Source organism: Phyllobates terribilis, unplaced genomic scaffold (assembly GCF_046119375.1).
Source record: "Phyllobates terribilis strain yellow unplaced genomic scaffold, ASM4611937v1 Scaffold_5__5_contigs__length_657084704, whole genome shotgun sequence".
NCBI lineage: Eukaryota > Metazoa > Chordata > Amphibia > Anura > Dendrobatidae > Phyllobates > Phyllobates terribilis.
In genome coordinates this window covers 117,673,517-117,745,605 of record NW_027362765.1, presented here as the reverse complement: position 1 = coordinate 117,745,605, position 72,089 = coordinate 117,673,517, and the positions used below count along the sequence as shown (strand labels likewise).

Genomic DNA, 72,089 nt, shown 5'->3' with positions numbered 1-72,089 from the left:
GGTTCTTCAAAGTAGCCACCTTTTGCTTTGATGACTGCTTTGCACACTCTTGGCATTCTCTTGATGACCTTCAATAGGTAGTCACCGGAAATGGTCTTCCAACAATCTTGAAGGAGTTCCCAGAGATGCTTAGCACTTGTTGGCCCTTTTGCCTTCACTCTGCGGTCCAGCTCACCCCAAACCATCTCGATTGGGTTCAGGTCTGGTGACTGTGGAGGCCAGGTCATCTGGTGTAGCACTCCATCACTCTCCTTCTTGGTCAAATAGCCCTTACACAGCCTGGAGGTGTGTTTGGGGTCATTGTCCTGTTGAAAAATAAATGATGGTCCAACTAAACGCAAACCGGATGGAATAGCATGCCGCTGCAAGATGCTGTGGTAGCCATGCTGGTTCATTATGCCTTCAATTTTGAATAAATCCCCAACAGTGTCACCAGCAAGCACCCCCACACCATCACACCTCCTCCTCCATGCGTCCAGCCGTTCACCTTTTCTGCGTCGCACAAAGACAAAGATCTCAAATTTGGACTCATCAGACCAAAGCACAGATTTCCACTGGTCTAATGCCCATTACTTGTGCTCTTTAGCCCAAACAAGTCTCTTCTGCATCTTGCCTGTCCTTAGCAGTGGTTTCCTAGCAGCTATTTTACCATGAAGGACTGCTGGACAAAGTCTCCTCTTAACAATTGTTGAAGAGATGTGTCTGCTGCTAGAACTCTGTGTTGCATTACCTGGTCTCTAATCTGAGCTGCTGTTAACCTGCAATTTCTGAGGCTGGTGACTCGGATAAACTTATCCTCAGAAGCAGAGGTGACTCTTGGTCTTTCTTTCCTGGGGCGGTCCTCATGTGAGTCAGTTTCTTTGTAGCTCTTGATGGTTTTTGCAACTGCACTTGGGGACACTTTCAAAGTTTTGCCCAATTTTTCGGACTGACTGACCTTCATTTCTTAAAGTAATGATGGCCACTCGTTTTTCTTTACTTAGCTGCTTTTTTCTTGCCATAATACACATTCTAACACTCTATTCAGTAGGACTATCAGCTGTGTATTCACCAGACTTCTGCACAACACAACTGATGGTCCCAACCCCATTTATAAGGCAAGAAATCCCACTTATTAAACCTGACATGGCACACCTGTGAAGTGAAAACCATTTCCGGTGACTACCTCTTGAAGCTCATCAAGAGAATGCCAAGAGTGTGCAAAGCAGTCATCAAAGCAAAAGGTGGCTACTTTGAAGAACCTAGAATATAAGACATATTTTCAGTTGTTTAACACTTTTTTGTTAAGTATATAATTCCACATGTGTTAATTCATAGTTTTTGATGCCTTCAGTGTGAATGTACAATTTTCATAGTCATGAAAATACAGAAAAATCTTTAAATGAGAAGGTGTGTCCAAACTTTTGGTCTGTACTGTACTTCTCATCAAGTTGTTCAGTAAAGAAAAGTTTATTTTTGGACTCTGGTTTCCCTCATTGGTCTTTATTCCATGCTGTCCTGGCCTGCCAAGTAAAAGGGCAGCATGCTGTCTGCAGAGGCATATAGCCAAGGTAACAGCAGCACACACCCAGCGAGGATCCACATTTTCCTGTAGCATGATGGGGCACGGAGGATACGAGCCCCGGCTGCCGCCCCATCCGTTACAAGATTTTGCATCAGGACTCATGAGCTTCACAATATGCCATTGTCTTAGAGATGCATTATTACTGTGTTTTGGTACTGAAAGGGGGCATTATTACTTTATGGGAGGGACAACATTGGACACTTGTACTATATATAAACATGAAAGAGAGCACTATTACTGCATAGGGGGCACAAAGATGAGTATTATTACTTTCGTGGGACCTAAACTGTTCGTGAGCATAGAAAGTATAGCTATTGCTATTACTATGTGTGGGCACTATTACTGTGTGGGGGACAACAGTTGACACTTTTACGTTTTAGGGTACAAAGGAAGCACATTTGTTTTGTATTGTCAGCCGGAGCACAACTAAAATCCAGGGCACAATGAGGGGCCCTCATTCTATTGGAGCACTATCTACTTGGAACATTATTTTTCAGGGGCACTATCCGTGTGACTTTGACTATAATTAGTCCAGTATTGGGGGCACACCAAAGGCAGTCACAGTATGGCAATATCATTACTGATCATTGAGTTAGTATGTAGTGGTAGGCTGTGGTCACCATGGCAGTATTTTTCAGCCTCGTATAGCAGGATCATTGGTGATATTGGTCCTTCAGTATATACATTGTATGCACAATTATTAGGCAAGTGAGTATTTTGACCATACCATTATTTTTATGCAGATTTTCCAACTCCGAGCCGGATAAACTTGAATGCTTATTGGATGAAGCAGATCAGGTGATATGTATTTGTGAAATGAGGTGGGCAGAATTATTAGGCAGCTTATTTTTCTCAGGTAAAATGGGCCAAAAAAGAGATTTAACTGACTGAAAGTCAAAAATTGGTTACAAGTCTTACAGAGGGATGCAGCACTCCTGAAATTACTAAGATATTGGACGCGATCACAGAACTATCAAAAGTTTTGTTGAAAATAGTCAAAAGGGTCGCCAAAAACGTGTTGAGAAAAGAAAGACTCAGATTATCTGCCAAAGATTTGAGAAGAATAAAATGTGAAGTGACCGGGAAGCCATTATCCTCCAGTGCTGTCATATTCCAGAACTGCAACCTCCCTGGAGGCCCAGAAGTACAATGTGTTCAGTGCTCAGAGATATGGCCGAGGTGAGGACTGATAAGATAAGAATGACTCTTGACGGATCAGATGGATGGGTCCATGATTGGATCAGTAACAAGCACATACTTCCACTTTGACTATTGGCTTATTAAAGGGGTGATCCGGGACTATTTTATTTTTTTCTAATGGACCTAACAACTGACAAGCAGTTAGTTACTAACTACCTTCCTGCTCTGGCCGGTGCCGGCTCACGCCGGCGATTCTACTGCTTCATGTGACCTCACATTAACAAAGCAGATCTTCCTCTTCCGGACTGCTCTGTGAGTGCGATGTGACTGCCTATGTCATGCTGATTGCCTGCTCCCCGGCTGTAAATCAGTATGACATCAGTAGTCACGCATCGTCAACAGAGCAAAGCAGAAGAGAAGTAGGTGCTCTGTAGACATAACATCAGTGGAAGCCACAAAAAAACATGCACTTACATGACTCTGTCGGTGAAATATGGAAAAATTATAGCTCTCAAAATATGGCGATGCAAAAACTAATCTTTGCAAAACAAAAGCGTTTTTTAGTGTGTGACAGCTGGCAATCATAAAAACCCGATATAAATCTCGTATTGCTGTAATCGCACCGACCCGAAGAATAAAGTCATCTAATCTCTTATGCCGCATGAGGAACGGCGTAAAAAATAAATAAAACCAATTCTTCACCTGCTGCTGATTTGTTCATTCAGCCTCCCAAAGATCACAGTAAGGCTCAGCTCACATTTATTCTGCGCTCTGCGCTGAGCACTTATACCGGGCTTTACATGTAAATCTCTATACGTGATTCAGACGGAACTCCCGGCAGAAGATTCCCTGTACTGATGCAGATGGAGACACCATTGATGCCGTCAGACCTGTGATCCCACGGTGTACATCTTTTTATTAGGCGTGCATAAAAGTGCCACAGTTTTGTGAACCTCTGAAAAAAAGGAAACCACTAAACAGAGGCCAGACGGAGTCCAGAGTAAGGCTGGTTTCACACCTTCTGATATTTCCGGTACCGGAAAAAACAGTACCGGAGATGTGTGTCCATTGCACCTGTGTCGCATACGTGTGGCAACCATGTGCCACATCAGGAGCACATGTACCGGAGCCTGGGAATCAGTGGTACAGTTAGCGCTGTTCCCAAGCGCCGGGTGCTGAATGCTGCCGTCATTATTGTCCCCTGCTGACGCTGCGATCAGTGCGAGCAAAGGACAATGTTGAGGGTAGTATTCTGCTCCTGCTGTGTCCTGGTGTAAAAATAAGAGTAAAATCAAAAAATCCTTATACTTTGTGACATGCAGAAGTAGTGCTGTTGCAAAGTGTGACATGCAGAAGTAGTGCTGTTGCTTTAAAAGCATTCAGCAACTATTAGAAGTAACACAAGCACATGAGACAGGAAGTGTTGTGCTCCAGAAGCATCCAGCAACTAGAGGGGTTAACACAGTCACAGGAGAAGGGGAGTGTTTTAGCAGAGCCCCAGGGAGATTGTGGGGAAGTTGTTTACTGTCTGGCTGGAGCTGAAGAGAAAGGTGGTGTGTGTGATCTGTATCTCACAGAAGCGCCCCTGCAAGTGAAAAGGATTCAAGTCAGGAGTGAAGCTAAGCACAGGTCAGGTAGAGTTCCTGAACTATCAGTGCAGAGCATTGTCAGGAAGAAAGATAATTACTGGAAGAAATGGTGTCACAGGGATCATCTCCCTCAGCAAACCCTCCCCCCTCCTCCATCGCACTGTGCTGTAAAGAATGCTGTGTTCATTAATGTGGCTTTGCATTAGGACTGTGCTGTCCAGTACTACTGAGAAGACTATGAACTACTGTGCTGTTAAGGAAACTGTGCTGTTTGTCACTGGAGCCTGTTGCTCATAAGACTTAACTTGCACTGGCTGTGCGTCTTCTTATTAAATGCTACTGTTCTACCGTTTATTAGGACTCTTGTCAAGTGTGTTTGATCAGCAAGTGAAGCAACCTACGTGTCTGTGCCTGAGAGAAGCTGCAGCATATGGTCTATGGTTGCCCTGAGTAATGGTTCCCCCAGGATTCCAAGGAATTCATGTAACCTGTCTTGCCCCTATCTGAACCTAGCCGCTTGCGTGTAACATTGGTGGCCCGTACGGGGAGTCCTGAGCTGGAATTAGCATGCAGAGGGAGAAGAGGAAAAGTGTCTGGAAAAACAGAGCGGCACAGCACCTCAACTCAACTCTGCTACACCAGTTAAAGGGGACCAGCCCTAAAGAAAACTCACTAGCAGCAATGGATGTGGAAATACAAATGGACACAATTAGTGAGCTGCTTCTTCAGTTAACCTGTGAAGAATTGAGAATAGTAGCAGAACATATAAAGATGTAGAAGAACAGATTTCTAAAGCACACAACCGCAGGCAACTGTTAGCTGCCATTAATGCAAAAGTGGATGAGCTGGGGGAGAAAGAAGCTGAAGATATCATGGGGACATTCCTCCAGGAACCAGTACAGTTTCTAACCAGGTTGAAGTTGGAGGATGGAGGAGCGGCACCAATTACCAAAAGCGGGAATCTCCGTCCACAGACTGAACTACAGAAATTGAAAGAACAATTCAAAGCCCTAACAACAGCCCTGCAGGAATCGACCAAAACCTCTGAATGGGTGATATACTCAGACAGGACCTTTAACCTGCTCAGGTTAGATAAATCAAGGAGACATTCCTCTCTAACACCATAAATCACCATAAGGAAAGAATTCAAGATCCTGGGACAGATTGGAGAGTGTGAACAGAAAGAGAGACTGTCTTATAGGAACTTGTTGCACCAGATCGATGCAGGCTTACAGAAAGGCTACCAGCCAGATGAGATCGTTGAGGGGATAGTGAAAGCGATCAGCCCAGGACTGAACCTCCATAGTATGCTAGAAATGAAGAGTCAATTGACCTTGCAACAGCTGAAGATGATTTTAAAAGGGCACTATAAAGAAGAGAGTACTTCAGAATTGTTCTACCGACTCATTAACCTCTCACAGAAAAATAATGAATCAACCTAAAGCTTCTTGTTCAAAGCAATTGAACTGAAGGATAGACTGTTGTTTGCATCCAGAGATGTAGAAGCGGAAGAGACGTTTGATGCTGGACTAGTCCAGAAGAAGTTCTTGAGATCATTGGGAACGGGGTTAATCAGCAAAGACATCAAGTTGCAGCTGAAACAGTATCTAGAATATCCCGGCATTCTGGACAAAGTCCTAATTGAAAAAATGAATGAGGCAGCTAGTTTGGAGTCAGAGAGCAAACAGAAGTTAAAGAAAGGCTCTGCTCCTAAAATCACCAAAATGAGTCAGCTGAAGTTGGAGACCTCCAGTGGCCAGTCCGAAGATCATCATAGAGACCCTCCAGTGCCACCTCCGAGAGGGAACCTTAAATCACCAACAAACGAGAGGACCATCAGCGCTGACTGGGAGGAAGTAATAGGAGAACTGCAAGCCGAGTTGATTGACGTGAAAAAGTTGATTCGTTCCAGGCCAGAACTGGTATCCCTCAGACCCAGGAGTGGGTTCTAAAACAGAAGATACACGGCTTGTGAAGCATGCCGTTCATCAAATCAGAGTACGGTGTGTGTCCACTGTCTAAGATGTGGTGAGGAAGGACATTATTCCAAGGAATGCCAATGGTCACGGTTATTTGGGTTAAAAGACAGGGGGTTATTAGTGTGGGGCGACTGGTAACCGCGACATGGAGGAGGCCTAAAAGGCAAATCCAAATCTCACCAAACCCCAGAACGGTGCATGAGGTAAAACGGCTGCGTCAGTACTATCCCCAAGTGTGTTCCCATCTACAACAGCTGCAAGGGAGACAGGGGCATCAGTTACTTAATGCCCCATAGGCTGGGTGGAAGTGACTTTCCAACTCAGGCCCACGAAGAACAGCAACACCATTGAGCTTTTGGTACCTTTTCTTGTGACCAGTGATCAGAACATGGCAGAGGATCCTATCCTGGGTTATAATGTAATCAGTGAGGTCATCATGAAATACAAGGCAGGGGCGCCGGTGGTGGATGCAATCGCCACATCGCTAGCCATACCCAATGCCGTGGCGGAAAATGTGATTCATATAGTAAAGAAAGCACTGAATACAATGGACCTAAAAGAAGTCAAGGTAGGCTGGCGCCCAACCATCATCCCTGCAAACCAAATGGTGGGGGTGAGGTGTGGAGTCCGGGTAGAACCGGGAAGAAAAGTCCAGAAAAGACTGTTCGGGCCAAAAGACTCCTCAGAACTTCCGGAAGGCCTAGTTCAAGGTGAGACTATGCTTATGATTCCTACTGGTGGGTTTGCTCGAGTGACAGTACCAGTGATGAATACTATGAAACATGAAATTAGACTGGATCCAAACACTGTGTTAAAATGGTATATCCAGCCAGTGTGAGACCAGCCCAGGGGTTTACAGTGAATTCAGTCTCCCCACCAAGGAAGGAGCAGGAGTTGCCTAAGGGAAGAAATTGCACGACCCACCTCGGAGTCCTGGGATCCCCCAGTACCCCTGGAACACTTGTATGCTGAAGATCGAGCGGTAGCAAAACAGATGCTGAGAGAAGAATGTCATGCATTCTCCAAAGATGACTCTGGTATAGGCTGTATCCCATCATTGCAGTTGAAAATCAATTTGAAAGACAACCCCAGTAACCAGAAGTTACATGTCTGTGCCGAAACCATTACACCATGAAGTGAAATAGTATTTACAAGACCTAATCATTAGAGGTTGGGTCCAAAAGTCGAAGTCGTCTTATTCCTCTCCTATTGCTTGTGTTAGGAAGAAGGACGGTACGCTGAGACTCTACTGTGATTCCCGGGAACTAAACCGAAAGTCAGTACCTGATCAGCACCTGATACCAAAGATCCAAGATATGCTGGATAGCCTATCAGGAAGTACATAGTTCTCTGTCCTTGATCAGAGTAAAGCATACCATCAAGGGTTTGTTGAAGAGTCCAGTAGACCCTTGACAGCATTTATCACGCCGTGGGGATTATACGAGTGGATCCGCATACTGTATGGGCTCAGTTCAACTCCAGCAGAATTCCAGAGGAGCATGGAGACATGTTTAGAAGGATTGAGGGACGATATCTGCCAGCCGTACTTGGATGACAATGTGGTACACAGCAAAACCTTCGGGGGGAGCATGTTGAACACGTGAGGACCGTGTTTCAACGGTATCAACAACATGGAGTTAAGTTGACCCCAAAGAAGTGTGAACTGTTCAAAAGACACGTCCAATTTCTAGGGAAAATTGTGTCTGGAGAAGGATATACCATGGACCCAGCAGAAATCGCTTCAGCACTGGCCTTAAAAGACAAGCGGCCCTCTACCGTCGGGGAGTTGAGGCAGATATTAGGATTCCTCTCCTACTATCGTACTTATGTTCGGAACTTCTCCAGGATTGCCGCCCCATTATAGCTCCTCTTGGGGGGAGGGTGACAGAGACAACAACACCCACGGAGAAAAAAGAAGGGTAGGACCAGGCTTAAAAGAAACAACTCAGTTTTGTCAAAACAGCCCATTCTCTGGACAGCAGACCACCAGGATGTATTGGAAGAACTAGTAGCCTACCTGGTAAAACCACCCATCTTGGGATATCCTGATTTCAATTTGCTATTGGTTCTTCATTGTGACGCTTCTCAAGTTGGACTGGGAGCTGCCCTGTAACAGCATCAAGATCAAAAATTGAGGTTCATCGATTACGGTTCTAGAACATTGACAGACGCCGAGAAGAATTACCATCTACATTGCAGAAAATTGGAGTTCCTGGCATTGAAATGGCCTATCTGTGAACAATTTAGAGATTATCTCTACTACAGCAAAGTGTTTGAGGTATACACTGACAATAACCCTTTGACCTATGACCTTACTACAGCCAAACTGAATGCAATGGGTCAGAGATGGGTCGCTGAACTAGCTGACTTCAATTTCAGCATCAAGTACAGGCCAGGAAAATGCAATGCGGATGCTGACGGATTGTCAAGAATGCCACTAGAGCCTGAGGAGTTCATGCAAGAATGCTCGGAGGAAGTCAGTCTGGAAGCAATTGAGAGCAGTACCCAAGCAGTACAAGCTTATCAGGAGGACGACACACCATTGTGGTGTCCGTTGACTGTGGAAACCACCATAAAAGCGAGAGAACAAGATCTTGTGGATGTCTGAAAGATAAACGTTCCAACACATCAACCCGAGCGGACCTACCAGACAGTGCGGAAACGAGCGACTCAGGAGAAGTACAGCAACTTACAGAGGCAGCTCCAAGAGCATCTGAGAAGCACGGGAAATGAGTGCGGTGGAAGAAACTTCTCTGACCGAAGAACCCACCAGGAGGATGTCGACTTGAGAAGTGAGGAGGCCCGTGATGCTGACGTATGAGACACTTGGTGAACCGAGCCAAGTGCCAATGACTGTCGACTGGAAACAGGTATCTCTGCCTGTGAACCAGGTAAGCCCACTTGAGTGGTATTCACCACTGAGAGGCAGTGTGAAAGATGCTTTGATTTTCCTTAAAAGACTTTCTCGAAACAAAAAACTTTTAAAGCATAGAGAGAGAGAGCTGGTTGAAGACGTAGGAAAAGCTCAAGCTGAAGAGATGCTGACTGTTTTAATTGTGTTGTTTATTTTTTACAGGCGTCCTGCAAGAAAAAGGTCGTAAGAATAGGTTGTTATCAATGTTTATGAACGTTATACCAATTTCACAATGCCAATTTTGTATATAAAGTTATCCTACTTTCACCACTGTCTCAGAATTGGTCAGATTGACCAATTAAGACTAATGTCGAGGACGACATTCAAAAAGAGGGAAAAGTGTGACATGCAGAAGTAGTGCTGTTGCAGTGTGACATGCTGAAGTAGTGCTGTTGCTTTAAAAGCATTCAGCAACTATTAGAAGTAAGACAAGCACATGAGACAGGAAATGTTGTGCTTCAGAAGCATCCAGCAACTAGAGGGGTTAACACAGTCACAGGAGAAGGGGAGTGTTTCAGCAGAGCCCCAGGGGGATTGTGGGGAAGTTGTTTACTGTCTGGCTGGAGCCAAAGAGAAAGGTGGTGTGTGTGATCTGTATCTCACAGAAGCACCCCTGCAAGTGAAAAGGATTTAAGTCAGGAGTGAAGCTAAGCACAGGTCAGGTAGAGTTCCTGAACTATCAGTGCAGAGTATTGTCAGGCTGAAAGATAAGGACTGGAAGAAATGGTGTCACAGGGATCATCTCCCTCAGCAAACCCTCCCCCCTCCTCCATCTCATTGTGCTGTAAAGAATGCTGTGTTCATTAATGTGGCTTTGCATTAGAACTGTGCTGTCCTGTACTACTGGGAAGACTGTGAACTGCTGTGCTGCTAAGGAAACGGTACTGTTTGTCACTGGTGCCTGTTGCTCATAAGACTTAACTTGCACTGGCTGTGCGGCTTCTTGTTAAATGCTACTGTTCTACCATTTATGAGGACTCTTGTCAAGTGTGTCTGGTCAGCAAGTGAAACAACCTACGTGTCTGTGCCTGAGGGTCACTACCCCTGTGTGCCTGAGAAAAGATGCAGCATATGGTCTATGGTCGCCATGAGTAACGGTTCCCCCAGGATTCCAAAGAATTCATGTAACCTGTCTCACCCCTATCTGAATCTAGCAGCATGCGTGTAACAACTTACCTGTCCGAAGATGTCCTCCGCTGTACCCCATCTAACCGCTCACGCCAAGGAGCCGGGGAGAATGACTCGCTCCAGCAAGCAGGCCCTGGAGCTGCGCTCAGCGAGCTGTGTCCTGTCACTCACTGAGCTCCAGGGTTCGCTTGCTGGATCGAGTCATTCCCCCTGGCTCCTCTGCGAGAGCTGTCAGGTGGATTACAGCGGGGGACATCTTTGCACAGTGAGTATAAGGATTTTTTTATTTTATTCTTATTTTACACCAGGACACAGCGAGAGCAGAATACTACTCTCATCATTGTTCCTTGCTTGCGCTGATCGCAGATCAAGCAGGGGACAATGATGAGGACAGCATTCAGCACCTGGTGCTTGGGAACAGCTCTAACTGTACACTGATTCCCAGGCGCTGGTATGTGTCACACTGATGACCCATGGATGTCATACATGTTTCATCAGTGTGGGACGTTTTGAGGCCCGTGCAGCGCGAAAAAAACAGACATGTCAACGTGTTTTTCCCACGGACACACGGTCTGTGGAAACACACTGCTGTACATAGACCCATTCATTTGAATGGGTCTGCGTGTGTATGTGTCTCCGGTATGTGTGGAAACTGTCACCACACGTACTGGACACGTGTGAAAGAGGCCTAACTCTGCTGCCTCATTATAGTAAATGGATCCCTCGGGGTTCATCTGAATTACGTAGGAGCTGTGTATTTGGAGTCTGCATACTGTTCTAGGAAAATCTGTGCTCCACGAGGCAGATAGAGCTCCGTCCCTACCAAGTCTCACTGTGTGGCTAAGCAGTACTGTACAGCCACATATGGGGTATTTCTACATTCAGCAAAAATTGCGTGACAAGTTTTGGTGCCATTTTTACCCATTTCCCAGTGAGAACATGTAAAATCTGGGGCTAAAAGAAAACTTTGGTGGTAAAAATGTAATTATTCTTTCTTCACCGCCCAATGGTGTAAATTTCTGTGAGGCACATGTGGTATCAACATGCCCACTGCACTCCTAGATGAATTCATTGAGATGTGTAGTTTATAAAATGGGGTCTCTTATGGGGGGGTTCTGGCACCTTAGGGATTCTGCCAACGTGACATGGCACCGTCAAATCAGCCCAGCAAAATATGAACTCCAATATGGTACCTCTTCCCTTCTGAGCTTTGCACTGTCCCTCAAAAGGAGTTTTCGACCACATAAGGGGTATCTGCATGCTCAGGAGAAATTGCACAACAAATTTTGGGGACCACTTTCTCTTGCTACCCTTGTAAAAATATTTTTTTTTGGCTAATACAACATCTTTGTGGAAAAAAATAGATTTTTTTTTCTTTTCAGAATTCAACGTTATAATTTTCTTTGAAGCACCTAGGGGTTCAAGGTGCTCACCACACATCTAGATAAATTCACTGGGGGGTCTAGTTTCCAAAACTGAAGCACTTGTTGGGCATTTCCACTGTTTAGGCATATCAGGGGCTCTGCAAACGCGACATGACGCCTGCAGACCATTCCATCAAAGTCTGCATTCCAAAACGTCACTCCTTCCCTTCCGAGCCCTGACATGCGCCCAAGCAGTAGTTTTCTCCCACATGTGGGGTATCAGCGTACTCAGGATAAGTTGCACAACAACTGTTGGGGGTCCAATTTTTCCTGTTACCCTTGTGAAAATAAAAAAATTGGGACTAAAAGATAATTTTTATGGAAAAAAAGTGATTTTTTTATTTTCACGGCTCTATGTTATAATCTTTTGTGAAACACTTTGGGGTTCAAAGTGCTCACCACACATCTATAACAGTTCCTTAAGGGTTCTAGCTTCCAAAATGGGGCCACTTGTGGGGGTTTCCACTGTTTAGGCACATCAGGGGCTCCCCAAACGCAACATGGCGTCTGCTAATTATTCAAGCAAATTTTACATTCAAAATGTCAAATGGCACTCCTTCCTTTTCGAGCCCTGCCGTGCGCCCAAACAGTGGTTTTCCCCCACATATGGGGTATCGGCTTACTCAGGAGAAATTGCACAACAAATGGTATGGTGCAATATCTTCTGTTACCCTTATGAAAATGCAAAATTGGGGGCTGAAAAACATTTTTGTGGGAAAAATGTAAAAATGTTATTTTTACGGTTTAATGTTATAAACTTCTGTGAAGCACCTGGTGGTTCAGGGTGCTCACCACACATCTAGATAAGTTACTTGAGGGGTGTAGTTTCCAAAATGCAGTCACTTGTGGGGGGTTTCCACTGTTTAGGCACATCAGGGGCTCTCCAAGTGCGACATTGCGTCCGCTAATTATTCAACTAAATTTTACATTCAAAAAATAAAATGGCACTCTTTCTATTCTGAGCCCTGCCATGCGCTCAGTGATTTTCCCCAACATATGGGGTATCCATATTCTGAGGAGAAATTGCACAACAAATTGTGGGGTCCATGTTTTCTTGTTACCCTTGCGAAAATAAAAAAATTTGGTCTAAACTAACATTTTTGTGAAAAAAAGTTAAATGTTCATTGTTTTCTTCCACATTCCAAAAATTCCTGTGAAGCACCTGAAGGGTTAATAAACTTCTTGAATGTGGTTTTGAGCACTTTGAGGGGAGCAGTTTTTAGAATGGTGTAACTTCTGGGTATTTCCTGTCATATAGACCCATCGAAGTGGCTTCAAATATTATGTGGTCCCTAAAAAAAGTGGTTTTGTAAATTTTGTCTTAAAAATGAGAAATTGCTAGTCAACTTTTAACCCTTATAACTTCCTAACAAAAAAAAATTTGGTTCCAAATCATGCTGATATAAAGTAAACATGTGGGAAATGTTATTTATTAACTATTTTGTGTGACATATTTCTCTGATTTAAGGGCATGAAAATTCACACTTTGAAAATTGAGAAATTGTAAAAATTTTCGCCAAATTTCTGATTTTTTCCAAAATAAACGTAAGTCATATTGAGTAAATTTTACCACTAACGAAGACGTACAATATGTCGCGAAAAAACTTTCTCAGAATCAGTGGGATCCGTTGAAGCGTTCCAGAGTTATTACCTCATAAAGTGACACTGGTCAGAATTGTAAAAATTGGCCTGGTCATTAACGTGCAAACAAGCTTCGGAGGTAAAGGGGTTAAAGAGGACATAGTTGGTCCCAATATGATGGCACATGGCAGGCCATACTTTACCCTGACTATAATAGCTGCTAGTAAGGGCTCACTGATATTGAATTTGCATTGGATGTTGCTTTACAACTGTGGTGTCTACATGGTCCCCGACCTCAAAAGTCAATGGGATCTTGAGGTGCTTTGAGTCCTGTCTTGAACCTACTGGCTACCTGTATCTATGAGAACATTGAACCCGCTGGTCTCCAGTCTTCACAAGTACTCTGTTCCCATTGATGTGCATCGGCTCATGGGTCTGCGCTATTGGTTGCCGGGTTCTGTGTGGGCCCTGATCTGCCTGACTGTTGGCAGTCTGCCGGAGTTCACAACCATCTGGTCACCTGGACCACTGGTGCTTTGTTCCCACTCTAAACCTATTGGTCATCAGGTTCAATAGTTGCTCTGACTACACTAATATGCAGGGGCCCTAAGCTAGAGAGTCAGTGGTGTCGGTGGGTACAATGACCCAAGGAGCCTGCAGGGATCATGATGAACTAAGTAACTATGGCTGTCTGAATTGACCCTGAACTCCAGTGGCACTCAGGGGTCTGAAATTTTTGTGTTCTTCACCAGTACATTCTTATCCACCGATCCTCTGTGTAGAAGTTGGATGTAAAAACTTCTATTGATTCTTGCAAAACTTATTTCTTTTCTTTTTCCCTTTCTGAATGTTGAGGAAGATGAAGCTTTTCCTGTAAAGATCTTTATCGATCGGTCATTTTCTCCTGTGCGTGGCTTTTTCATGTTGGCTGTTTACCAGCATTGAGCAATTTTCCTGCCGGCTTTGCATAGTCCGTCGCGCTGGAGGATAAATATATATATTTAGTGTTTTCCTCTCCTTCAATCAGAACCTTGAATCCCATGTCTTCTAAAAACCTCGCTGCTTGCTGCGTGCAAAGCACCAACACTTCTGAGGGGACAGAAAAGAAAAAAAGAACTTTCAATTTCTTCTACATTCAAAACCTTTTATTGAACCGGCGGCTGATGTGAAAAATAAGAAAGAAAGATTCTGTTCTTGAACCATCAAGGTTTCCGGTGATTAACGCTATGAAACACTCTAACTACTTTCTTTAGTTACTTTTAAAAGCCATTTTTTTCTTCCTAAAAGGGACATCGTCCAAAAAATGGAAATGATTTGAAAGACATGACTTCTTTCTTCTAACAGAAGAACTATTAAGAACTACTAACTTCAGTGTAACTGAGCAGCAAATGCCAGACATCTTCATTGCAATCTGACATTTCAGAACTCCATTCACTGGATCAGTGAGGGTCCCAGCAGTCGGACTTCCCACTGATCTGCAAGTTATCACTCTTTCTGCACACAGGTGATAACTTTTAATGTTGGTTATAACCCTTGTTCTGTACCCTTAAGGAAAAAATGGTCATTTTTATGCATATACTTGCACTCTGAAAGTTATAAAACTTCCATTATACTTTATGCTCCAATTACTTTCCGTTTTAAAGATCTCTGCTTGGTGTCATGTACCTGTTTACATCTTTATTACCTAATACTTCTCACAGTTCAGGGTTTGTTACAAAAAAATGTATCCATTGTAAGCCATCCCCTGTGAGGTAAATGGACTGATATCAGCATTGATACTTTGTAACAAAGTATCACGACATGAGAAAAATGTGTGCGAATATTTTTATCTGATACAATTGTGACAAATTATTATTTATTATTATAGCACCGTTTATTCCATATGAAAAGGGGTATTCATAATAAAAAACAAGTACAATAATTATGAAACAATACAAGTGACCGACTAGTACAAGAGGAGAGAGGACCCTGCCTGTGAGGGCTCACAATCTACAAGGGATGGGTGAGGATACAGTAGATGTCACGGGTGTGTCAGAGATGATGGACAGTTGCCCTGCAGTTGGTTGCAGGAGATCTCTATGTTTGGCATTACAGACATCTTCTTAGAGGTTGTCTCTAGGACCCAGTGGCTACCTCCCTCTGGCTAATTAACACCCTGCCTGGGTGTATAAATACCTGCTGTGTTTCAGAGGGAGGTGCCGGCGATATTCATTACTACTTGTGAAAGCTTTAGCAAGAGCAGTACTTCGTCCTCTCTGAAGCTTGAGGACGTGTGTGCATTTGTCTGGAATTCGTCTAAAGCTAAGCAATTTCCCCCTGTTGGTCCACCCCTGTTGTCTATAGTGTTTGGTGGAGATCGACTAGTGCTAGCCTTAGCCATATGCCAGGGAAAGACAGTGCGAGGCACGCGTGCGGCGATTGGTGAAGAGCCAATACAGGGATGTAAGGGGAGACAGGGTGACGCTAGATCAACCTAGGAGGTCTCCACTTTCCCCCTTTCCCTAGAGTCTGGGCTCCCTTTCCCTCTTCCCTTTGTGTTGCACTAAGTTTTTCCCCACACCTTGCGTGACATTATCGCCGACCGAGCACAATTTGACAAGGAAAAAAAAAAAAGACTGACACTTTGTTTTGTTTTTTCCCTTCTGGGTGTTTTTGGGCGAGGACTTTTTATTTATTTTTTTTCCTTTCTCCCTTGGTATGGGTACTGTTTCAGAGCTCGCAGAGCAGTTCCGCTGTCTGTCCCTAGAGGTGAATGACCTCCACTGTGAGGCTCAGCAGCAACATCAGCGGCTACTGGTCGCTAATGTGGGGGTCTCTGCAGGTAGGCCTGCCCAGCCTGAACCCAAGGTTGCCCACTCATATAGGTTTGCAGGAGGTAGGGACAAGTCTTTTTTTTTTCAAGGAAGCCGGCAAACTGTATTTTAAACTTCATCCTGGAAATGAGGAGCAAAGGGTTGGTATTGTGATCTCTCTACTACAGGGAGATCCTCAGTCACGGGCGTTTTCTTTACCGCAGGATCCGTTTGTCTCCAGTCTGTAGAGGTTTTTTGTGGGGCCCTTGTCTTCATCTATGATGACCCTGACCGAGTCACAGGTGACGTCATGAACATTATCTCTAAAAACGTTATTCCCCTTTTACTTTCCCCTTTAATTGAACGCCCTGGGTCATGGACTGGGTCACTGCCACCGTGACATCCCCAGCACTGACCGGGCTGGCTACCGAGTACCCCATGGCCCAGGGGCCGCGTCATACTTGGCGTCACGAACAGGATAAACCGACCCGTTATCATGGGTCTCGTGTGCCTATAGACTGTGCTTTGATACTGAATATGGCGCCCGCCCCAGAAGAACGGGAACCATTATGTGCGTGATCAAGGATGACAAGAGACCTCCCATCGTGGGCCGGGTTTCAGAATGGCGCCAAAAGCGGAGCCCGCCCCATGCACCTGTGGCCATATACCTAGACTTGTCCATCAGTCTGCGGAAGCCGTCCCCAGGTGTGGCCGACAGCAAGCAGCCATGGAACCGCCCCAGAAAGGGGAGAGGAGAAGAAAAACCTAACAGACAAAGTGGGGCCTCCAGCAGAGCAGACAGACCGCACCCGGCAGGCAACATGGACGGAGACCAGCCTCAGAATCCGGGCCGTGGCCTGCAGCCTACTGCATTATCCCTCAACCTGGAGAGGGTCTTAACCAAGTTGTCCCTGGAGGATACCGGGTTCCTCCGTGATGAGGTGCAGGAGCTGAACCGGCGGATGGAAGAGACCCAGCAGGCCACCGTCGCCCTGTGGAAAGAAGAGCTGCTGGAGAAGCTGATGACCTGGCAGCAGGCTGCGTAGCATCCCACCGTCAGCATCCCATCCCCGGCGGGGCCTCTCCTGGACCTGGAGGCGGCATGCAGTGCCGAAGCGGCCGCAGGAGCAGGTAACTATGACACTCCTGCCCCGGGCGCCGACCGCGCTGACCTGCTCCTGGGCCCCTTACAGGAAACCCCTACCCCATGTGCCTGCAACGCTAACCTGCTCCTGAGCCCCTTACAGTAGCCCCTGCCCAGGGCGCCTGCAACGCTAACCTGCTCCTGGGCCCCCTACAGGAACCCCTTGCCCCCACACCCGAATGTACGGTGCCCCACGTGGGACTGGTCCGCGAAATCTGAGGATCAGCAGGGAGCCCCTCTGAATCCCACGCCCGCGCCCCCGGTCATCTGTAAAGGAGATGGAGAGGAGTACAGGTGGGATAACCCGGAGGGTGATCTCACGGGGTTCCCGCTGGAGACCCAAGCTAAGGCCCTCAAAAGAGAGGAATACTGTGAGCGGGAGCTCCGGAAGCTGGCAGTGGAGCGTACGGAGTGACAGGAGAGGTGGGAAAGGATGGAAGCCCGCAACATGCAGGAAAAGACCTGGGCCCGCAAGAGCAAATCTGCCACACCCAGTCCATGCGCCGAGGGGACTGTGGTGAAATTCGACCTGGAAGCTGGATGGGCTTCATTAGGGAGCCACAGTTGGCTATGGACTTTTTTGTAAACCGGTGCGACGTGGAGTCCCATCTCCAGCAGGGACACCCAGGCCGGGACCTATACCCAGGTGACAAAGTTTCCTACACCTGGCATAAGGGAGAGCGCGGATGGTATGCCCTCCATGTGCATGCCTCTGACGTCTGAAGAAGGACATGCCTCTGACGTCTGAAGAAGATGACCCAGTTGGGCCATCTAGTGGTGGGCCAATGTTCCCCCGGAGGGAGCACCACTACTGAACTACACTGTTTAAAAGTTGACAGACTGTAAATAGTTATCCGGAAGGGTATTAGCATAACCTTAGTGTGGAAAGTTTTAAGTGAAAAAGAGAAATGTGTTTAAAAAAAAAAAAAATTGTTTGTTTTAGTTACCCGGTTAAAAAGACTTATAGGTTGTGGACAGTGAACAGCCAAAAAAACTCAAATGTACATAGTTAACACTTCTTCAGGTGCTTCTTGTTGGTTTTATCAAGACCACCGAACAAAAACCCGTTTGGCGTAACCGAAGACGTGGTCCAACAACTGGATCAGTTATGCCCTGCAGCCATGCCCAGGGCCTACTTTGGGGGTTTGTTGTGGACGGGTCCCCCCCACTTTGCACCTTCTCCAGTGAGATGGACACCTGGTTATGGATCTCACTGTAGCCTGCTGAAAATGTGTTTATTATGAAAAATGTTTTATAAGTGTGAAGAAGAATGTTATTAAAAGTGGTTTTATAAAGTTTTATATATAAAGATAGAAACATGTAACATTCAAGGAAAGTGCCTCCCATAAATGGAAGAAAAGTTGTATATTGTTCTTCTATGTGAATGCATTCTAAAAAAAAAAAAAAAAATTAGTATGGCATAAAATTTGATTTACTCTGTTCCAGCCCGCGGACGTGCTGTGTTTAACCAGGGGGGTATGTGGCGCCCCTTCGGGTTCAGTCGCCACAGAGTTACTGCATCTCACCCAGAGTTGTGGTACCCCACTCTCAGGTAAGGATGGAGTACCACCCGGGACCCACACACTTGCATCCAATACACTCCACTTCAGTAGGGAAGGGCGAGATTGCTCCTATCCCTGGTCCCTAGCTGGAGTGTGGAACCATGTAGTGGGTGTGGGTGGAGGAAGAGGATCAGGCAGCACGGTCAGGAGTATAAGAAGGAAGGGAACCATCTAGAAGGAGGTCAGAGAGAGTGAGTTCAGTCAGACAGTTGAGAGTGGGAGCTCAGGAGGAGCTCCGCTCAGGAGAGCAGAGGAGTGGGGCCTAGTCTGAGAGGCCCAGGAGGAAAGACTGAGAGAAGATGGGAGCAGAGGGAAGGCTCCAGAGACAGAGGGGATCCCAGGGGCACGGCGAGTGCGGATGCCACCCGTGCGCCCGAAACTACACGGACATGGAGGGATCAAGCCACAGAGGGGACTGGCCCCTAAACTAGTGGAGAATAATCAGGCTCAGCTAGATAACCGGAGGCTACTGTACTTGCAATGTGCAGCTGCCAACCACCACAATTACGTCACCGAAAAGGTGGCCGCATAGGGTTCAGTGGACTGCACGTCGCCCGACAAGACCCGAGGCTACTGGCTTGGGACACTGATTGTGAGGCGCAGGGCAGGAGGGCGAGAGCCAGCGCAGAGAAGACGACCGAGGAATGGGCTCCTGTTTAAGTACTCCTGAAATACTTGAGAGCTGCTGAACCCCTTCCTTGGTGAACACAGGACGACGTGGGAGGTTACACACTGGCCCTTGTAACCTGGAGGATTGAACAACAGTGAGTAAAGCCTGAAGACTGCACCACACCGTGTCCTCGACTCATTATCTGTGCCATCACCTGCACTACACCGCACCAGCAACATCTACCTCATAAAACCCCTATATCTTGCCCTGGAGCTTAGCTCTTCCTGTGGAGAGCTGAACCAACTCTGCTGCGTCACCATCAGCTCCAAAGGATCTGCACCGCAGCGGCGGCCCCAAATAGCCGCATAGCACAGGTGGCGTCACGAACATTATCTCTAAAATCTTTATTCCCCTTTTACTTTCCCCTTTAATTGACCGCCCTGGGTCACGGACCGGGTCACTGCCACCGTGACATCCCCAGCAGCGACCGGGCCGGCTACCGAGTGCCCCACGGCCCAGGGGGCGCGTCATAAGCAAGGGGTGCATTTGTTACTGACGCACCCCCTGGGACATATTCCTTTTTGAGGGGAATACCCGGCACCGGATCAGATGGGGGGTTGTAGTCTCCGAGCGGCTGTGACCCGGCCCGTGCCCAGGGCGTCAAGCTCAGTGTTATGTGGCAGTCCTACAGATGTTATTAAGAGTTCTTTTGTGTCGACTACGCCACCCGTTGTGATGCGGTCACTGTGGCCGCCGCTGCAGCAGGGTCCGCTGAGGCTGATGGTGGGTGCGCAGCTTGGTGAGATAACCCCCAACGGGAGGGGTATAGCCTCAGGGGGGACAGGTGCAGAGGATGGGGGTTGTGGTGGTGCAGTGCAAACGGCAATGAAGACAGAGTCGGGTTGTGCAGTTAAGGGTGTTTACTTACTGCAGATGTTGTACTGGTCACTCCAGCTTCGAGTGACCACCCGAGCCGTGCTGCGTCCACCAGGTCCTGGATCCAGCCAACCCCCAAACAAGTCCGGAGCGTGGCCCTGAGCTCTCCTTCTGTCCCGTTCTCTGGCCGTCCCCACCAGTGATCCACCTAGGTCCAGCTCCCTCGGGCCTTCTGTTGGGACACCCTTGGCCTTGGGTTCCCTGACCCTTCATGTGGTGTGCCTTCGGGGTGGATGTGATGGGTGACCGTGACAAACGCTGCCCACGGTCTCCGGTCTCTGGCTGGGGTGTGTTTTGCCCCCCACCAGCTTGGGTTCCGGTACCCTGTGCCGACTCTTCACCCGGGGATTTAAGTTAGGTTCTTAGAGTCCTTTTCTGCTGTTTTCCCCTCTGGGTCTCTCTTTCTCTTCTACTCTCTCACTCTGGGTCTTTCTTCTCCTCTGCTTGCTGACTTGTTCTCTGCATCTGACCCTGATCTTAGTTGGTGCCCACCTTATATACACCCTCTATGTGTGAGCTCAGGTGACCAGCACCCAATGAGCTCCTATCTTTACCCAGGCTGCTCCCCCTATCTGCCCCTACACTACTTGGGATGTACCACCCCCCTCCCACTCCAGTCAGGAACAGACTCGGTCGTACCTGCACATTTCTAAGTGGGAGTACCGTCGGCCTGTTCCCCGGAAATGGGATGTGTGTAGTGCATGCAGCCTACCGAGCTCAGTTCCACTCTCCATCCTTGCCCGGGAGTGGAATATCACACCTCTGGGTTGAGGTGCAATACCCCTGTAGCAGCCGAATCCTCAGGGTGCTACATTACCAACCTGCAGTTCCCGCTTTGTCTTATCAGCAGAGGTGGTGCTAGAGAACAAAACCAAGAAAATTTCTGTGTTTGTTGACAGTGGAGTCGCAGTCAGCATGGTTGATGCTGAGTTTGTGAAAACTCATGGTCTTGCTTGCTGTGCTTTAGCTTAACCTATTTCCATTTTTGCCATTGACTCAGCGCCACTTGCACAGAAAGCATTTACTCAGATTGTACATAATGTAAAACTGAGGGTGGGGTCAGTTCATTGTGAAATAATTCCTTGCTATGTCCTGAACAATCTTCCCACACCGGTTGTTTTGGGTATTCCTTGGTTTGTTAAGCATAATCTATTGGTGGATTGGCAAATCGGGGAGATTATTGAATGGGGAGATTACTGCCATGAGAACTGTTTAGATATTTCCCTTGCTACTGGCTTTACGGAAATATTACCTGCTTTTCTGTCTGCTTTTAAGGACGTTTTTTCTGAGAGGGGGTGTCAGGATTTGCCTCCTCATCGTGCTCATGACTGTCCTATTAACCTGACCCCCGGAGCTATACTACCGAAATCCAGACTGTATAATCTTTCTGGCCCTGAAGGATTTCATTGCGGAAAGTCTGGAGAAGGGACATATCAGATCCTCATCTTCGCCCATGGCGGCAGGGTTCTTCTTTGTGAAGAAAACAGATGGCGGTCTATGTCCCTGTTTAGATTTCCGGGAATTAAATCAAATTACCATCCGTGATCCATACCCTCTTCCTCTGATTCCTGATTTGTTCAGCCAGGTTGTAGGAGCTAAGGTATTCTCCAAGTTGGATTTAAGGGGAGCATACAATCTGGTTAGAATCAGAGTAGGGGACGAATGGAAAACAGCGTTCAATACCCCGGAAGGACATTTTGAGAGACTGGCTATGCCTTTTGGTTTGACCAATGCACCTGCGGTATTCCAGCATTTCATAAATGATATTTTCCATCATTTGGTGGGGAGGTTTGTGGTGGTCTATCTGGACGATATTTTGGTTTACTCACCTGATTTTGCGACTCATCAAGGGCATGTTAAGCAGGTGCTCTAGATATTAAGGGATAACAAACTTTATGCCAAACTGGAAAAATGTGTTTTAGCTGTTCAGGAGGTGCAGTTTTTGGGGTACTTGTTGTCATCTTCGGGTTTTTGGATGGATCTAGAGAAGATCCGTGCAGTCCTTGATTGGGAACGTCCTGAGAACCTGAAGGCCCTACAACGTTTTCTGGGCTTTACTATTTTTACCGGAAATTCATCCAAAATTACTCTATTATTGTGAAACCCCTTACTGACATGACTAAGTAGGGGTCTGATTTTTCCAAATGGTCGGATGCTTCCCTCCAAGCTTTTTCTTCCTTAAAGAATCATTTTGCCACTGCACCTATACTCAGTCAACCCGATGTTTCCCAACCCTTTATTGTGGAGGTTGATGCATTGGAGCTGTGTTGTCTCAGGGTCCGTCACCTGGCAAATGGCGTCCATGCGCCTTCTTTTCTAAAAAATTGTCTTCGGCTGAGAGAAATTATGACGTGGCTAATAGGGAACTTTTGGCGATCAAATTGGCTTTCGAGGAATGGCGACATTGGTTGGAGGGGGCTGTCCATCTTATTACTGTTATTACTGACCATAAGAACCTGTCATATCTCCAGTCAGCTAAACGTCTCAACCCTAGGCAAGCCAAATGGTCCCTGTTTTTTACTAGCCTCAATTTTGTTGTCACTTTTCGTCCAGGCGTCAAAAATGTCAAGGCTGATGCTTTGTCCCGGAGCTTCCCTGGTGGTGGTGACAATGAGAACCTTTCCCTAATATTACAGAAAGGGGTAGTCCTTTTGGCACTGTATCCTGAACTGGAGGGTGACGTTCCGCCCCTGCCTCCTGCCCTTCAGGAAGGTTATTTGTACCATCTAATCTGCACCGCAAAGTAATTAAGGAACATCATAACTCTGTGCTTGCTGGGCATCCAGATGGTAAGACAACCGCGGACCTTCTCTCTCGTCATTTTTGGTGGCCGGGTTTGCATCGAGATGTGATTGAACACATAGCTGCTTGTAGTATTTGCGAGCGTTCTAAGATTTCGCATACCTGTCCGTCTGGTACTCTTCTTCCGCTACCAATCCCTAGTAGGCCATGGACAAACGGTGGTTTTGGTGGTAGTAGATAGGTTCAGTAAAATGGTTCATTGCCTGCACTTCCAAATGCCAAGACACTTGCTCAGGTGTTCATAAATGAGATCGTGAAACTTCACAGGGTTCCCTCCGATGTGGTGTCAGGTCGGGGGACCCAGTTTGTTTCCAAGTTCTGGAAGGCATTCTGTTCTCGACTGGGGGTGCAGCTGTCCTTTTCCTCTACCTTCCACCCTCAGTCGAATGGTCAGACCAAGCGTGTCAACCAGAATTTGGAGACCTACGGCAGGTGTTTCGTCTCCGAAAATCAGGAGGATTGGGCATCCTACTTACCGCTGGCAGAATTTGCTATTAATAATCACTGTCAAGAATCCACTGGCAGGTCACCGTTCTTCGGTGCATACGGTTATCACCCACAGTTTGGTACCATTATTGGGGGAGGAGCTTCAGAAGTTCCTGAGGAGGTACGGTTTTCTTTGTCGCTCTCCTCCATATGGCAGGGTGTTCTGAGTAATTTAAAGATCATGGGAGACAGATATAAACATATGGCTGACAGAAAACGCTTGCCAGGTCCAGACCTGAATGTGAATGACTTTGTGTGGCTGTCTACCAGGAATATAAAATTTAAAGTTCCTTCTTGGAAGCTGGGACCTAGGTTTATTGGTCTCTATAAAATAACCGCCGTCATTAACCCAGCAGCGTTTCGTCTTGAACTTCCTCAGACCCTTAAGGTCCACAACAAAAAATATGTGGAACCTCTTGAGCCCTCACCTCTACCACCGCCCTCATTAATTATTGATGGTAATCTGGAGTTCCAGATTTCGAGGATTGTAGATTCTCGTCTCCAACGTCGTTCTCTACAACACTTGGTGCACTGGAAAGGCTATGGTCCAGAGGAGAGGATGTGGGTTTCAGCGACAGAGGTGAACGCCCCCAGGTTGGTTCACTCATTTCACACCTCTTATCCAGAGAAACCAGTTCCTGAGTGTCTGGAGGCCACTCGTAGAGGAGGGGGTACTGTCACCGGTGTGTCAGAGGTGACCGACATTCGCCCTGCAGTTTGTTGCAGGAGATCTCTACGTTTGCCATTACAGACATTTTCTTAGAGGCTGTCTCTAGGACCCAGCGGCTACCTTCCTCTGGCTAATTAACACCCTGCCTGGGTGTATAAATACCTGCTGTGTTTCAGAGGGAGGTGCCCGAGGTATTCATTACTACTTGTGAAAGCTTTAGCAAGAGCAGTACTTCCTCCTCTCTGGAGCTTGAGGACGTGTGCACATTTGTCTGGAGTTCATCTAAAGCTAAGCAATTTCCCCCTGTTGGTCAACCCCTGCTGTCTATAGTGTTTAGTGGAGATTGACTAGTGCTCACCTCCTCCCTTCCCTAGCCTTAGCCATATGCCAGGGAAAGACAGGGCAAGGCACGGGTGCGGCGATTGGTGAAGAGGCAGTACAGGGATGTTAGGGGAGACAGGGTGACGCTAGATCAACCTAGGAGGTCTCCACTTCCCCCCTTTCTCTAGAGTCTGGGCTCCCTTTACCGCTTCCTGTTGTGTTGCACTAAGTCTTTCCCACACCTAGCATGACATTAGATTAGGGTGGAGCTGGTCGTGCAGCGGTATGGTGGAACGAGGGTTACTGCAGGTTGTAGGCTTGTCGGAAGAGGTGAGTCTTCAGGTTCCTTTTGAAGGTTTCTGTTAAAATCTATGTTGTTTTACTATCTTGTTGTGGTTTGCTGGCTTTTGGTCTTTTCCTCTGGTTCTGGGTTTCTTGGTCACGTGGTCTCTGCCCTCCTTGTTGCCCAGCGCCTGGCCCCCATTCCCTGCTGGACATCGGTGTTGTTTCGCTCGTGCTCTGGCTAAGTAGCCTGGTTTAGTTCTTCTTGCTTTTGACTATTGTTATCCTGGGACTTCTTGTTCCACCAGTTTTGTTTCCTTTTATTTTCGCTTCTGCAACTAACTTTTCTGTTAAGAGGTCTCCTGCTTTTGCTCCCAGTCCTTAAATCTTTTAGGGACCCCTTTCCCTTTCCTACAGGTCTTCATTTGAGTTCAGTGCAGGAGTTTCGGTGGGGCTATTCATAAGGAATAGGGCACTCACCCCAGCGTAAGGTAAAGCTGAGTCTCAGTGCAGGGACAGCTTTTCCCTCCTATTCCTTAGTTCTAAGTTGCAGAACATAACAGTTTCCATGGTGGGTGAGAGTCTGATATATTGGGGTAGAGAGTTCCAGAGTAGGGGGGATGCACGGGAGAAATCTTGTATGCTATTGTTGGTAGAGGAGGAGATCTTGTGAGGATCGGAGGTTGCGTGCAGGTAAGTACCAGGAGACTAGGTCACAGATGTATGGAGGAGACAGGTTGTGGATGGCTTTGTGTGCCAAAGTTAGGGTTTTGAACTGGAGTCTCTGGGTAATGGGGAGCCAATGAAGGGATTGACAGAGGGGAGAGGCTGGGGAATAGCAGGGGGACAGTTGAATTAATCGGGCAGCAGAGTTTAGAATAGATTGGAGGGGTGCGAGAGTGTTAGAAGGGAGGGCACAGAGAAGGTGGTTGCAGTAGTCAAGGCGGGAGATGATGAGAGCATGCACCAGTGTTTTTGCAGATTCTTGATTAAGGAATGTATGGATCCAGAAAGTATTTTTGAGTTGGAGTTGGCAGGAAGTGGAAAAGGCTTGGATATGTGGTTTGAATGAGAGATCAGAGTCAAGGGTTACCCCGAAGCAGCGAGCTTGCGGTATTGGGGAGAGTGAGCAGCCATTGACTTTAATGTATAGGTCTTTTGGGGGAGTTGAGTGTGATGGGGGGAAAGATGTGTGGCGCCCCTGAGGGTTCGATCGCCACAGGGATACTGCACCTCTTTAATGGGGTGTGGTATCTCTCCTTCGAGGTAAGGATGGTGCAACTGTCAGGACCCCACCTCCGCATCCAACACTACACTTCTCCCACCTGTAGTGGGGGCTAATATGCACCAGGGTGCTGCCCCAGCCAGGATAAGAGGAGATGGGGGAACCAAAAGTTAGGGGGAACCTGGTAGTGGGTGAGGGTGGAGGATGCACATTTAGGTTACACAACAAAAATTCATATTTAATAGCCACCCATCTTGGGCTTATGGTCTTTTGATTGTGATCTTCATCGCTGAACGTGGCTTTCTGTGTGAACCTGCAGTTGATGGGGACACGGTCCTCGTACTCTGGCCTTGAGTCGAGGAGCAGGTTAGAGTTAATGTCTGTCTCTACCCGGTCAAGGTCCCTACCCAAGAAGGCCTGGAGCAGAGGAGTCTAGCTCCACCGCAAAAGGATCCCAGGGGGGTGCAGACGGAGCGGCATACGCCACCTGTCTTCGCTATTCTGGCCTAGTCAGAGGGATTCCTGCTGCAAGAGGGGTACCGGCCCCCGACACCTGACTTTGCTACTTCACAGAAGGCTCAGTGGATCCCACCGGGTAACGGACGGAGCGATTTGCCACCCGTACCCTTGTTCTGTGCATAGTCCAGAGGGAGATCCGGCCTTTCTACACACACGGATAGGAGAGGTCTGAAGTCTAGGAACACTCTGGTGCGGGGTCCTGACTAAAGCACCTGAATTACTCGGTGGTTGTCGGACCCCCGATCCTGGTGGCCGCAGAGCCCCGTGAGGAGCAGGGAGAAGCCTTGCAGCTGCATGCTCTACTGTGAGTAAAAACCCTGGAAGTCTACCCCTATGGCCTCCGGTCCCTTTATTTCTGCACCGCACCGCACAGCACCAGAACTTCTCACCACTACTCCCTCCATCCGCCTCTCTGCCCCGAGGCCCTGCTCTGCTTGTGGGGAGTAGCACCATCTACAGCTGCCACTACATTCCGCCTCAGAGGACTGCTGCAGCGCTGGTGGCCATCACCAGACACCACAGGTGGCGTAGTCGATAATAACCACTCAACCCTGATAGCCCATTACTTTTATGTGATGGCCCTGGGCACGGAACGGGTCCAGGCCACGACTGCTTCCCCCAACATCTGACCCGGCTCCGAGTACCCCATCTCCCAGGGAGGGCTGTGAGAGTCACAGAGGATGAGTTCTTTTTAGTCCATGTTGAGTTTTAGAAATCTAGCAGAGAAGAAGGATGAAATAGCGGACAGACATTGTGGGATTCTGGTTAGTAAGGAGGAGATATTGGGTCCAGAGAGGTATATCGTTGTGTCATCAGCATAGAGGTGATACTGGAAGCCGTGAGACTCTATGACAAATCTTCAGAGGTGGTAAATACTAGGTCTGTTCAGATCTGTTTCCATTTAGTAATAGCATACAGCAGGAGTGGACAATTAATTTTCCCAAGGGGCCACATGAGAGACTGTGACTATTGTGGAGGGTCGAATCAACAGGCCAAACGTAATTATACTTCTTATTATGTATAATTATTTTTTTATAATTTAATATTAAGCAGAATTAAGTCTGTTTATTATAATGTGTATTCTTAACGTGTATTCTTATTTTGCTTTTCATAAAGTTTATAAATCATACTACTTTTCTTTTATCCAGCCCTTGTACTTTGTTCAACAGCTTCCCCAACACAGTATGATGCCCCCACAGCTCCTCACACAATATGATACCCACATTCACCCAACACAGTATGATGCCACTACAGCACCCTACACATATACACTGTATGCTGTCCCCATAGTCCCCCACACACAGCATGATGTTGGATATCACAGCCTCCACACGCAGCATGATGAACCCTACAGTCCCCACACACAATATGATGGATCCCACAGCCTCCCACACACATTATAATGGACACCACAGCCCTACACATACAGTATGATGGATCCCACAGCCTCCACATATAGTATGATGGATACCACAGTCCTCCACACGGTATGATGAACCTCACAGCCCCACACACAGTATGAGTGATTACACAGGCCACACAGAATATGATGGACTACACAGACCCCCACACACAGTATCATGAACCCCACAGCCCACACAAAATGATGAAACTCACAGCTCCACACAATTTGAGGGACCCCACAGCTCCCCCATAGTATGATGGCCTCCACAACCCCAAACAATATGATGCACCCCATAGCCTCTCACATGGTATAATGAACCCACAGCCCCCCACATAATATGATGGACACCATATCCTAACACACAATATGATGGATCCCACACAAGCATGATGTCCCCACAACCCCCCACACAGTATAATGGCTACCAGAGCTTAACACACAATATGATGGACCCCAAAACCCCCTGCGCAAGTATCATGTCCCCAAAGCCCACACATAGTATGATGGCCCTACAGTTTCTCTCAAGTACTGAAAATTGAAAAAAAATACTCAACTAACTTAGTTTCCCGATGCTCTGCTTCTGTCTGTGCAGCTTGTGGAATAAGGCTCCCTGTAATAGATGTGATGTAGGGACAATATCGCACCTGCTTCACTGCGACTCAGTTGCACAGGATGAATGGAGTAAGAGGGAGCCAATTACTACCAGTTCCACCATTATATTCAATAGTATACACTGTGTTAAAATTACTATGCAAATAATATTTTCTCAGATTTTCCCAAATTACCTATATGAATTGAAGTCATTGTAATTTTCCAGTCAAATAACTATTAGAGTACAATTGAAAGTTTTTTGTACAAACTGCCTATGATAACAGTATATTTTTAAGAAAATAAAACACTCAAACTGCACTCAAAATGCATGTTCCAAATTATTATGCACAGCAGAGTTTTCAACCTTTTCATTTTAATAAAGAACAAAAAAATGGTCATTTTTGAAATTATAAGCATTAGCAGGTTATTACAAACTGAAATCAAACAGTTTTCAACTCAAAACTTTATTCTAGGTGATGTTACATTTGCACATAGGACCCCTTGTTCGAAAGGAGCTTCTGAACTCTCTCGTCCATTGAATTTGTCAGGTTTTGGATGGTTTCTGCTTCAATTGTTTTGCATGAGGACAGAATACCCTCCCAGAGCTGTTGCTTAGATGTGAACTGCCTCCCGCCATCATAGACACTCCTTTTGATGATGCTCCAGAGGTTCTCAATGGGGTTGAGGTCAGGGGAGCATGGGGGCCACACCATAAGTTTGTCCCCTTTTATGCCCATAGCAGCCAGAGATGCAGATGTGTTATGTGCAGCATGAGACGGTGCATTATCATGCATGAAATGATCTTGCTGCGGAATGCACGGTTCTTCTTCTTGAACCATGGCAGGAAGTGCTGTTTGAGAAACTCAACATACATTATGGAGTTCATCTTTACCCCTTCAGGGATCCTAAAGGGGCCAACAATCTCTCTCCCCATGATTCCAGCCCAAAACATTACTCCACCTCCTCCTTGTTGGCGCCGTAGCCATGTTTGCATGGGGAGTCCATCAACCAGCCATCCTCCACTCCATCCATCTGGACCATCGAGTGTTGCACGGCACTCATCGGTGAGCAAAACAGTTTTGAAGTCAGTCTTTATGTATTGTTTGGCCCACTGGAGCCATTTCTGCTTGTGTGCAGTGGATAGAGGAGGTCGACAGGATGGCTTACGCACAGCTGCAAACCTCTGAAGGACCCTGCATCTTGTTGTTCAGGGGACGTTGGAGGCACCAACAGCTTCCAAAACTTGTCTGCTGCTATGACAAGGCTTTTTTGCCGCTGCTCTTTTAACCTGACGTAATTGCCTGTAGGAAAGAGTCCTCAATTTTCCCTTATCAGCACGCACACGTGTGTACTGTGAATCAGCTACATACTTCTTGATTGTGCGATGATCACGATGAAGTGTCTGGCAATGTTGATTGTAGTCATGCCTTGACCTAAACACTCCACAATTTGTTGCTTCTCAGCAGCCGACACATCCTTTTTCTTTCCCATTTTGGCAGAAAATGTAGGCTGCTTAATAATGTGGGGCAGCCTTCTTAAGTAGTCTTGTCTTTCATTGGACACACCTGCCAAACTAATTAGCACAGGTGTCTGCAATTGCTTACAGTGATATAAAGAGCCCTGACACACATCACCATCAATGAGTTTAACTGACAAACAAAATAATTCTTACCTTATCACTCCTAAACACTTTTTGCATAATAATTTGGAACACAGCGGATGCAGATATCAGTGAAGTTGAGACAGCAGGTGGAGTGGCAGCCAAATGCCGTTGCACACCACTGTTTCCAGCCCTTTTGCTGTCATGGGCTGTATTTCACTCAGGTCTGGAATGCAGAGTTCTTGAAAAAGTTAAATTATTAAAGCTCAGAAAGGGTATTAAAAAGTTGCAGAACTTTTTTATATAATATGATTTGGCCTTGTCTCACGCGGGGCCCCATATTTATTCTTTTCCCATAGTGCTATATAAACACTTGGTGTTGGTGGCCACTATTGCTGCAGTGTTCTTCCTGTGGGGCAGTTTGACCTGGAGTCATGGGGACTCAGCCTCGCAGCATGGGTGCTGTGACGCACCAGGTTGCCCACCCTACTGGTGAACTGTCGCTATTATGGTGATTTGCGCACTCCGCTGCACCTTTTAAGCTAGGGATCCACTGAGAGGTTCACTGTGACGCAGTAGTGCATTTCACACAGACTTATCAGAATGTTAAACTAAGAACCTCATGTTCAGTTTTGTAAATTTTTGCCTAGTCACATTAGAACAATGTATGATTTTTGGATGTGCGGTCCATGTCTTTTGTCTACACTTCTGGCTATATAAGTAACATTTAAAGGAGTTTTTCAGAATTTTAACAAAATTGGTCAAGAGTATTAAATATGATAAAATAAGGACATGACTATTGCTGGATTGAATCCCCCACCGTTTCAGTGGCATGGCTTTGCTAGTTCCCACTTGTCCTCAGCGGTGACGTCATGTCCATCATGCACATGGCCATGGCAAGCATTCACTGGCCTCAGCACTGAGTCTTTATGTATGGCATGTGATCTATAGTGCTAGTAAATAGCAGCTGAGATGGTTAAATGAATACTGTATGGCATGTGAGCTCTGCAGAACTGGTGGGGACTACTGGAGCTGTGGTGCTGGAGTGGCAGTGAGGATGCAGTAAGACTGTAATCAGGAGAAGTTGAGTGGGGCGACACTGCTACTCTATTAAACTTTTTTAGCCGCAGTGTAGAGTTCATGGGGGAACCAGGGGAGTCTTGCAGCTTATGAAAAACCAATGCAGCCTTGCTGCCAGATGAGAACAGGGGACTTCTGGCCATTAGTGGGGATCCCTTTTGTCCCATTGCCGCAAGCCTGCAGCTAGGAAGAGTTGAAAGCATCAGCAGTGCGCATGTGCGACCTGTAACTCCATCTAACTCCTCCTGGCCGGAGTCTTGAGACTAGGGACAAACCAGGGGAATCTTGCAGCTAGAAGAGAGTGGGGGCTTCAGGCCATTGTTGTGGGATCCCTACTTGTGTGTGGACACAAGTCCTCAGGCCAGGAACAATTGAATGGATCGGCAGTACACATACGCAACATGCATTTCCAATGAAATCCTCCTGGCTGCAGTCTTGTGGCCAAGGTAAAATGAGGGGAAACTTGTAGCCAGTGGAGGACCAGGAGAGTCTCCGATTCTTTTAATTGGTGGGAATACCAGTAGTGGGACTCTCACCAATTTAACAGCTCTCACCTATTCAAAGGATAGGTAATAAAATATTTATGCCAGAATTTAATATAATATCAGTACTAAACTTAAAGAGCAGCCAGACTGAAGACAAACACGGTGGCATCAGAGCTTTATTAAAACATCTGGTAAGGAAGAAGTTAACATGAAGTAATCGCACCCATTCTGCCACTACCACTTCCTTGTAAACCCATTTTCTGATCTTGTTGACTTGCAACATGGAAGTGTTAGACTCTTCGCCTGGAGCTGCACTGCAATCAGCATAAAGCTGCATTACCCTTTGTGCCATAATGTAAATAGGGGGATACCAGGGTGGAGGCGAGGCGGACGTCAATCAAGTTTTCCACTACGATATTTGCGCACGCCGTTCATCCCTATGCTAATTTTTAACATTTACTCATCTTCTACAGAGATTTTCCATCTTGCCACAGAATGCAGGAAAGTTTCATTTTTATTAGTTTATTGTGAGACTGCTAAAATGTTTCCATTCAGTCTTGTTGGGGCCTGGGCAGGACACCGGACGTTTAGGCGATTCCTTCAGCTGGCCACTTCATGTTCTTGCAAAAATCACCCTTGAGGTGGCGTGTTCTGCCGTACCGTTCCAGTTTCAGGGCCGAAATGGTGGATCTCCAGCCTATCAGCCCTTGGGTTGTTTGGGGAATGGCAGGAGAGAGGCCAACCTGCAGGAAAAAATATGATTTTAAGCCTTCCCATATACACACTATATATTTTTAATTTCACCCCATTTTGAAAATTTTGCTCGCCGCCGTGGATAGCAACATTCTTATTAACATCCAGAAGCTAAAACAGTGTACTGACTTATCACCTCTGATAGCTGAGGGTTTGTCACAATGTGTCCAGTCTAGACTATCCTCTGTGAGTTAAAGAAGCATTCCTCCAATCAATATTTTTATCCTCTATATATTGCAATCACCATATTATATTGCACTGTGTACTTACTATTGCTTATTTTTCCTTTCTACCCAGTTAATTCTTCTTTTTTTCCATTAAGTCTATGACATCTCGTGATTAAAAACTGACTAGCTGAATCCTTCTAAGCTCTTTGTAGAAACAGGAGGTCAATTTTGTCTTCACAAGTCATTAGTCACTGCAAAATGCTATGGCAGGGTGGAGGGGGAGCAACTTGGTCAGAAGTTGAAAAGGGGGATGATAAATGCAGGGAAAAGAGACTTCCTGTTTCTACATCGAGCAGAGAAAAGTGAAGAATTAACTGGGTAGAAAGGCAAAATGAGCAATTGTAAGTACATAGTGCCATATAATATGATGATTGCAATATGTTAAGAGGATAAAAACTTTGATGAGAGGAGGAGTGCTTCTTTAAAGAAGATGTCCACTACTTGGACAACCCCTTCTCATACCCAACGCTTGGCCCTGATAAAATAAAAAAGCTTATACTCCCCTCCTGAGTATAAGCTTTTTTTATTTCATCACGTGCAAACATTAGATCAAGAAGGGGTTGTTCTAGTAGTAGACAACCCCTTTAACTATATCAATGGCACAAATCTCTCCGTATTCTGATCTTATCATTGCAGATAAATGTATTATTGTGACACAGAGGATTGTCTAGGCTGGAGGAGATAATATCAAACCCTCAGCTGTGAAAAAATATCAGCTGAGAACAGATCCAAAACTACGATAATATAGTCTATACTAGGGTCCTGACCTTTATATACTGGTCCAGTGGGGTCACCGTCCGAACCTTCATATGGTCTGGTATTTTTATTCTGCATGCTGCCTCCTTTGCTTTCATAGCTGTCTCGGTTCTTGGCTAAAATAAGAAGATTCACATTGTAATATTTTGGTTGTTTCTTGGGGCTTAGATACCATGACCTAATGCCTACTGTGCCCTGTCAGATAAGATTTACCTCATCGTAGGGTGCAGTCAGGAACCCCCAGTTCTCAGGCCACATCTTGGTGGTTTCCTGCTCTTTTTTCACATGTGCTTTCCTGAATACATAAGGTAAAACATCACTGGGTCTTATTACGGATTTTCACATTTTTTAATGCGACACGTGTAGCGCCCCTAGGGCTCGGTTGCTACAGGGGTATTGCACCTCAACCAGAGGTGTGATATTCCACTCCCAGGTAAGGATGGAGTGTGGACCAGGGCTCAGTTAGCTTCACACACACACTCACCCCATTTCCGGGGGACAGCTCGACGGTGCTCCCAGCTGCGGGCACAACTGACCATGTCCCTGGCTGGAGTGGGGAGGGGGGAGAGAACCCAGTGGTGTAGGAGCAGAAAGGGGTCGGTTTCTGGAGCATAGGAAGGAGCTCATTGGGTGCAGGTCACCTGAGCTCAGACACAGAGAAACAGATAAAAGGTGGGAGCCATCTTAGTCGAGAGAGTTCAGTCCAGTCAGTCAAAGCGGAAGGGAGAGAGAGCTGACAGGGAGCCGTGGCTCAGCCTGAGCTCAACTCCACGAGGCAGGCCTAGAGAGAAGGCCAGGGCCAGAGAGGAGAAGAGAAGAAGGAGAAGGAAGGAAGGAGAAGAGACAGAGGAGTAGAAAGGCTCCAGAAACAAGAAGGCAGAAGGGACCCTAAGAGTGCAGAACGGTCAGCAACCGTTGCATACCCCATTATACCGGGTGGAAGGGTCAGGCCGTGGAAAGGTACCGGATCCCTAAGTTGGTGGAGGCGAATCTACCCTCAGCCAAGAACCGAAGGTTGTGACCATTTATTGGTGCGACCCCCCGCTAAACATGCTAGGAAGGCACCATATAGGATAGCGGGAAGTGAAGGCCAACGCTTACCCGACATGGTCCGCGATAGCCGAACAGAAGTCAGGACACTGGTGGGGCTATCCAGATGACCCGGACGGGTCTGGAGAGTATGGTGAGGAGGAAGAACGTGCACCAGGAGGACACAGTTATTAAAATGTGAGTGCACTGTAAATAGTTGCCCATTAGGGTACAGAAGAGAACGTTCACCCCAGATGGGGACTGTTGCCTGACTGTTGTCTGACTGTTGCCTGGGTGTCGTTTGAATAACCGGCTGAGGACTGGGAGCAGCCAACTTAGTGAACTATCCGGCCGAGGACTGGGAGCGGTCAATTCTGTAAATAGTTGCACTTCCTAAAGTGCCCCCTACTGGTTTTATAAGAGACTACAACAACAACTGTCCTCAGAACAAAAACCTGTTAGAGGTGGCCGAAGACGAGGTCCAGCAGCTGGATCAGCTACGCCCTGCAGCCACCCCAGGGCCTTCGTTGAGGGTTTATGAACGGGTCCCTCATGTTTGTGTTTACAAGTTTGCATTTTATAGAAAGATGGACACCTGGTCGCAAAGTGCACTGTGACCAGTTAACAAAAGTTTTACATGAAGAATGTTTATAAGAAAAATGTTTTATATGTGACAGATGTGGTTATAAGAGTGAAAAGAGTTTTATAATGTTTTATATATGAGAAGAAAGTCTTATAATCTTGCTGAAAGAGAAAATGTGCCAGTAACGTTAAAAGAGAAAAATTGCCTCCCATAAAGGGATGAGTAATAATGGTTTATAATTTTATATATGGATGCATTCTAAAAACTTGCATGTTTTTGAATTATCTTTTGCTCTGTTCCAGCCCGAGGACGTGCTGTGGTTTACCAGGGGGGAATGTAGCGCCCCGAGGGCTCGGTTGCTACAGGGGTATTGCACCTCAACCAGAGGTGTGATATTCCACTCCCAGGTAAGGATGGAGTGTGGACCAGGGCTCAGTTAGCTGCACACACACACTCACCCCATTTCCGGGGGACAGCTCGACGGTGCTCCCAGCTGCGGGCACAACTGACCATGTCCCTGGCTGGAGTGGGGAGTGGGGAGAGAACCCAGTGGTGTAGGAGCAGAAAGGGGTCGGTTTCTGGAGCATAGGAAGGAGCTCATTGGGTGCAGGTCACCTGAGCTCAGACACAGAGAAACAGATAAAAGGTGGGAGCCATCTTAGTCGAGAGAGTTCAGTCCAGTCAGTCAGAGCGGAAGGGAGAGAGAGCTGACAGGGAGAAGTGGCTCAGCCTGAGCTCAGCTCCACGAGGCAGGCCTAGAGAGAAGGCCGGGGCCAGAGGAGAAGAGAAGAAGGAGAAGGAAGGAAGGAGAAGAGACAGAGGAGTGGAAGGGCTCCAGAAACAAGAAGGCAGAAGGGACCCTAAGAGTGCAGAACGGTCAGCAACCGTTGCATACCCCATTATACCGGGTGGAAGGGTCAGGCCGTGGAAAGGTACCGGATTCCTAAGTTGGTGGAGGCGAATCTACCCTCAGCCAAGAACCGGAGGTTGTGACCATTTATAGGTGCGACCCCCCGCTAAACCTGCTAGGAACACACCATATAGGATAACGGGAAGTGAAGGCCAACGCTTACCCGAAACGATCCGCGATAGCCGGACAGAAGTCAGGACACTGGTGGGGCACGAGAGGCCAGAGAAAGGACAGAAGAGGGTCCTGTGCCATACTCCTGAATTGCCTGGGGGTTGACCGAGCTCCTCACCTGGTGGACGCAGCATGGCTCGGGCAGTCCTTGCTGACAGAAGTGACTTGGATAACAACTGTGAGTAAAAGACCCTGGACTGCATCATTGGACTCTGTGTGACTTCTGCTGCGCCTGCACCATCACCCCCAGCATCCACCTACACTACCCTGGTGCTACACTCCTCCCGTGGGGAGTTATTCTACCTCTGTGCTGCACACCAACACCAGCCCCAGTGGCCTGCCCTGCAGCGGCGGTTATCCCTGACCGCAATCCACGGGTGGCATAGTCGGACATTCAAAACACTGATAAATAGACCGCCACAATTTGGTCTGACCACCCTGAGCCACGGGATCAGGTTGCCACGACTACCCCCAGCACCGTACAGAAGCCCGGTCTCGAGTGCACCGCTGCCCAGGGGGCGAGTCACACGCAGTTATAGGCATGGATGTGTATATGTGTAATGCATGGATATGTATTTCAGTGAGGCAGTCAATGTATTTTAAGGGGCACCCATCCCCTATGGTCTCCAAATATAAAGCGCTTGTCTACGTATGCAGCAACAGCATGGTATGATTGTGACTGCACTTAAAGGGTTATTCTCATCTTAAGAATGTATTGTTTATGTGCAATCACTTGCTGATAAGGAGGGGTTCAACCACTAGGACCCCACCGACCTCAAGAACGGGGCACTGAAATACCTGTCTGAATGGAATGGTGACCAGACATGTGATCCCAGCACACAGTATAATGGCCCCACTGTGACCCAAGTACACAGTATGATGGCACACCGCACCCTACATACAGTATGATGTCCCCACAGCTACGAATAAAACGTATGATGTACCTACAGCTCCTATATAAAATTGAATATCCCCCCCAGCTCCCTATATACAGTTTGATGCCACCAGGGCTCTCTATATACAGTATGATGTCCCCACAGATCCCTTTATACAATATGATATCATCACAGCTCCCAATATACAGTATGAGGGTGCCACACTTCCCTATATACAATATGATGGCTCCCAATATACAGTATATGAAGCCCCTACAACATATATATACAGTATGATGGCCCCCACATCTCCCTATATACAGTTTGATACCCCAGAGCCCCTATATACACTGTGTGCAGAATTATTAGGCAAGTTGTATTTTAGAGGATTATTTTTATTATTGATCACCAACTATGTTCTCAATCAACTGAAAAGACTCATAAATATCCGAGCTTAATATTTTTGGAAGTTGGGAGTGTTTTTTTTTTTAGATTTGGCTATCTTAGGAGGGTATCTGTTTGTGCAGGTAACTATTACTGTGCAGAATTATTAGGCAACTTAATAAAAACCAAATATAATCCCATCTCACTTGTTTATTTTCACCAGGTAAACCAATATCAGGGCACAAAATTTAGAAATAAACATTTCTGACATGCAAAAACAAAAACCAAAAAAATGAGTGATCAATATAGCCACCTTTCTTTATGATGACACTCAACAGCCTTCCATCCATAGATTCTGTCAGTTGCTTGATCTGTTTTCGATCAACATTGCGTGCAGCAGCCACCACAGCCTCCCAGACACTGTTCCCAGAGGTGTACTGTTTTCCCTCCCTGTAGAGCTCACATTTTATGATGGACCACAGGTTCTCTATGGGGTTCAGATCAGGTGAACAAGGGGGCCATGTCATTATTTTTTCTTCTTTTAGACCTTTACTGGCCAGCCATGCTGTGGAGTAGTTGGATGCATGTGATGGAGCATTGTCCTGCATGAAAATCATGTTTTTCTTGAGCGATACCGACTTCTTCCTGTACCACTGCTTGAAGAAGTTGTCTTCCAGAAACTGGCAGTAGGTCTGGGAGTTGAGCTTCTCTCCATCCTCAACTCGAAAAGATCACACAAGTTCATCTTTGATGATACCAGCCCATACCAGTACCCCACCTCCACCTTGCTGGCGTCTTAGTCGGAGTGGAGCTCTCTGCCCTTTATAGATCCAGCCTCTGGCCCATCCATCTGGCCCATCAAGAGTCACGCTCATTTCATCAGTCCATAAAACCTTTGAAAAATTAGTCTTAAGATATTTCTTGACCCATTCTTGATGTTTTATCTTATGTTTCTTGCTCAAATGTGGTCATTTTTCAGCCTTCCTTACCTTGGCCATGTCCCTGAGTATCGCACATCTTGTGCTTTTTGTTACTCCAGTAACGTTGCAGCTCTGAAATATGGCAAAACTGGTGGCAAATGGCATCTTGGCAGCTTCACGCTTGATTTTCCTCAATTCATGGACTGTTATTTTGCGCCTTTTTTGGCCAACACGCTTCTTGTGACCCTGTTGGCTATTTGCCATGAAACGCTTGATTGTTCGGTGATCACGCTTCAAAAGTTTGGAAATTTCAAGACTGCTGAATCCCTCTGCAAGACATCTCACAATTTTGGACTTTTCAGAGCCCGTCAAATCTCTCTTCTGACCCATTTTGCCAAAGGAAAGGAAGTTGCCTAATAATTAAGCACACCTTATATAGGGTGTTGATGTCATTAGTCAACACCCCTCCTCATTACAGAGATGCACATCACCAGATTTACTTAATTGGTAGTTGGCTCTCAAGCCTATGCAGCTTGGAGTAAGACAACATGTATAAAAAGTATCAAAGTGATCAAAATACGCATTTGCCTAATAATTCTGCACGCAGTGTACAGCATTGTGTTCCCACAACTCCCTATATATGGTATGATGTCCATACAGCTCCTTATATACAGTATGATGTCCCCCCAGCTCCCTACATACAGTATGATTTTCCCAGGGATACCTATATACAGTATAATGGCCCCTACAATGCCCCTTTATGCAGTATGGAGGCACCACAGCCACCTATACACAGTATGATGTCCCTCACACCTCCCCTATATACAGTATGGTCTCCTAGGTAATGACTGATAAAATATAATAAAAATACCATGCCATGTTCCCCATGGCGTCCTGCTCCCATCTCTGCAGTGTGTGATCTGTGGATCGGCGTGGCAGGCACAATCTAATGACGTCATTGCGCCTGCTGCGTCCACTCTCAGTTGCACATGCTGAATGGCAAAGGAGGAAGCCATTCTCAGAATGCAGATACTTTTGACATCCAGACAGCAGCAGTGACCATATTACTGGTGCACCGTGCCACCATTCAGCACAGGATTCTTCTGGACTCAGGGGCCCTATAGTGACTGCGAGGTCTGCTGCTATGGACGCTTATGAAGAAGAACCTAGGGCCCAACAGAGGATTCTCCAGTTTTCCGGTGGGCCAGTCCGACTGTTTATGAGAAATGCAGTACATTCAATATACAAAGGTGAACTTTTTGTAATAAATATTAATTTTATGTTTTCACTGCTGCTGAATTTATTTTTTTATTTATTTGTCTTGTAGGTCTTTACTGCAGATTAACTTTTTTTATTTATTTATCTATAAGTCTTTTAACTCTTTACTGCTTTATATATTTGTTATTCTTTTAGGTCTTTACTGGGATGATGCAGTTGATAGAGTACAGCAGATACAGTTAAATAGATGGAGATAATTCTGGAGAAAACAGTGGGAGGGCCCTGCAGCTCTGGAGAGGAACAGGGTGCTCCCAGGAAATGTTGTTTTAGCAGATATGAATAGGACCGCCCATTCAGCTATGTGAAGCTGAATGCTCATAAGAGGCCGGTAGAGATTTAAAAAAGACACAAAGGTGCATGAAGAAACTTTATGTTGGGCTTAGTCTATATATTAGTAATAATCAAGAAGATACTGTGTTTTTTGAAAAATAATGCAATTGTATATACAACCTTTTAAGAGTCACATGACGAAAGTGATTGAGACCAAGTCATGAGATACAATCAGATCACTGTGTCGCCAGCAATCCTCACCCTAAATAATTCATGATGGTAAATCACACAATTCTTTCTCCTACTCGAACCTGCAGCTGCTACATATACATACATACCATGTACACAGCCCATATCTGTCTATTTATCTCGGATTCTTTATAGACATCCATATTATATACATCGTACCTCCATTATACAGACACATCTATACTACATGGCCTGCTACGTGTTAACGTGTACATACCTGTAATATATACCCTATATACACATTATATCCTTGTTATATAACCTATAACCACATTAAATATCCTTATTATATATACAGTCATTATACAGTACAGACCAAAAGTTTGGACACACCTTCTCATTTTAAGATTTTTCTGTATTTTCATGACTATGAAAATTGTACATTCACACTGAAGGCATCAAAACTATGAATTAACACATGTGGAATTATATACTTAACAAAAAAGTGTGAAACAACTGAAAATATGTCTTATATTCTAGGTTCTTCAAAGTAGCCACCTTTTGCTTTGATGACTGCTTTGCACACTCTTAGCATTCTCTTGATGAGCTTCAAGAGGTAGTCACCGGAAATGGTTTTCACTTCACAGGTGTGCCCTGTCAGGTTTAATAAGTGGGATTTCTTGCCTTATAAATGGGGTTGGGACCATCAGTTGTGTTGTGCAGAAGTCTGGTGGATACACAGCTGATAGTCTGTTAGAATTTGTATTATGGCAAGAAAAAAAGCAGCTAAGTAAAGAAAAATGAGTGGCCATCATTACTTTAAGAAATGAAGGTCAGTCAGTCCGAAAAATTGGGCAAACTTTGAAAGTGTCCCCAAGTGCAGTTGCAAAAACCATCAAGCGCTGAAAAGAAACTGGCTCACATGAGGACCGCCCCAGGAAAGGAAGACCAAGAGTCACCTCTGCTTCTGAGGATAAGTTTATCCGAGTTACCAGCCTCAGAAATCGCATGTTAATGACGCGCCCCCTGGGCCTGTGCTGTGCAGGGGGATAACCGGAGCCGGATCGCTGGGGGGTTGTAGTTCTCCGTGGCGGTGACCCGGTCCGTGCCCAGGGCGGTCAAACCAGTGGCAGTCTTAAGTAATAACAATGTCCGACTACGCCACCCGTGGATTGCGGTCAGTGAGGACCGCCGCTGCGCTGCCGACCGCTGAGGCTGATGTTGTTTGCGCAGCCGAGTATGGGATGACTCCCCACAGGAGAAGTATTGCCTCAGGGCAGCTAGTGTGGATGATGGGAGTGATGGTGTGAGCATACCAGTAGTAATGGTGCTGGTGCGGCGATGAAACACAGAGACGAGTGGTGCAGTTCAGGGTCTTTACTGATGGTATAAAGCAGACCCTCCCGGGAGTACTGGTTAGCAGTAGGGGCCTGGTCAGTCTGTGAGCAAGCAGGATCTCCCCCTGGCCAGGTGGAGTTGTAGGCCTCCCCGACTATCTGCACTCTTTCCTGGCTACCTTGCTCTATGCAGGTAGAAGTAGCCCACATCCCTGAGTATACCGTGTGGTGCTCACCCGTATGGCCGGTGACTTGGGGCCTTCTGTTAGCCTCCGCTTCACGATGGCGGTGCTGGTCCCTTGCTTGTGACCGTGCCTCCGGGCTTCTAAGGCCAGAGGACATGGAATCCCCTGCCGGTTGGATTCTGCTGCTGGACCTGGATGTCCCCACAGCCTCGGACTCCGTGTCCGGGTTTAGTGTCTTCAGCCAAGGCGAGCTTTCTAGCTTCCAGCCTCTGGCACTCGCTCCTGCTCCTACAGAGCTCCTGTTGTCACTTTCCCTTTCCAGGCTCTGACTGCTCTGCTTGTTCTGCAGGCTCTGTCTCTGTCTTCACTCACTAATCCCGCCCCAGACCCAGTTTATAAGGGCAGATTCCTCCCCTCCCAGGTCTGGGTGGGCCGTGTTGCATGCTTAGGGCTCCTGACCAGAGAAACCTCCCACTTGCTCTCAGACATAATATCTCTATTACTGTGGTAACCAGACCCCTGGGGTGCCACATTCCCCCCTAGTAAATTTTAGTACTCCGGGACTAAACACACATTTTTTTAAAGAAACATAAATGCAGGGTATAACAATAACACAATAACATATTTACAAGAAGCTTTAGTTCTTTAAAGGTCACGGCGTGTCCGCAACCGGGTGTCCATATCACCCAAGGTGAAGTTTTAAGCGAAGTAGGGGACCTGTCCAAAGCAAACCCCTTGCGTTGGCCCTGGGCGTGGCTGCAAGGCTGGAGCTAGCTACTTTGGGCCGCAAGTAGGCCACACCAGACAGGTTTTCTCTTCCGCGGCCGTCTTCACAAGAGGCACCAAGGTGCAACAATCTACAAAATTGTTCCGGTTATCCAGTGTCCATAACCTGTTAGTCCAAATAAATCTGCAGGTTAACTGAGAAACATAATTAATAACAGGCAACAAACATAAACCATAAACAGTTAAACAGATAAATTCACAGTGCATTAGTTATATTCTCCAGCGAGCGGGCATCTGACCTCTAGTGACTCTAGTGGACCTACAGAGCTCACTAACTGGTCCTGCACTACAGGGTTTAGGTGTTATGGGTAAGCTGGGCAGCTGTCTGCGTACTATTTGGCTCACTAGGGGCACGGTAGGCTCACTACTAGCAGAGGGTTGATTCTCCTGTGCTGCTGGTGTGGACTCTTCTGCCTCCTGGACCGGCTGCTCTTCCAGCTCTACCTGTGTTAGAACCTTGCTGTTAGGTTTTTTTTCCTTTGCTGGTCACATGACCTTGTTGGCCTATTTAGTCCTGCTCCGCCCTTCTGGCTTTGCTGGACTTCATTGTATATCTACTTTCTAGCTAGCCTGTGCTCTGTATCTAGCTCTGTTAGTTTGCTTGGTCTACGGACCTCTATGTTCTATCTATTTTGTTTGTTCGTCTGTCTGCTACTATTTCTGTTAGGAGGTGTCCCATATTCCTCCCAGTCCTTAGTACTTGTAGGGATTCCCTCCCCACATCTATAGGTCTTCGTACAGACTAGATTAGGACTTTAGCAGGTCTGATCGCAGGATCAGGTTCCCTGTTACATCGTAGGGATTCAGCTGAGTCTTATAGTAGGGACAGATCTCCTCTCTTTCCTTAGCTTTGGTAGCAGAACATAACAGTAAGTCCAGCCAGCAAATTCTCTAAGGAAAGATTTTTCTGTTCCATCATGGTGTCGGTTCAGGATTTGACTCATCGCCTGCAGGGACTCTCTCTGGAGGTGGCCGAGCTCCGTCAGCACGTGAGTAACTGTCCTGGAGCACATTTCTTGGAGCCTAAGGTATGTTTGCCGGATTTGTTTTTTGGTGAACACCGAGAATTTTTTTCATTTAAAAATGCTTGCTTATTGTATTTTCGTTTGAGACCTAAGTCCTCTGGGGATGAATCCCAGCGCGTAGGGTTCATAATGTCACTTTTGCGCAAAGAGCCTCAGGAGTGGGCCTTTTCTTTGCAACCTAGTGATTCATGCTTCAGATCAGTGGATAGTTTTTTTTCTGCTTTGGGACTATTATATGATGATCCTGACCGTGTCGCATCAGCTGAGACTGAGTTGAGACGTCTAAAACAAGGATCGGGTAATGTGGAAAAATATTGTACACATTTTCGTCGTTGGTCCACTCAAACAGGGTGGAACGATTCTGCTCTGAAAAGTCTATTTCTTGCTGGGCTCAGTGAAAGGGTTAAAGACCTGCTAATTGCTTATCCTACACCTGAAGATTTGCAACAGGCTATGCAATTAGCTATACGGGTGGATAGAAGACTGCGTGCTAGGGTTAATGAGAGCAAATCCTCTGCTATGTCAGTTTCTGGTTATGATAATGTGTGTACTAACAGTGGTGAACCGATGGAGATTGGATCGGTGGCACCTCGCTCTCAAGAAAAAGACCGTCGTTTTTCGCAAGGCTTGTGTTTCTATTGCGGAAAATCTGGTCATTTGATTAAAGGCTGTGAGCTTCGTATGAAGAAAGAAAAAAAAATGGTCAGTCACGCCCGTATTGCCTGTTTAAATTCCAAGGGTATATTTTTAGCTGCTTCCACGATTGCTCAGGAAAAATTAATGGAATTTCGGGTGTTTGTTGATTGCGGGTCTACACTGAATGTAATTGATGGGGGATTCGTGGAAAAACTCAATTTAAAACCTGAACCTTTGTCATCCCCCATTGCTGTGGTTTCTGTGGATGGCTCCCCTTTGAAGAATATTACTCTCAAGGTCAGTGAATTTCCTCTCACTATTAATGGTGTTCACCATGAGAAATTGGATTTGGTAGTGTTGAATAACTTGCCTTCTCCAGTAATATTGGGTTTGCCCTGGTTAAAATTTCACAATCCTGTACTGGATTGGTCTACCAGTGAAATTAAATCCTGGAGCCATAAATGTTATGACAAGTGTTGTAACGGGCGTATTGCAGCTTTGGATAGGGGAGAATTGCCTGTTCCTATTCAGGATTTTTGGAGAGTTTTTTCTGAGAAGGAATCGCAGGTTTTGCCTCCCCATAGAGACTATGATTGTTCTATTGAATTTGTCCCTGGAGCGACTCTTCCTAAGAGTCGTTTATTTAACCTTACTATTCCTGAGAGGAAGGCTTTGGAGGAATACATACAGACAAGCTTGGCCGCCGGTCACATTAGGCCCTCTAAGTCTCCTGTGGCGGTTGGATTTTTTTTTGTAAAAAAAAAGGACGGCGGTTTACGTCCTTGTCTGGATTTTCGTGAGATTAACAAAATTACGGTACGCAATCCTTACCCACTGCCATTGATTCCTGATCTGTTTAACCAGTTATTGGGGGCCAAGTGGTTCTCTAAAATTGACCTTAAGGGGGCATACAATCTGTTGCGCATGAAGGAGGGTGATGAATGGAAGACTGCTTTTAACACTCCTGTGGGTCATTTTGAGAATCTGGTTATGCCTTTTGGTCTTACTAATGCTCCTGCATTTTTTCAGAATCTGATTAATGACATCCTTAGACCTTTGATCGGTAAAAATGTGGTTGTGTATTTGGATGACATTTTGATTTATTCGCCAGATCTGGAGTCTCATTGGCGGAGCGTGCGTGAGGTATTACAGTTATTAATGGACAATTCACTTTTTGCTAAGCTGGAGAAATGTGAGTTCGCTGTACAGAGAATTAGTTTTTTGGGCTACATTATCTCCAGCAAAGGTTTTGAGATGGATCCGGTTAAGGTTCAGGCTGTGCAGGAATGGCCTAGGCCTATTGGTTTGAAATCGATACAGAGGTTTTGGGGTTTCGCCAATTACTATAGAAAGTTCATAAAAAATTTTTCTAGTATTGTCAAACCTCTGACTGATCTCACCAGGAAAGGTGCTGATGCGGTTCAGTGGTCTTCTGAGGCCATTGAAGCTTTTGTGTATCTCAAGGAGAGGTTCACCTCTGCTCCCATCCTTATGCAGCCTGATGTTACTAGGCCGTTTTTGGTTGAGGTTGATGCTTCCTCTGTGGGGGTTGGCGCAGTATTGTCTCAGGATAACGGGGATGGATTACATCCCTGTGCCTTTTTTTCAAAAAAATTTTCGGAGACTGAATTGAATTACGATATTGGTAATCGGGAATTATTGGCTATTAAACTCGCATTTGAACACTGGCGCCACTTCTTGGAAGGTGCGGAATTTCCCGTTCAGGTTCTTACGGATCATAAAAATCTGATATATCTTGATGCTGCCAAGCGCCTGAATGCCCGTCAGGCTAGGTGGGCACTGTTTTTCTCGCGGTTTAATTTCTCCGTTACTTACATCCCTGGTACTAAGAATGTTAAGGCGGATGCCTTGTCTCGTAGTTTTTCTCCCATAGTCGGTGCTGAGAAAGAGGAAAACATTTTACAAGAAGGTGTTGTGATAGCTGCTTTAGACTCCGTTTTGGAAGATGAGATTCTTAAAGCTCAGGAGAATGCCCCATCTAACACTCCTCATGGGAGGTTGTTTGTGCCTGAGACCTTTAGGAGAGATTTGTTTGTTGAGTGTCACGAATCTCGGTTGGCAGGTCATCCCGGAATCTCTGAGACCAAGAGACTGGTGGGTCGCAGTTTTTGGTGGCCTGGATGGCAGAAGGAAGTCATTAAGTGGGTGCGCCAATGTACTATATGTGCTAGATCTAAGTCCTCACATACTCCTGCTGCGGGGTTGCTTTGTCCTTTGGAGGTCCCCAGTGCTCCTTGGACACATTTGGCTATGGACTTTATAACTGACCTTCCCCCCTCTGAGAGTTTTACTGTCATCTGGGTGGTCGTGGACCGTTTTAGCAAGATGTGTCACTTGGTTCCCTTCGTCAAACTGCCCTGCGCTAAAACTCTCGCTAAGGCCTTTGTCAAGGAAATTGTCAGACTTCATGGCGTTCCTACTGACATTGTTTCTGATAGGGGTCCTCAGTTCGTGGCTCGTTTTTGGCGTGCCTTTTGTGACAGGTTGGGAATTCATTTGTCGTTTTCGTCCGGATATCATCCTGAATCTAATGGCCAGACAGAAAGGAAAAACCAGGATGTTGAGCAGTTCTTGCGTTGTTTTGTGGCAGACAATCAAGAGGGGTGGTCTGAGTTTCTGCCACTTGCCGAATTTGCTCTGAACAATCATACATCTTCTTCTGCTGGTTGTTCGCCTTTTTTTTGTTGTTCTAGGAGACATCCGTCGTTTGGGTCGTTCTCCAAGTTGGGATCTGCCGTGCCTGAGGAGGAGAATTTTTCCGGTGATTTGGAAAGAGTTTGGACGGATGTGCGTGGTAATCTTCAGGAGGCCAACAGAAAATCTAAAGACTACTTTGATAGGAAACGACAGGAGGTTTTGTTCGCTGTTGGTGACATGGTTTGGTTGTCCTCTAGGAATCTGCGGTTGAGGATTCCTTCTAAGAAATTGGGTCCCAAGTTTGTAGGGCCCTTTAAGGTGCTTCAGGTTGTCAACCAATCTGCTGTTAGGTTGGAGGTTCCTACCTCCTGGAGAATTAATCCGGTCTTTCATGTCTCTCTGTTAAAAAAAGCTGTTGTGTCGGATGGTGACGCCTCTGCCTCTGTTCCTCCGGTGGTGGAGGACGGGGAATATGAAATTTCTCGCATCCTTGACTCTAGACGGTATAGAGGTAGTTTGCAGTATCTTGTGGCCTGGAAAGGTTTCGGACCCGAGGATAACTCTTGGGTGAGGTCAGATGATGTTTCCGCGTCCAGACTTATCAGAGCGTTTCACAGGAGATTTCCTGATAAGCCTGGTCCTAGGGGATCCGGAGGATCCTCTTAGAAGGGGGGGTACTGTTAGAACCTTGCTGTTAGGTTTTTTTTCCTTTGCTGGTCACATGACCTTGTTGGCCTATTTAGTCCTGCTCCGCCCTTCTGGCTTTGCTGGACTTCATTGTATATCTACTTTCTAGCTAGCCTGTGCTCTGTATCTAGCTCTGTTAGTTTGCTTGGTCTACGGACCTCTATGTTCTATCTATTTTGTTTGTTCGTCTGTCTGCTACTATTTCTGTTAGGAGGTGTCCCATATTCCTCCCAGTCCTTAGTACTTGTAGGGATTCCCTCCCCACATCTATAGGTCTTCGTACAGACTAGATTAGGACTTTAGCAGGTCTGATCGCAGGATCAGGTTCCCTGTTACATCGTAGGGATTCAGCTGAGTCTTATAGTAGGGACAGATCTCCTCTCTTTCCTTAGCTTTGGTAGCAGAACATAACAACCTGGTCTTCTGTAGGCACTTGAGAGGCTGGCTGGAGAAAGGTGAGGACGGGCACCACGATAGCGTTGTTTACTTGTGTCCAGGACCAGGGAAAGTCTTCGAGTATGGTGGTGATCATTTCCTTCTTTTCCTCTACGGGTTGAGGGTCTTCCTGATCTTCATCCGTGCTTTGCAACTTCTCGGGGCACTTTTTCAGGTGGTCTCTGGAGACAGTGGCTGTGGTCTCTCCTCCATCCTTGCTAATGACGTACACCTTTGGGTTATTGTGGCTTGAGGGCAGTACGGCGTACGGGTCCTTTTCCCACTGATCGTCCAACTTATGGAGCCGCCTTTTCCTTTTCAAGACCTGCTCTCCAGGTACCAGGGGAACAGCGGGAGCATGTTGGTTATAAGTCCTCTCCTGCCTTTCTCTTGATTGACAGAGACTTCGCTCGACGCTCTCCTGTACTTTCCGGTACTGCTGCTGCCGTTCTGTATCCCAATCTGTCTCTGGCGAGGTGTCCTCGGGTATCAGGACTCCCATATCCAGGTCAACAGGCAGCTTACCAGGTCTTGCTCGCATTAGGTAAGCCGGGGTACAGTTGGTGGAACCTACCGGGATGTGGTTATACAGGTCCACCAGATCGGGCAGTTTCTCAGGCCACAGACTGCGTTCTTCCAGGGGCAATGTTTTTAGCATAGCTATCACCACCTGGTTCATCTTCTCGCAGAGTCCATTGGTTTGGGGGTGATAGGGCGTTGTTCTTATCTTCTTACAGCCATACAGGTTGCAGAACTCCTGGAAGACCTTCGCTTCGAAGGCTGGTCCTTGGTCCGTCAGCACTTGGTCCGGGTACCCGTGTGGGCGGCAGAAGTGCAGCTGGAAGCCTCTGGCTGCTGTCTGAGCCGTTAAGTCTTTGACAGGGACCACCACCAGGAACCGAGAGTAGTGATCCACGATGGTTAGGGCGTAGACATACCCGCTTCTGCTTGGAGCCAGTTTAACATGGTCCAGAGCGACCAGTTCCAGCGGCTGCCTGGTGATGATGGGCTGCAGGGGAGTCCTCTGGCTGGCACGGTCCCTTCTTCTTAGATTGCATGGGCCACAGTCTCTACACCACCTCTCAGTGGCTCCTCTCATGCCTATCCAGTAGAACCGTTCACGCAGCAGGAACTCCAGCTTCTTCCATCCGAAGTGCCCTGCCCCATTGTGGTAGGCCTCCAGCACCATAGCTGCGTCCCGTCTCGGTACCACAACCTGCCAGATCAGCTCATGTGTCCGGGAATTGACCATGCTGCGGCACAACTTCTCCTTGTAGAGGAACAGTCTGCTCTTTTCCGTCCACAGTTGCTTGGTCTCTTCCGGAGCGTCTGGGTCCAGGCGGGCGTCAGCCTGGGTCAGCATCTCCTTCACCAGACGGACGGCGGGGTCACTGTCTTGCGTCTCCGCCCAGTTGTAGTGGGGTAAGGGGTTGAACTTAGCGGATCGTTGGCCCCTCACACGGTGGGAATACTGGGTAATCCCATGACGGTGAAACGCAGGGAGTTCGATCTCTTCCAATTCTTCTGGATCCTCCCCTTCGTCCGGTAGGTTTGGCATCCTGGACAGGGCATCCGCGTTGGTATTGGAGCGTCCTGCCCGGTATTTGATTGTGAACTCAAAATTGGACAGGCGGGCCATCCATCTCTGCTCCAGGGCACCCAGTCTTGCAGTGTCCAGGTGGGTCAACGGGTTGTTGTCCGTGTACACGGTGAACCTGGAAGAGGCAAGGTAATGCTTGAAACGTTCGGTTACTGCCCACACCACTGCCAGGAACTCGAGCTTGAACGAGCTGTAATTCTCAGGGTTTCTTTCGTGGGTCGCAGTTTTCGGCTGGCGTAAGCAATTACCCGTTCTCTCCCCTGCTGGATCTGGGACAGTACGGCTCCTAGCCCGATGTTGCTTGCGTCCGTGTGGAGGATAAAGGGCTGGCTGTAATCAGGGTACGCCAGGATTTCATCCCCCGTGAGGGCCATCTTCAGCTGGCGGAAGGACTTCTCTTCCAGCTTTTCCCATTTGAAGGGTGGCTTCTGGTTTTTGGCCTTTCTGGACTGGCCTATCAGGAGGTCCTGCATAGGAGCTGCCTTCTTGGTAAAACCGGGAATGAATCTTCGGTAGTAGCCTACCAACCCGAGGAACTGCCGCACTTCCTTTATGCTGGATGGTCTTGGCCAGTCCTTAATCACGGTGATCTTGTCAGGGTCGGGGGTTACTCCGTCAGCACTCACCACGTGTCCCAGGTACTGTACCTTTGGCTTCAGTAGATGACACTTTGAGGGTTTTACCTTTAAGCCGTAGTTTGCCAGAGCTTCAAACACTTCGGCCAGGTGTTCCAGATGGTCCTCATAGGTCTTGGAATAGACGATGACGTCGTCCAGGTATAGTAGGACCGTCTCGAAGTTCCGGTGTCCCAGACAGCATTCCATCAACCGTTGGAAGGTTCCTGGTGCGTTGCAGAGCCCGAACGGCATACAGTTAAATTCGCTGAGTCCCATCGGGGCGGTGAATGCGGTCTTCTCCCGGTCCGCCTCTGCTACAGGAACCTGCCAGTACCCGCTAGTGAGATCCAAAGTAGAGAAGAAGTTAGCAGATTTTAATGCAGCTAAGGACTATTCTATTCTTGGTAACGGGTACGCATCTTTGTGTGTGATACGGTTGACCTTCCTGTAGTCTACACACATTCTCATGGTGTTGTCTTTCTTTTTCACTAAGACTAGTGGAGCTGCCCAGGGGCTACAGATATCCCTAATAACCCCAGCCTCCTTCATGTCTTTTAACATCCCCTTGGCGTGTTGATAGTGTGCAGGGGGTACGGGTCGGTATCTCTCCTTTATGGGAGGATGGTCTCCCGTGGGGATGCGATGTTCTACCCCCTTTACTCGCCCGAAGTCCAGCGGGTGTTTACTAAACACTCTCTCGTACTCTTGAACCACCCGATAGACTCCCTGTTTTTGGTGTGAGGGAGTGGAGTCAGTACCCAAATGCAGTTGCTGACACCAGTCCTCCATTGGTTTATTAGAGCCGTTACCTTCCTCTGGTTGAGATGGAGGCAAGGGTTCCTTGGCCTGTACAAAGTTCTGGTTGATGGTGAACAATTTGGCTAGCATGGCATACCGGGGCAGGTGTACTTCTCTCTCCCCGATATTGATGATGCGGACGGGCACCCTCCCATGGCGTACATCGACCACCCCCCGTGCTGTCAAAATGGTGGGCCTACTGTCTGAGTAGACGGGTTCTACCATTGCTTGGTAGTCTCTACCTCTTAGACCAATGGCTGCCCGGCACCAAATCATCATCTCACTTTTTGGGGGCATGGCAATAGGGAACGGGTCACACATTCTCACGCTACCTATCTCACCACCGGATAGTTCCACTTGTTGCCGCTTCATCAGTGCCCGGATCTCTTTTTGGAGCACACGCTGCTGGCTGGAACTGGCGTTCTTGGCAACCTGTTGCAAAATAAGAATCACCTCTGCAAGACAGTTTTCAATTACGTTAGTACCTAAGGTTATTTTTGGGTGACTCTCGCGACGGTCAATGTCCACAATGATAAGTCCTTGTGCCGGCAGTTCAACTTTACCGACCTTGATGGTCACTTCCTTAAATCCTATCTACGGCACGGGCTGACCATTGCTGGCGATAATGCTCAGGTCGTCATCTGGTTAGCGGGTTATGTCCGAGTCATTCCAGTACCGCTTGAAGAGCACGTACGGCAGAGGTCCCCAACCGCCGGTCCGCGGACCAGGACCGGGCCGTTGGGGTTTTTCAGCCGGTCCGCGGCGCCGCTGACCAGGGCCGGCGTCAGCACCCGGGCAAATGCCGGGGCTCTGAGCAGGCAGAGGGGCCCACTGGCGGTCGCGCACCCCGCTGGGCTATGGGCGGAGGAGAGCGGTGTCAGCGCCCGCCCTTCTCCGCCGCTTGCTCAGGGCCCCGGCAGCCCGATACTTACCTCTCCCCGTGCCTCCGCAGATCAGCTGTCTTCCTGCTCTGCGCTCCCTGTGACGTCTCAGGTCAGAGGGCGCGGTGACGTCTTTACACCGCGCCCTCCCCTGAGCCGTCACAGGGAGCGCTGAGCGGGAAGAAACGACAACGCTGGAGTTCGGAGCCGAGCAGCGAGCGGCGGGCAGCAGGTAGCAGGTGAGGAGAAGGGAGGTGAGTATTTGATTTTTTTTTTTTTTTTTAATGTATGGAGGCATGGGGCAGTATAAAGAGGGGAGGGGGGGCATCCTGCTTGGGGCATTATAAAGAGGAGGGGTGACAGCCTGCATGGGGCATTATAAAGACGAGGGGTGACAGCCTGCATGGGGCATTATAAAGAGGAGGGGTGACAGCCTGCATGGGGCAGTATAAAGAGGAGGGGTGACAGCCTGCATGGGGCAGTATAAAGAGGAGGGGTGACAGCCTGCATGGGGCATTATAAAGAGGGGGGGCAGCCTGTATGGGGCATTATGTGGGGGGTAACAGCCTGCATGGAGCATTAAAAGGGGGGGGCCTGTATGGGGCATTATGTGGGGGGGAACAGCCTGCATGGAGCATTATAAGGGGGGGGGGCAGCCTGTATGGGGCATTATGTGGGGGGTAACAGCCTGCATGCAGCATTATATGGGGACCGGTATCCTGTATGGAGCGTTATATGGGGGCCAGTATCCTGTATGGAGCGTTATATGGGGGCCAGTATTCTGTATGGAGCCTTATATGGGGGCCAGTATTCCGTATGGGGTCTTATATGGGGGCCAGTATTCCGTATGGGGTCTTATATGGGGGCCAGTATTCCGTATGGGGCCTTATATGGGGGCAAGTATTCCGTATGGGGCCTTATATGGGGGCAAGTATTCCGTATGGGGCCTTATATGGGGGCAAGTATTCCGTATGGGGCCTTATATGGGGGCAAGTATTCCGTATGGGGCCTTATATGGGGGCCAGTATTCCGTATGAAGCGTTATATGGGGGCCAGTATTCCGTATGGGCGTTATATGGGGACCAGTATTCCGTATGGAGCCTTATATGGGGGCCACTATTCTGTGTGGAGCGATTCACCGGTTTCTGAGCTATTGTAGAATTTACAATAGATATCACTCATGAAGTGAAATCTTTGCATTGTACTATATATATATATTTCTCCGCCGTATCTCTGCATCATGAATCGTGGTATGTGTTAAAGGGGCCCACTGAGACTCTTTCGCCCGGGGCCCAGAAAAACCTGGAGCCGGCCCTGCCGCTGACAGCTAGCTCCGCGGCCCTGCGCCTGGTCAGAACTCGCTCTGTGTGGATTTATAATGTTTTCTGCCATAGCCGTGACAGCTCGCAGCTCCCGGCAGAGAACATTATGCAGGACGGGGTGGGGCGTCGGGCGGGTCTTAGTAACGCAGCCCTCCACAGCACAGCATGGTACCTGTTGTACGTCACGGGGCGGGTCTTAGTGACGCGGCCCTCCTGCACAGCATGGTGTGTTCCTGACGGGGTGGGGCGGCAGGCTCTCCTCACTGACACGCCCCCGGCAGAACATGTTATGTGGGGCGTGCTGGGGCAGCAGACTGGCTTCAGTGACGCGGCTCCCGGTACCGGTGTTCAGTGTGTAGCGCTGCTAAGCAGCAGCGCTGTATACACTGACGCTCAATGTACAATGCTGCTACTTAGCAGCGCTGTACACCGAGGTCCCGCCAGCATCCTCCCCATACAGCTCCACCCCTCCATAACCCCACCCCCATATGACCAAAGCCCCGCCCCCACCCCCACCGGGCCATGGAAAACTGGTCTTGCTTAAAGCCGGTCCCTGGTGCAAAAAAGGTTGGGGACCTCTGACGTACGGGATGGTGGTGACCTGTGACCCGGTGTCTAGTAGGGCACTCATAGGAATGCCGTCCAGTACCACAGGCAAGACCGGACGTCCCCCTACGTATTTGTCACGCCAGTTCGATGGGCCTGATGATCTTATGCCTGGGGGTTGGCCCTCTACCCCAGGTTGTGCCCGTTTAAATGACAGTACCTTGCCATATGTCCGGGTTGATTGCAGCGGCGGCAGATGGGTCGTCCGTCCTCGTTGTATCTGTCGCTGGGTCTTCCTCTGGCCGGTGGGGTCCTCCTCAGTCGGCGCCACGGGACGTCCTCCGGTCCGGATGCCAGCTGGATCTTTCCTGGAGAAGAGACCTGTAAAGACTGCACAGTTCTGGTTAGCGCGGCAACACTCTTAGTCAGCTCTTGGACCTGATGGTGCAGGTCTGTTGCCGGGTTATTGTTCAAAGCCTGCGCATCAGCTCCCACAGACCCTGCAGACAAGGGCGCCGCGTCCTGGCGATAAGTGATAGCAGGGCGCCTGTGGGTCACAGCGCCACCTGGTGCCGGTTCTCGGAGCACCCGGATGGCTCTGTCCTTGAACTGTGCAAAGTCCAGGTCAGGGTCCTGTAAGGCCATTGCCCGCAACTGGGTTCGGTGGGCTTTGCACAGTAGACCCTCAATAAATTGTTCGGTCAACAGCTTGTCTTCATTTCCCACGCTATCAGGGTCTGCCTGCTTAATGGCTCTCAGGGCCTCTTGTAGGTTTAGAGAATAGTCTCTTATACTTTCATGTGCCCGTTGTTTGCACCCGTAAAATCTGAGTTTTATCTCGGCTGAGGTGCGGGTGTCAAATGTGTCTTTCAGCCGGGCTAGTATCTCTCTGACAGTCCTCTTCTTCCCAGGTGACCAGGACTTTACCTCCCTTTGGGCTGCCCTGATTAACTGGGCCACCAGAATGCTCACTTTTTGCTCTTCTGTGAGGGGGTATACTTGGAAGAGGCTATCAAGTCTTTCCCTAAAGTCAGTCAGGGTATGTGACTCCCCTGAGTACTGGGGTAGCCAGGTTGCCCCCGGGATATAGGGCATGGTGAAGGGCATGACTGCAGCAGCGGTTGCGCTGGCGGCCGGCGTGGCGGTGGAGCTCCCCTCGGTGTCCGACATCCTCCTTTCCCCCTAGTGGACCGTGGCCTACCTTGCGATGCTCTTCTTCCGTAGGCCGCGGCTCCGCAGTCGATCGTCGGGGTTGAGGACCTGGCGTCGCGCTCCGATGACGTCAGCGTCGCTCTTCCTTCCTTCCAGGACCTTACGCAGCGTCGGAGTGTGAGGCGGAGTGTGGGGCGGAGCTTCAGATCTCGCACGCTTTCGGCGTCCACGCCCCTCTTCTTCCCGTGCGGCGTCCCGAAGATGGCGTCCGAAGGTGGGAAGCAGCTGCGGATGGCGGGAAGAAGGCAGAAGACGGCGGGAAACGGTCCAAGATGGCGTCCGATGGCGGGAAACGGCTCCGGACGGCGGGAAACTTCACCACAGGTAAGTATAAAAGTCTCTTGTTCAGGCACGCAGTACCCGGTGGTTGCGGGCACGAAATCCTGCCGACTACGCCAAAATTCACGTGCCCCCTGGGCCTGTGCTGTGCAGGGGGATACCCGGAGCCGGATCGCTGGGGGTTGTAGTTCTCCGTGGCGGTGACCCGGTCCGTGCCCAGGGCGGTCAAACCAGTGGCAGTCTTAAGTAATAACAATGTCCGACTACGCCACCCGTGGATTGCGGTCAGTGGGGACCGCCGCTGCGCTGCCGACCGCTGAGGCTGATGTTGTTTGCGCAGCAGAGTATGGGATGAGTCCCCACGGGAGAAGTATTGCCTCAGGGCAGCTAGTGTGGATGATGGGAGTGATGGTGTGAGCGTACCAGTAGTAATGGTGCTGGTGCGGCGATGAAACACAGAGACGAGTGGTGCAGTTCAGGGTCTTTACTGATGGTATAAAGCAGACCCTCCCGGGAGTACTGGTTAGCAGTAGGGGCCTGGTCAGTCTGTGAGCAAGCAGGATCTCCCCCTGGCCAGGTGGAGTTGTAGGCCTCCCCGACTATCTGCACTCTTTCCTGGCTACCTTGCTCTATGCGGGTAGAAGTAGCCCACGTCCCTGAGTATACCGTGTGGTGCTCACCCGTATGGCCGGTGACTTAGGGCCTTCCGTTAGCCTCCGCTTCACGATGGCGGTGCTGGTCCCTTGCTTGTGACCGTGCCTCCGGGCTTCTAAGGCCAGAGGACATGGAATCCCCTGCCGGTTGGATTCTGCTGCTGGACCTGGATGTCCCCACAGCCTCGGACTCCGTGTCCGGGTTTAGTGTCTTCAGCCAAGGCGAGCTTTCTAGCTTCCAGCCTCTGGCACTCGCTCCTGCTCCTACAGAGCTCCTGTTGTCACTTTCCCTTTCCAGGCTCTGACTGCTCTGCTTGTTCTGCAGGCTCTGTCTCTGTCTTCACTCACTAATCCCGCCCCAGACCCAGTTTATAAGGGCAGATTCCTCCCCTCCCAGGTCTGGGTGGGCCGTGTTGCATGCTTAGGGCTCCTGACCAGAGAAACCTCCCACTTGCTCTCAGACATAATATCTCTATTACTGTGGTAACCAGACCCCTGGGGTGCCACATTAACAGCAGCTCAGATTAGAGACCAGGTTAATGCCACACAGAGTTCTAGCAGCAGACACATCTCTTCAACATCTGTTAAGAGGAGACTTTGTGCAGCAGGCCTTCATGTAAAATAGCTGCTAGGATACCACTGCTAAGGACAGGCAACAAGCAGAAGAGACTTGTTTGGGCTAAAGAACACAAGGAACGGACATTAGACCAGTGGAAATCTGTGCTTTGCTCTGATGAGTCCAAATTTGAGATATTTGGTTCCAACCACCGTGTCTTTGTGCGAAGCAGAAAAGGTGAACGGATGGACTCTACATGCCTGGTTCCCACCGTGAAGCATGGAGGAGGAGGTGTGATGTGTGGGGTTGCTTTGCTGGTGACAATGTTGGGGATTTATTCAAAATTGAAGGCATACTGAACCAGCATGGCTACCACAGCATCTTGCAGCGGCATGCTATTCCATCCGGTTTGCGTTTAGTTGGACCATCATTTATTTTTTAACAGGACAATGACCCCAAACACACCTCCAGGCTGTGTAAGGGCTATTTGACCAAGAAGGAGAGTGATGGGGTGATACGCCAGATGACCTGGCCTCCACAGTCACCAGACCTGAACCCAATCGAGATGGTTTGGGGTGAGCTGGACCGCAAAGTGAAGGCAAAAGGGCCAACAAGTGCTAAGCATCTCTGGGAGCTCCTTCAAGATGGTCGGAAGACCATTTCCGGTGACTACCTCTTAAAGCTCATCAAGAGAATGCCAAGAGTGTGCAAAGCAGTCATCAAAGCAAAAGGTGGCTACTTTGAAGAACCTAGAATATAAGACATATTTTCAGTTGTTTCACACTTGTTTGTTAAGTATATAATTCCACATGTGTTAATTCATAGTTTTGATGCCTTCAGTGTGAATGTACAATTTTCATAGTCATGAAAATACAGAAAAATCTTTAAATGAGAAAGTGTGTCCAAACTTTTGGCCTGTACTGTACAATAAGTCACTTTTCTTTTTTGTCTTTAGGTATTCATTGACGCTTTTGTGCCAAATTCTTCAAAATGGTTCACGGGATTCATGAATTTTTTTGCAAAATAAAAAATGGTCTTTAACCTATTTTGTGCCTTTTTAAAGCAAAAGTCTCATGTTCTGCAAAATGTTCCCAAATTTGTGCAAAAAATACAGGTGTATGTAAAATCACTCTAACTCACTAAACTAACTTAACAGCAAAATACAACTTTACAAGAAACGCAAATCGTTTGATGAATTTGTCGCGTATAAAAAAGTTACTACGCTAAAAAAATAGCGAAAAAATAATGAATTGGGCTCTATATCCTTGTTATTTACCCTATACGCACATTATATATCCTTTTTATATACTCAGTATACTATATCATTGCTATATACCTTATATTCACACTATATCCTTGTTATATACTCTATATACTATATCCTTGTTATATACCCTATACACTATAGCTTTTTATATACCCTATTTACACACAGTATATACTTGTTAAATACCCTATATACTCACTACATTCTTGTTATATACCCTATATACTCACAGTATATACTTGTTATATACTCTATACACACACTACATTCTTGTTATATACACACATAGTATATACTTGTTATTTACTCTATATACACAAACAGAATATACTTGTTATACCGTATATACACCGTGTATACTTGTTACACACCCTATGTACACACAGTATATACTTGTTATATACCCCATATACACACTATACACACAGTATATACTTGTTATATACCCTATATGCACACATTATATACTTGTTATATACCCTATATACACACTACATTCTTGTTATATACCCTATATACACACAGTATATACTTGATATATACCCTATATGCACACACTACATTCATGTTATATGTTCTATACTGATACTATATCCTTATTATATACCCTATACACACTATATAATTATTATAATATCCTATACACAGTATATCCTTGTTATATAACCTATATACACATATAGTATTACGTACCCTGTGTACACAAGTTACACCCTGTGTACACTATATTCTGTGTAGACACCAGTATATACATTATGTACACAGATAAGAGGCAGCATTATGTTACCAGATCATGTCTTCTGCCACGAGGTTGCTGTGTTTGCCCTGGTGCTGGGGGACGGCTGCCATGTTTCTGTACACACAGCTTCCTTGTAGAGGACACAGCTGATTGATGTTTACCTGTAGCCAGGTAACCGGTGTGTGGCGGTGACATCACACTGAGGGCAGGGCCTCCATGTTATTATACATGAAGCATGATATGATGGATATAAAGGTGTGGAGGTAATCACACTGGGGACAGGGCCTCCATGATATTATACGACTTGAAGCATGATATAATTGATGCACATTTCCTGTAGTAACATCTATTTTTTGACCTATATAATATATTGTATACAGCATATAGCAGTTGTCAATAGCGACCAGTCAGGTCACACTTTACATTTTTCAAAAGGCCTGTGAAAAATGAGAGCAGGAAGCTGATTGGCTGCAAGGGGTGAGGACTCCACTTTCTCTTTGCATCAGTTTTGATAAATCTTCCCCCTTGTGTAGTAAAATTACCACTCGGTGCACAAAAGAGCCTGATTTACTCAGCCAAGAATCTCTGTCAGAGGGTTGGGGCTTTCTCACTCTCTTACTAATTGTGTTTTTGTGTGTGGGGGCAAGACCACCCCTCTTCAGAGTGATTGAGCTATGTGTGTACAGTATATGAACAAAAGTATTGGGACTCCTACACATTACATCTACAGGAGCTTTTATTACCTCCTATTCTTTATCTATAGGCATTAAAGTGAACCTGACAGCTGACACTTGCTGACAACCCCCCGGCATATATCAGACACTACGGTGTTTCAGAGAAAAACATAATTTAATAGCCGCCGGGGACCGAGCCGCATGAGAGACTAGTCGGACAGGTGGGTCCCGGGCGTCTTCTGCCCGCCAGCTGCCCTGGAGTGACAGGTCACTCTTAGCATACGTGTATGGGGAGAGATGTGTCAGTCACTGGTAGTGGGTGGGCAGAAGTTGCCGGGGACCCACCTGTCTGACATCGTCTATTCTGCGGCTTGGTACGTGGTGGCTATTAAACTGGTTTTCTCTGAAATGTCTCAGAGGTAGACATATATGACTGAAATCATACAGAGTCTGATACTAGCTGCATGTGGATCAGGCAGCATGTATCAGCCGTCAGGTTCCCTTTAATATGGAGTTGGTCCCTAACTTTGCAGCTATAACTACTTTCACTCTTCTGGGAAGGATTTCTACAGGACTTTAAAGGGCATCTGTGGAAGTTTTTGTCCATGTATCTATAGCACCCCGAGGGCTCGGTTGCTACAGAGGTATTGCATCTCAACCAGATGTGCGATATCTCACTTCCAGGTAAGGATGGAGTGTGGATCAGGATCCCGACACCTGCATGCATTACACCACATTTCCGGGGGCAGGGAGACCGATATGCTCCAAGCAGAGCACGACAGTCCCTGTCCCTGGCTGGAGTGGGGGGAGGGAACACCGAGGAAGGGGGAACCCTGTAGTGCAGGAGCAGGGAGAGAGCAGTTCCTGGGTGCACCTAGAGGGAGGTATAAAAGGGGGGCACCATCTTAGATCAGTGTTCAGTTCAGCTCAGAGTGAGAGGAGAAGACAGGGAGCAGAGCCTCTGCATGGGCTCTGCTCCGCAGGCAGGCCTAAGAGAGAGGCTGGAGACTGGAGGAAGCAGAAGGAAGGAGAAGGAAGGAAGAGGAGCGGAGGAGGCTCCAGGAACAAGTAACGAAGGGACCACAGGGGTGTGGACCGGTGAGTCGCCACCGCACGCCCGAATCTACCTGCGTAGAAGGGTCAGGCCAAAGGGGGAGACCGGTCCCCGAAACTAGTGGAGGCGGGGAACTACCCTCAGCTAGAAACCTGAGGCTGTGACATTTCACGTGGCGCAGCCCCTCGCTACACCCGCTAGGAAGGCACCATATAGGGTCAGGGAAACTGGCGCCAAGTTTACCAAGAGAAGGCCCGAGGCAGCCGGACAGAAGCGAGGTCACTGGCGGGGTATGACAGGCCAGAGAAAGGACACACAAAGGGGGTCCTGTGAAACACTCCGGAGATACCTTGGAGTCGGCCGAGCCCCTCACCTGGTGAGCACAGTACGACGTGGGCTGCCGTTACCTGCAGAAGTGGTCTGGACAATAAGAACTGTGAGTAAAGACCCTGGACTGCATCACTGACTCTGTGTCGTCACTGCTACTCCTGCACCATCACCCCCATCCTCTGCATACACTGCCCTGAGGCTACACTCCTCCCGTGGGGAGTTGTACTACACTCAGCTGCACCCACAACCCCAGCCTCAGCAGTCTGCCCTGCAGCGGCGGTTTATCCTGGCCGCAATCCACGTGTGGCGTAGTCGGACATTTTAATATCACAAAACCACACAAATAGACTGCCATTTGAGTTGACCACCCTGAGCCACGGGACCGGGTCCCCGCCACACAAGGACTACAACCCCCAGCATCCGCAACGGGTCCGGTTCCGGGTATCCCTACACACGCGCGGCCCAGGGGGCGCGTCAACTTTTGGTTTAGTCGGCAGGATTTCGTGCCCGCAACCACCGGGTACTGCGTGCCTGAAAAGAGACTGTTTCACTGTATTAAATATGGCGCCCGCCCCAGCAGAATGGACGCCATAATGTGCGCGCCAAAAGACAACAAGAAGCCACCTCCCATCGTGGGTGAGGTCCCAGAATGGCGCCAAAGACGGAGCCCACCCCCAACAGCCATGAGAGCGGCTGCAGAGATGTCCATCAACGTGGGGGGCTGCCCCTGAGAGTGATTGTCAGAAGATGGCCCCAGGACCACCCCCAACGGGGGCGGAAGGAGAAGAAAACCGGGGGCAGGGTGTGGTTTGGATCAGTCTCGGCAGACCACACCCGGAGATGGCGAGCAGCACCGACTCCAGCACCCTGATGGGTGGCTTACTGCAGGCCATCGCGGCCCTGTACAGCCTCAGGGAGCTGATGGCGCAGCTCCCTGGAGAAGACCCGGAGTTCCTCCGAACGGCATTGGAGGATTTGGACCGGAGGATGGTCCAGGCGCAGCGAGAAGCTGTAACAGAGTGGAGAGAGGAAATGGCCTGGTGGGTCGCGGCCCAGCAGCACGGGACACCGCCAGCACCGGCCGGCGAGTCAGTCCCTGAGGACGAGGAGCGGAGGCCGGAAGCTGAGAGCAGTGCAGCCCTAGAAGCAGGTAAGGGGGACACTCCTGCCACCAGCCCTGATGCCACCAACCTGCCTCTGGACCCTGTCGCAGAGCCAGACGTCCCGGGCGTCGCTGCGCCTCCCCCGCTCCCGCCGCCGGCACGCAGGCCCCAAGCTGTGAGCCCCGTCGCAGGATCAAGCCCCAGGCCGTGCCCCCTGACCCCGGGTGCGGTCGAAAGCGGCCCGCTCCAGACCCAGTCGCAAGGCCTGACCTCCCCAGGCGCCTCCGAACCGCGTGCGCCCCAGGTCCCGAAGCCACCACCCCTTGGGACCGACCTGTACAGCCAGCTCGCCGGATCCGATGGAGAGCCGGTCCCTGTGCCAGAGGGATGGGTTCACCCCAGGCAGCGGAAGAACCTGTCCGCAGAGGCCGAGGCCCCGCTTTCTCTGCTCCTGTCCGTGCCACAGCCAGTCGCCATCCCCCAGCTCCCGGAGGAAGAGGTCCAGATTGAGTGGGACCAGACCGGGGAGGATCTGATGGGGTTTGCGCAGGAGACGCGGGCGGCCGCAGCTCGCAGGCAGGAGTTCTGTGAGCGGGAAATTAGGCAGCTTGAAAAAGAAGAGCGGGCGCGGCGCCAGAAAAGAGAGCAGCTGCAGGCCCGGAGCGCGGAGGAGAAGACACGAACCCGCCGAAACCCCCAAGCTGCACGCGGTCCTAAAACAGCTGGAACCGTGGTAAAGTTCCACCAAGAGAAAGGGTGGGGGTTTATCCGGGACTCAACCACAGCCACAGACCTCTATGTTGACAGGAGGGATGTGGAGGGTCATCTTCCAAAAGGACATCCGAAATGGGAGTTGTTCCCGGAAGATCGGGTAATATACACCCGACATCGAGGCCTGAAAGGGTGGTATGCCCTCAACGTCCAGAGGGTGGAGGAAGAGCACTACCATGAGCACTGCTACCCAGAGGACCCGGACGGGTCTGAAGAGTGTGACGAGGAGGAGGAGAGTCAACAAGGACATCGTTACTAATGGGCGACAACCTATTGTGAATAGTTACCCGCCTGGGTGAAGAGTTAAGGAACATGCCGTCTTCCGGAGTATGAGAAGTTCGCCGGATTACAGAAAAGTTTACCCAGTTAAGGGTTGTTGTGAACGTTTGTGTGTTTATTAGAGTTACCCGAAAAGGGTCTGTGAGTAGTAGCCGGCTGAGGACTGGGAGCAGCCAACTTTGTGTAAAATATCAGGCTGAGGACTGGGAGCAGCCAACTTTTGTGAATTATCCTGCCGAGGACTGGGAGCGGTCAACTGTGTAAATAATTGCACTTCTTAAAGTGCCCCCTACTGGTTTTATAAGGAACTACAACAACTGACCTCAGAACAAAAACCCGTTAGAGGTGGCCGAAGACGAGGTCCAGCATCTGGATCAGCTTTGCCCTGCAGCCACCCCAGGGCCTTCGTTGAGGGTTTACGAACGGGTCCCTCATGTTCAAAAGTTTTGCCAAATTTGCACCTTATTGAAAAATGGACACCTGGTCGCAAGTTGCACCGTGGCTAGTACAAGAGAGTCCACTTGAAAATGTTTTATATGAAAAGTTTTATATACCGAAATGCTTTATATGATGCTTTACATGATATTTGATAAAAGAGTTGCCGTGATATTAAAAGTGCACTTATAATGCTGAAAAGAGAAAATGTTTCCCATAAAGGGAAGTGATATGCAGTTGACAGTTAAAAAAAAAGAAAATTTTTTTGCATGTCCTAATTTGTATTGTCTTTTGCTCTGTTCCAGCCCGAGGACGTGCTGTGATTTACCAGGGGGGAATGTAGCACCCCGAGGGCTCGGTTGCTACAGAGGTATTGCATCTCAACCAGATGTGCGATATCTCACTTCCAGGTAAGGATGGAGTGTGGATCAGGACCCCAACACCTGCATGCATTACACCACATTTCTGGGGGGCAGGGCGACCGATATGCTCCAAGCAGAGCACGACAGTCCCTGTCCCTGGCTGGAGTGGGGGGAGGGAACACCGAGGAAGGGGGAACCCTGTAGTGCAGGAGCAGGGAGAGAGCAGTTCCTGGGTGCACCTAGAGGGAGGTATAAAAGGGGGGCACCATCTTAGATCAGTGTTCAGTTCAGCTCAGAGTGAGAGGAGAAGACAGGGAGCAGAGCCTCTGCATGGGCTCTGCTCCGCAGGCAGGCCTAAGAGAGAGGCCAGAGCCTGGAGGAAGCAGAAGGAAGGAGAAGGAAGGAAGAGGACCGGAGGAGGCTCCAGGAACGAAGGGACCCCAGGGGTGTGGACCGGCGAGTCGCCACCGCACGCCCGAATCTACCTGCGTAGAAGGGTCAGGCCAAAGGGGGAGACCGGTCCCCGAAACTTGTGGAGGCGGGGAACTACCCTCAGCTAGAAACCGGAGGCTGAGACATTTCACGTGGCGCAGCCCCTCGCTACACCCGCTAGGAAGGCACCGTATAGGGTCAGGGAAACTGGCGCCAAGTTTACCAAGAGAAGGCCCGAGGCAGCCGGACAGAAGCGAGGTCACTGGCGGGGTATGACAGGCCAGAGAAAGGACACACAAAGGGGGTCCTGTGAAACACTCCGGTGATACCTGGGAGTCGGCCGAGCACCTCACCTGGTGAGCACAGTACGACGTGGGGAGCTGTTACCTGCAGAAGTGGTCTAGACAATAAGAACTGTGAGTAAAGACCCTGGACTGCATCACTAGCTCTGTGTCGTCACTGCTACTCCTGCACCATCACCCCCATCCTCCTCATACACTGCCCTGAGGCTACACTCCTCCCGTGGGGAGTTGTACTACACTCAGCTGCACCCACAACACCAGCCTCAGCGGTCTGCCCTGCAGCGGCGGTTCATCCTGACCGCAATCCACGGGTGGCATAGTCGGACATTTTAATAACACAAAACCACACAAATAGACTGCCATTTGAGTTGATCACCCTGAGCCACGGGACCGGGTCCCCGCCACACAAGGTCTACAACCCCCAGCATCCGCAACGGGTCCGGTTCCGGGTATCCCCACACACGCGCGGCCCAGGGGGCGCGTCACATTCAGAAGAGCATTTGTGGGGTTAGACATTGATGTTGGAGGAGATGGCCGGGCTCACAGTCTCCATTCTATGTCATCCCAAAGGTATTGGATGGGGTTGAGGCTCTGTGTGGCCGTTCATGTTATTCCAGACCAACCCCCCCCCCCCCTTCCCGAACATATCTTTATGGACCTTGCTTTGTGCAATTGTGTATAGTCATGCTGGAACAGAACAGGGGCTTCCCTAAACTGTACCCACAAAGTTGGAAGCTACAATTGTCCAATTGTCTTGGTAAGCTTGTAAGGGTGTGGGCTGTATTGCCCTTTTCCTGTCCCTCTATGCATCTAGTGTCTAATAAGATATGGTGTAGTATAAGTATTGTTAATATGGTAATGTGAAGTATAAAATGCATGATGTGTAGCAATGTGTAATGTTGGTAGTGTCCAGCATAGGGTAAGACATAGATTAGGACCTAGGGCAGAAGATAAGGACAATAGGTTTAGTACATACTAGTATAGCATCAAATACAGTTAATGTTTGGGGCTAGCCCACAGTGGGAGATGGCTAGCGCTAGTAAAAAAAACAGGCACTTCCTGGTAGTAACTCAGATAGGGAAGTACAATAACATGGTCAAGTTCAAGTGCAGTGGGCTGCTAGGGCCAGCAAGTATCAATTGTTCAAGGTAGTGGGGGGTAGTACTGATATCCCGTGCAGACATTCCAACAACGTCCGGAGCCCAAGGAGCCGGGCTAAATGGCGTCCAGGGGAAGATGGACGCGGAACCGTGTGAAGGGCAGGTGGCTGATCCTGGTTGAACTGCTGAACTGGACAGGAAATCCCTAGGGCTGAGGGAGTCAGTTGGCTTAGGATAGTCCAGGAGGAACGAATGGTAGGGCTGAAGATGTGCCATGCTAAGGAAGTAAGGAATATGAAGTGTTGTGCACTATCCTACATGTTACAACCTGATGAACTTGAACTGACCAGTAAAAGTTTGCTTCTTGCAATGAACTTGGTGTGTACAGCGGCTCCTGAAGATGGAGACCTGGAGACAGTGGAGGGATGCAGCCTACAAGTGAATGTGATGCACCCCACACCTGACAGGACAGCGAGACTATGACACTGTTTTCCTGTAAAGTGCTATAGCGTAACCGGACAGCAGCTCAGTCATGACTACCGCTCTTGGCCACTTTACATGCTGAAGCCTAGCTTTCCTTTAACTTGAACTTACAGACCTGATCCAACTCCTGAAAAACACCCCCATAGCATTATCCCTCCTCCACCAAACTTTACGGCTGGCACAATGCAGTCAGGCAGGTAATGTTTTCCTAGCATTTACCAATTAGACGCCAGATAGAGAAATATGATTCATCACGCCACAGAACACGTTTTCACAGAGTCCGGTGGTGGTGATTTTACACCACTCCATCAAACTCCTGAGACAATGATCAAATGCAAACTGAGGGGGTGCAACAGTGTATTGATACTGAGTAATGGCCCTAGGTATCCCCCTCTACAAGTGACCCTGCTCGGAGCGCCACTTGTAGAGGGGGACACCCATGGCCGTTACCGTCACGCTGTGTGCCGAAACTCTATTCTCTTCGCCCAATGCCCCCTCTACTATTAAGGACTGAGAAAGGAGTGTGTGCTGCACCGGAGGTTTCTCACTGTTACACCATCCATGGGACCGGAACCGACTTCAAACAAGACAGGAGATTGTAGATTCTTCCATACACAGCTGCAGTATACAGATCAAGAAAAGTTCTTTGATTAGTGAAATACCCTTGGTTATGTGCCATTCCAGTGTTCGTTCTCGTCCTGTCCTGAGACCCAACATCATCCACTTCTTCTGTGACCCAGCTGAGAATCTCCTCTCTAGGGATATGGAGACCTCGCCTTGAGCACCTCTAACAGGCTGTGAGCCTAGGACTGTGCTGGTGTCCAGATTCAATATCAAACATGCCCTCATTCTGTTCTGACAACTTGCACCATTAAAACACTTTCTTCACTGCTGTAGCTGCCTTTGGAGTCTGTTTTCCTGTCTGCTCAGTCTTCCTCCAACACTCTGCTCTTTCTCTCTGTTAAGGAACAGGACCTACACTGGTCCTGTGCATTCGGGTCATGAACCCAGAACTGGGATGGCCTTGCCACAGACCTCCCCTATTGGCAGTTTCACTGGACAAGTCTCTCGGACTCTACTGTCTGTAACCCGGAATTGTTTTCTGTAAAAACTGTTCTAAACCCCTGCCAGCTAATGATGCGACCCCTGAATTAACTCTATAGTATCTAAGCAGTGTAGTGTAAGTAAATCCCTATCTATTGTATGGTTCCCCCTCTGGGCAGACCTCTTGCATCCCAGGGACGGCCTTAGGCTGAGCCTATAGGAGAACCAGCATACAATAACGACCATAGGGATTACACACAGCAAACATTTTTATCATAAATAGCACAAACACATAGCAGCAATAAAACATTTGGCAACCCCCCTTGTTGCTTCGGTATCTTCTTCACCTGCCAACCCCCTACATGTGTACCGAGAGAGACCTATCAGTCGGTGGAGCGGTGTGGGGGGAAGTCACTGGGATCCGGACTCAAAATAGTCATCCAAGACACATGGTCCACGACTGGCTTTTTTTCAGAGCATGTTTTCATACAGCCATCACTCTCTGTAAAAATTAGCAGATTTGTCTTTCAAGAGTCTGGGAATACTGGTAACCCCTATACTAGTCATAATGGTAGCCATATTAGTCTTCCACTAACTTTTACATATTCCTAAATGGAAATTTTGAGCATTAAAAATAAAGGAATTGCACATACTGTACTATAATCGTAGAAGTATTTACTATGTAAAACTCTTAGAAATCTGTTTGACAACCTCTAAAATTACGTCCATATTCATTATCGCCCAACTTGATAGAAGATGACTCACAAACTTATTTTCAGCGGGGAATGGTTCTTTAACACAAAAGCACAAAAGAAGAAAAATCTAGATCTACTGTCTGAGTACTGGAAGATTACAATTGTAATTACCATACAACGCGGCTGTGATAAGCAAACACAGGACACGTCACATGCAGCCAGGTGCTCTAACCTATTGGAGTTCCAATTACCAATTAGGCAGCAATTAAATTAGTATTGTCTCCAATCACCACAGCGAAAGATTATTCATTGTCTAATGGCCGTGTCCTTCTCGCTGCTATTAATCCTGCAAAATCGTTTTTAATATCTCTTTACTGTTTTAATAAGAAAATTAGACATTTTTAATGAGAAAATATCTCCTGACATATTCACCTCGAAGACAAGCCTAGGAGATATGGTTCAGACGCAGGGGAATCGATAAGAACAGATCAAATATCACAAAGCACGATCTATGATTATTATATTACTGTAGACAATATACCTGAATATAACTAAAACAATACTGCCCCATATGTACCAGAACATAACTCCTATAGTACTTCCTCTAAGGGAGGCAGGGGAGAGGGGGAAGGTTGGAGCTGTTCACACTGGTAGTATAGATGGAGCCCTTGCTGTAATTAGAAACCAGTGGGTGCCGTACCTGCTGGTGATTGCAGCTGACAGAGGAAAAACGAGGGTAGTTTCTGGCACAACCAACTGGATAAAAACTATAAGTTTATTGAATCAAGTCCATAAAAGTTAAAAACCTCAACACTTTACGCGTTTATGGCATACTAGGATGCCCTTAATCAATACTTCCTCTAAGTAGATGTGCAACCCCAATTCCAAAAAAGTTTGGATGCTGTGTAATATATAAATAAATAAATAAACATGCAATGATTTGGAAATCTCATATAGACATATTTTATTCACAACAGAACATAGAGCACAGATCAGAAGGTGAATGTCAGACATTTTTCCATTTCATTTTAAAAAAATAACTTATTTAAAAATTGATGGCAGCAGCAAGTCTCAAAAAAAGAAGCATTAAAATAATCATTACTGAAAACAAAGTGGACAAGACACATTAAAACCATATATGACAAAACAGACAAGATAAAATAAATGAAGGTGGAGGAATACAGTGCAAAATGTATTATGTAAATATATAGTAAAGAGTGACCCAGACAAAATAATTAATCAGATAGAAGATCGTATAGACCTTGTGAATGATCAAAAAGTGCTTGATTCTTGATTCCCCTACCTATAAATATAATAGTCAAAGAAAGTACAGAGAGCAAAAATATGAGTGTAGAAATGCCACTAATAAAGTACCACCGAACAATAAAAATATGCCGCATTTAGTTCATAAGAATTTAGAGTTCAAATCATAAGAATCAGAATACCAAAAATAAATCACCCAAAAAAGGTATACAAAGTTGATAGATGAGGGGGTCACGTCAATATAAGAGTAATAAGAGGATTAGCAAACCCATAGAGTCAAAGTGCACTGCTTTTCCTCCACCCCACCCTTCAATGCACGTTTCAAAATTCTTCCCTGAGGAAACAGTGTTTGATAAGTACCCTACGTTATTTAAATGCACTATTGCTTTTTACTCACTTATACTGCACTCTCTATAGTCCTGTATACAGTATAATGCTCTTCCCATAGTCCTCCATACAGTATACTGAACTCTCCATAGTCCTCCATACAGGATAATACTCTCTCCATAGTCCTGCATACAATATAATGCTCTCCCCACAGTCCTCCATACAGTATACTGCACTCTCCATAGTCCTCCATACAGTATACTGCACTATCCATAGTCCTCCATACAGTATACTGCACTATCCATAGTCCTCTATACAGTATAATACTCTCTCCATAGTCCTCTATACAGTATACTGCACTCCCCATAGTCCTCCATACAGTATAATACTCTCTCTATAGTCCTCTATACAGTATACTCACTCCCAGTCCATCATACAGTATACTGCACTCCCCATAGTCCTGCATTAAGTATACTGCACTCCCCATAGTCCTCCGTACAGTATAATGCTCTCCCCATAGTCCTCCATACTGTATAATGCACTCCCCATAGTCCTCCATACAGTATACTGCACTCCCATAGTCCTCCATACAGTATACTGCACTTCCCATAGTCCTCCATACAGTGTACTGCACTCACAATAGTCCTCCATACAGTATACTGAACTCCCCATAATCCTCCATACAGTATACTGCACTCCCAATAGTCCTCCGTACAGTATACTGCACTTCCAATAGTCCTCCATAGAGTATACTGCACTTCCCATAGTCCTCCATACTGTATAATCCTCTTCTCATAGTCCTCCATACTGTATAGTTCACTCCCCATAGTCCTCCATACTGTATACTGCACTCCCCATAGTCCTCCATACTGTATAGTTCACTCCCCATAGTCCTCCATACAGTATACTGCACTCCCCATAGCCCTTCATACAGTATACTGCACTTCCCATAGTCCTCCATACAGTATAATCCTCTTCTCATAGTCCTCCATACTGTATAGTTCACTCCCCATAGTCCTCCATACAGTGTACTGCACTCCCCATAGTCCTCCATACAGTATATTGCATTCCCCATAGTCCTCCATAGAGTATATTGCACTCCCCATAGGACTCTATACAGTATACTGCACTCCCCATAGTCCTCCATACTGTATAGTTCATTCCCCATAGTCCTCCATACAGTATACTGCACTCCCTATAGCCCTCCATACAGTATACTGCACTCCCCATACTCCTATATGCAGTATAGTGCACTCCCCATAGGCCTCTATACAGTATACTGCACTCCCCATAGTCCAAGAGTCGGAGGCAACGGAGACAGTACCAGCCTGCAGAGTATTCGCCAACAGCATAATTCTGCAGGGAGCAAAAGTTTTCAGAGAAGTTTAGAAAATGTGTATTAAGCTTGAATGAAACTTAATTATAAGCGACCCCTGGAAAGCGTCAATCAGTGAATTGCATTGCCACAATAACCCCCCCACACACACACACATTATTAGAACCGTGCCTAGAGAAAAGTACAGGAGCACTTGTAGTTCCCTCTTCTGACAAGTAATTAAATATTGAAACTTTGGCTAACTGCAGCCACCACTAGGGGGAGCTCATTGTATTTTGATTAATCTGGGAGTTTACAGTCTGACTGCCTGCCAGTGGCATTGCTAGAACCGGGCAATCCTGGGCACATTGGATTCCCGGGGGAGTGCTATTTTCAGCTTGATTATGGCTAGTACTGTTATGGATATCTGCCACTGTTATAATGGCACTGAGTCACAATGTTATAGGGGCTATGGCTAAGGCAGAAATAGTCACTGTGCCCATAGCATTATCAGAAAATGTTACTGGGGCACTGGATATGTCTGGCAGAATTTATGGGCTAATAGAAGTGTTGTGGGGCTCTTAATATGACCACTTATGTTATGGAGCAATGATTATATCCGCCAGTGTTATATAGGAACTGACTATTCCTGGCAGTTTTATGGGGGCGTTGGCCATATCTGGCAATGTTATGGGGGTACTGACTATATCTAGCAAAGTTATCGGAGTACTACTTATATCTGGCTATGTTATAGCAATCGGTATATCAGGCAACGTTATGGGGGCACTGGCCATATCTGGCAATGTTATGAGGAAACTGGGTATATCTGGTAATATTATGGAGGCAAAGGCTATGTTTGGCAGTATAATGGGGCACTGTTTATGTCTAGCAATGTTATGTGGACACTGGCAAAGCCAGGCAGTGTAATAGGGCACTGGCTGTATCTAGCTATGTTACAGAAAACTGGCTATATCTGGCAGTGTTATGGGGGTACGGACTATATCTAGCAAAGTTATAGAAGTACTACTTATATCTGGCCATGTTATAGGAGACGGTATATCAGGCTACGTTATGGGGGCACTGGCTATATCTGCCAATTTTATGAGGAGGCTGGCTGTGTCTGGCAGTGTTATGGGAGCACTGGCTATATCTGACAATTTAATGTGGAGGCTGGCTGTGTCTGACAGTGTTATGGGGGTGTGGCGCCCCTGAGGGTTCGACCGCCACAGGAATGCTGCACTTCTTTAATGGAGTGTAGTGTTCCTCCTCTGAGGTAAGGCCAGTGTGATAGTCGTGACCCAAGCCTTTGCATCCAACACCACATTTCTCCACCAGAGGGGGCTAGTATGCACTAGGTGCTGCACCCCTGGTTACAGGGAGACTGGGGAACCAAGAGTGAGGGGAACCAGTTAGTGGGTGAGGGTGGAGGACTTACAAGTTAGTTACACTTTAGATTTGATATTTAATTCAAAGCCATCTTGGATCTTGGTCCTTCGTCCTTGTTAGTCAAGTCCTTCTTCGGCTGTTCTCTGTGCTGTCAACTACTGTGTGTAATGTGACCTCCTTGTCGGAGCGCGGATCCTGCGTGGGCCTGCGCCGGCAAGGGACACAGCCTTCGTACCCTAGCCTTGGGGCGAGAAGTAGGTTGTAGACAAGGAATGTCTCAACCTGGCCAAGGACCAAGATCAAGAAGGCTCGGAGCCTAAGAGTGTGGCTCCATAGCAAAT

The 72,089-nt window shown here is 47.7% G+C and overlaps 1 protein-coding gene across 1 annotated transcript; it reads right to left on the bottom strand.

Moving 5' to 3' along the window:
• Positions 1 to 31,992: 31,992 nt before the first annotated feature.
• On the bottom strand, positions 31,993 to 58,571 carry CIMIP1 (ciliary microtubule inner protein 1). The gene is made up of 4 exons (XM_073681021.1): positions 58,442 to 58,571; positions 33,779 to 33,860; positions 33,577 to 33,681; positions 31,993 to 32,572 (listed from the first exon to the last, which is right to left on the bottom strand). The coding sequence occupies exons 1-4, from the start codon at positions 58,501 to 58,503 to the stop codon at positions 32,417 to 32,419; spliced, it is 405 nt and encodes a 134-aa protein (XP_073537122.1). The 5' UTR covers positions 58,504 to 58,571; the 3' UTR covers positions 31,993 to 32,416.
• Positions 58,572 to 72,089: the final 13,518 nt, after the last annotated feature.

Bases quoted from the DNA above. Each gene is read 5' to 3' on its own strand.
- CIMIP1 (XM_073681021.1), bottom strand. From the start codon at position 58,503: ATGGCAGCCGTCCCCCAGCACCAGGGCAAACACAGCAACCTCGTGGCA. The intron at 33,861-58,441 runs GTAACATAATGC...TTATGTATTCAG, and splicing joins GTGGCAGAAGACATGATCTG to GAAAGCACATGTGAAAAAAG. The intron at 32,573-33,576 runs GTCAGGACCCTA...TTTTTCCTGCAG, and splicing joins CACTGGACCAGTATATAAAG to GTTGGCCTCTCTCCTGCCAT.